This window comes from Haliotis asinina, chromosome 3 (assembly GCF_037392515.1).
Source record: "Haliotis asinina isolate JCU_RB_2024 chromosome 3, JCU_Hal_asi_v2, whole genome shotgun sequence".
Classification (NCBI taxonomy): Eukaryota; Metazoa; Mollusca; class Gastropoda; order Lepetellida; family Haliotidae; genus Haliotis; species Haliotis asinina.
Genome location: NC_090282.1, coordinates 22,384,949 through 22,457,037, shown reverse-complemented (window position 1 = coordinate 22,457,037; position 72,089 = coordinate 22,384,949). Strand labels below are relative to the sequence as shown.

Sequence of the window (72,089 nt, the reverse complement as noted above, 5' to 3'; positions counted from 1 at the left end):
GCAAGGAGACATGAATGTCTCATTAGCGTTTGACATGAATCAGTTTGTCTTTTCCGTGATCATCAACATTAAATTAACGATCATACGTTCTCACAATGCACGACAAAGGAAGGTCATGTCATGCTATCTACCTGAAGGATTTGTTTATTAAAAAGTGATTTGAGGCGATAATTTGAATCCAGTCTAAAGTAATAAAATGTAATAACTGCTGCAAATATTGTTCCCGATAATTGGGGATCGATTGATTGCAAGGCTAATAACAGAATCTGAGAAGTAGTAGTAGTTATTCAGATCTCAATTAGCACATAGAAGACAATGTTGCATATAAACTGCCCCGCATGCAAAAACATCTCTGACCTGCTATCGAAGCCCATGACGAGACGTGTGGCATGTTAGACTAATGTGGGATGTCTCCTTGATGCAAGTTATACAGTTCGTGTTCTTGATTTGTGTGAAAAAATAGCCTGCGAAGGTATCTTTAACAAACAGCATCAAGGAGTAACAACCTTTGTACGGAGGTGTATAATACAAGGAGTAACAACCTTTGTACGGAGGTGTATAATACAAAACACAGTTCACGAAACACATGAACTTGAACAGAAATGTGACGAACTGGCCAGCCTACAATCAGCGATACTCAATGCCACTCCAGCAGTCGTGATGGGCAAAGACTCTTGGTGCCGCGGGCATACTTCACATAATCTTCGATGTTTTCTTCAGAAAATCTGTACTAAGGCACATGGACAACATCTCTTCTCTGTGGCTGTGCAGGATTCTTGGATAATTCTTTGTACTGGCTCAACAATCCGTATGAAGTGACTAGCATGGCTCCAGTAAAACAGAACACGTGAACTGTGTGGGAACTTTACAAGTCTGACAGAAAAAAACCCGTCTATTCTATCGTCTACTCGCCTTATTCAGGGATTCAGATAAGTTCAGATAACCTGGTATTAGTTTGTTTCACATCAGGACGTACAGGTCATGCGTATATTTTTCATCTCTATTTTACCATTTTCGTCCCTCTTTAACAACTCATTGTCCATTATAAGAGAATACTTCATTCCACTAAGCCTTTACACTCCGAATAGGATCCCTTTCTCGAGAGATTCGAAAGAGATTATTCTGAAGATTGGTCTGTTGTTTTTTGTGTTTTTGTTGTTGTTTTTTTTATAAATGTTTATTGCTTGAATTTGCAGAAAGCGTGCAAATAATTCACTGTTCATTTAAAAGTGTATCTTTCATTGGTGTTGGCTTTCACACCGAATGCAATCCCTTTTGGAAATAATTGAGACAGACTATTCTGTTGCGCTGATGGTTTTGATTTCAGAAAGCGAGCCGCAGGGAATTATGCAACAGAGTGATTCTAAATAGGTTTTGGCCAACCAGATACGCCAGGAATGAAACTTGTTTAATGAGAGCATCAATTACAGTTTTCGGCATAAAGACTGATCTATATATCAAGCATACTTGGGGTTGAATAAGTATAACCAAAACGTTATTTTTTTTCAAAACTGCAGAGCAAAATCATAGTTGGTTATTTCCTTTCGGTATAGTCATGTATAACGAATCAGACAATGTTTCGTTGACCTGTGTGTTCCCAAAGCGCCTTGAAGGAGTCATATTCGTCCTGATTTCTTCTGTTGGTTCCTTCATGGCATTCTTTGGAACCATTGGCAATTGCATGATAGTCGTGGTGTATATCAAAGTCAAATCTTTGAGAGCAGTTCCCAGCAATATTCCTCTTATCAGTGTGGCTGTTGTAGACGCAGTATGTTGCACACTTGGGTTCCCCATTCATTTAATCTTAGACATCGTACCTCAGTTGCGATGCAATTCAGTATTCGTTGAGTTCAGAGAACTTTTTCTGGCATACGTTTTCATGATGTCTTTTTTTGGTATTTCATTAATTTCTTTCGAGCGTTTCTTTGGAATTCGGTTTCCATTTGTATACTGCGAATTTGTCACAGTGAGAAAGATGTCTATTGTCGTGATTTTGTCCTGGATACTGTGTCTGGCGCATATTATTGCGGGAAGATTTGTTAGACGTGTATATGGTCCCCAAAACATTTACTTTTACTTTGCTGGATTTGTCTTGATCGTATTGCTGATCCTGACTTTAGCTTTCTATGTCTGTGTGTACGTCACCAGCAGAGCCCATTTACAACACGACAAGCGGTATAAGATCAGAACAACAAGTCAATCTCAAGCAGCTGTTTTGATGGGATTTGTGTATGGCATATCCTGGATTGGTCCTTTCGGGATTAGGTTGGTAGGCAGACATGTGAGCATATCGTACTGGCAGCAGGCTAGCATCCTATTTATGCTCATCAGTCCCCTGTCCAACGTTTGGGTATATGCTTTCAGAATGACTCATTTCAAACAGGCATTTAGAAAGATTTACAGAGATTGCAGAGTAGTCCCGTTACAACGTACTACTGTCTTCTTTTTGGATGCATAGACATCCCACGACATGCCCACACTAAAGGTTCCTGAAGGAGACTGAATTATTCAACATAATTGTGAATTCAACATTATTCAGAATACTCGGTTCTGATTTGAACTCTGTTTCGTGTTAGTAAATGATTTCACATTCTGATTGTTGGGAATAAACTCGCGTTTGTTCTCTATTAATTATTGTTCCACTATTTCGGTAGAAGTTGTCGTCAAGTTAATTGTAGTGCAAATCTAGTCAGAGATTTGGGACAATGTTACTTTTCATGTTGTTTCCTATGATATTGTTCCTGTTTGTACCTTAGTTTTCTGATGTCTGTTCTACATTTTTTGTACATTCTACTTATAGAGTATTCAAATTTGTGTGTGTGCAACTATATACGAATAAAACAATGAATATATCCTCTTGCTTAGGATACCATATGTTATTATCTTTATTTACTATATTATTCTTGGTCCCTTAACTCGACTATATTAGTTACAGGAACAAATATAATTCATGAGTGATGAGGAATGGCGACATATCAGCAACACAAAATTGTGAATGCTGAACCTTGTCAAATATGCTGTTATTCTTTGGTCAAGTTATTGTTCAGCGACTGGTTAACTTCTATCTTTTTTTGTTCTAGAACTCTTCTCCAAGTTCCGGAATAAGAAACTAAAGGATGTTCATACGGAAGGACATCACAACCATGGAATTATTCATGATCCTATGCACTTGACACTCATCAACACGCTTTCGTGAATGCCAAATATACACAAAGGAACAATATAGCCATCCATGAATTATAATTTTATATCTATGATAAATGTACCAGCTTCCATCTTCCATCCATGTTTTAAAACTAAACGCCATTTGCTGCACACACACACACGCACGCACGCACACATCTAATATCTATCCACACATTCATGCATGTAACAACAGATACATACCTATGCACAAAACCGAAGACGTCCATACATTCACAAGCCAGCAAACATGAAGAAATAGATTACATATATACTAGTACATGCCGAAAGATTTTCCACCTGAATATGAAATACAATTCATACACAAGTATTTACACATGTATATATACACTCTACAGAAAAAAAGAAAAAGAAAAAAAAAACGCAAAATGAAATTTAAAAATGATGCTTACAATTACAATGATTATTTCTTTCGTGCAAAGCATGAGTACAGCATGTGACTATGAAAGACACAAATGAATCTCACAATTTCATCCACGATCTCTGCAAGTACTGTACACGAAAATGGAACGTCGCTGCCGATGCAAATCAGGCAATTGAACGATTGCAAGCTGGCGAATCAAAGAGTGAGGTGGCAAGGATCTTCAAAGTTCATCCCAGCACAATAAATCGATTGTGGGATCGATTTCGTCAAACAAATTCGACAAATGACCGTCCAAGATCAGGAAGACATAGAGTCACCCCACCTGCACAAGATCGGTACATCCGAGTAACCCACCTACGTGACCGCCATCGTACCGCTCGGGACACATCACAAAGCAGTTTGGGGCCCGAAGAGTGTCCTAGCAGACAATAAGGACCCGTCTCCGAGAAGTAGGAATACGTGCCAAACGTCCAAGATTGCCCCCTCCTTGACACGACTACATCGGCATCGACGAGTAAGATGGTGTAACACGGTGCTGCCATGGAACCTGGCAAACTGAAGGCGCATATGTTTTGCCGATGAATCCCTTTATCTCCTCAAGCGACGTGATGGTAGATACCGGGTCTACAGACGTCGTGATGAACGTTTTCCTCCAAACTGCATCAGACAGATTGACAGATTCTGTGAAGAGAGTGTTATGGTGTGTGAAGTGATCTCATACACCCGCAAATCGGAACTTGTGTTTGTCCAAGGCAATCTGACGGCCAATCGATACATCGACCAGATTCTCCGTCCGCACGTCCTTCACCTTGTTGGCGGCAGCTTTTCCAACAGGACAACGTCAGGCCCCGCACGTGCCACCGTGGACTACCTGGTCAATAGCAACATCACTACCCTCCCCTGACCGTCCAGATCCCCGGATCTAAACCCAATTGAACACCTTTGGGATCAGGTCGATAGACGGGTACGTCGACGCCGTAATCCACCACAGAATCTTCAACAGTTGTTCCACATGCTGCAGGAGGTATGGAGAAGGATTCCACAACAAAACATCCAACGACTGAATCGATCTGTACCCCGGAAGTGTCGGGCAGTGGTAGCTAGAGGCTGGAGGTGGTCATACAAGGAACTGACTTCAACACTACCTGGTGGACGGCGGTAATGACTGTGATGACTGTTATATGGCCAAAATAGCAATGCATTGCTCCACAAAATTTCATTCATGTATCTTTGTTTTCCGCCGATCTACACGTCCTTGAATAACACCAAATTTTCAATGTTTCATGACAGTTCTCTTTCCAGAGTTTTAAAAGCAAAGGTCTATAACATAGAACCCCTGACTGAAGCATACTTCATTCATTTCAACACACGCTATACATATTTCAAAACATTCAACACACTATTTAAGACACTGTACATATATGTGCATTGTACATAGACTGTGTACTCACAAACATTCAAGCATACATACTTTGTTCATCGGTATAAAATAGGTTCATTAAAAGTAACTGATAATGGAGGCATATTATCAAAGTAACATTTTAAAGATTAATTTAGCTATCGTAATATCCATATTCTACATTAGATTAATACGCCACTGGGTTCAAAATGATCAAATTCAGGCACTCCTTTAGAACATCTGGAGAAAAAGTCATACTTAGTGTCAGTGTCAAGTGGACAACATACGTCTTCAACGCAGTGGGTGTTGCACAGTTTAGAGTAATGTTCATCCTTTGGGATTGGATAGGTGTTAAATCTGCCCGTTTCTAAGGTTAGTTTAAGAGAACCCCATCCCAAAGATACAACAACTGGCAGTATGACAAAGTATTCAGTATACAAATCATACTTAAACAACATGTTACATGTCACCAATGCGTATCATATGGACGATCATGAAGCACAGGCTCTGCTGAGACGTCACAAGTAAATCAGTCTCTTGGATGGGACAATATAAACTCCCGTTTAGGGACTTCCTTTTCTCTCAGTGAACACCCCCTCCCCGCTCCCAGGCACACGGATCGCGACAACTGTCTTCTCAGGTCATCATCCATGTCGCCTGCACATCAGAAATAAACTGAAGGATAACTATGTCTGTTATCATGTTGGCAAATCGATTCTCATTATGTTGATCACTGGATTGACTCGAGTGTTAAGACATCGCTCCATACAGATGGGAAGGATTAAACTTATGAGATGACAGTTGTCGTGTTCCGTGTGCCTGGACTTGTATACAGAGCCCCTGTTACTTTCGTGTCTTCACTCCCTATGTCGACAATGTGTGTACAGTCTGGTAGCCTCCAGAATCAAAGAGAGTTTCCATATTGCAAAACTGCGATAGCACCAGATCCAAACACACTGCCAAAATACTTTCCATTGAGCATTTGTCATATACAAACAGTCATAGACCCCTTCTTCCCGACCAGTTTACCGGAGAGCAGAGGACAGGAAACACAGTGACGTCATCAGTTCAGAGGTCTTGGTCTTCCTATAAGCTCAGCTTCAGTGCACTTGTCACTTGTGACCCAGGCAATAATACCCCTGCAGAGATCGCATTTCTAACATGCAGCATGGCCTTCTACGCGCCATGTTTGGAAGAATATCACCCGAAAGACTTGTTTCTCTTGAAGAAGTTGAAACGGTAATGTCATTGTTTCGGTATGGTATCATATCTGGCGAAGGCCCAAAATAAACTGAATAGCTGTATTAGCTCAGAAACAAAGAGCAAATGTTTTCTGGGATGAGCGGTGATCAATTAATTACCACTAATTATACATTTTGACAATTCAGGGTGTCAACAATCGATTCCATTGTCAGTGTCAGTGTCAGTCCTCTTCATCCAAGTCCAATGGAAGAATCCAAACTCATAAAGTGTGTCTACAAACTATATACACATCAGTTGTTTCGAACTGTCTTGCATGACCGTCACACATGTTGTACATGACACATTGGCCGTCATACTTGACACTATTTACACCGGGATCGCCACATATGACTCTGTTTTCGCTGGACTTGACACATATGACACTATTTACACCGCGAGCATCACGTATAACAGTGTTTACACTAGAGTTGTCATACAGAGCTCTGTTTACACCGGGATAGTCGCATAAGCCACTATGTACATTCGGATCGCCATACATGTCACTATTTACACTGAAATTGCCATACATGCCACGGATCGTCACGCATAAATACACAGAGATGGTCACATATGACACTACTTACACACAGATCATCACACCTGTCACTATTTACACAGAAATCATCGCACGTAACACTATTTACACAGAGATCATCACACACGACAATATTTACACAGTCACACATGACAGTCAGTATTTACACAGAGATCATCACACATGACACTATTTACACACTGTCAGAGATTATCACTCATGACAATTTGTACACTGAGATCATCACATATGACACAATTTAAACAGAGATCGTCGTACATGACAATGTTTACACAGAAGTCGTGATACATGTCACTATTTATAAAATCACCGTCATACATCTTGTTGACTTGTAAAATTGTTCGAGTTGTGGTATGGTGACGGAGTACGATTCTTCGATGGTGAAGCTATCATGACTTGCCCGTTTGCAAACCAAGCCGTTGATTGATGTTGGCCCTTCATGATGTGAGTCTAACTCTGTTGGTACTTACATGAGAGGCTGAAGAGTCACGGACTTGGTCTTGTTCACCCATTACACATGTTGGAACGAGCTGGGGTGAAATGTGTGCCTTAGTTTCTGTTAGAAGGGTACACAAGTACTTGATTTTCCACAACAATTCGAAAATGCGATGAGATACGTAATTACTATGAGTCCGTATGTGGTAAAAAGAGACAGTTTGCACGAAATTGATTGATATTTACCATTTAAAGGTAAAACCAATTAAGAATGATTTGTACTGGGAGAAATGTCTGCTCCCTTGCGAAAGACAACCTGAATTATTCCCAGTGCTTGCTCTTGAGCCATGAAGTTAGGGAATAATGGCATGGATTTTGATTGCTAAATAGATTTTTATACTTTTTGGTATTACAATGGACTCCATGCGTGCCCATTCGTCTTTTTCCGAAGCAGCATTTTAAATCCGTTCAGTGTTGTTTTTTTTCACCAGACTCACAGGTAGGTCTGATGGTGGCGTACGGGTGAGTTTTTGTAGTTTTGGAATTCTAAATAAAATATTTTGGCGTTTCCATGGCAACAAGTTTGACTTTGACTGAATTTGATGGTAGTGATCCTTTCTGGAGCAGAACTTGAAAATCTTTCAATACTCTCCTTCCACTCTATTGTATACACGCAAAAATATTGGACATAATCATAACTTGTAGAACTCATATTCATAAAGAGTAGTTTGGCTTTGAATAGGATAGTTATGACTTTGTCTTCTTGTTTTTATTGCTCTGCATTTCCTTTGCCACGTATCACGTTCGTTTTCGGTCAGTTTTAAACAGATGAACCAAAAGCATACACACATGTTATCAAAGAGTTCAATGGTCTAAAAAGCTGTCTGCTAGCCGCCATTGTGAGAGAGAGAGAGACAGAGAGAGAGAGAGTGCTCATTGTTTCAAAATGTCTTGTATTTTTTCTAAAATCCTTCATTCTTGTCTTTGCATGAGCTTGTAAGTCACTATTTATGAAAATTATAGGTGTGTAATGAATGGCAACATAAATGATTGAAAGGGAAACACTTAAAATAGTATGTCAACGTTTATGTGCTGCCCATGCGCACAAGACATGAAATTTGAGATGCCTCCATATCGGAAATTGTTTGGAACATGTTCTTTTATATGATGACCAATCTTGGTGCTTTTATCATCAAATGCACAATTCTTATGAACACCTGATCTTAGCCGGGTCACTGACACGGAAATGATAGAAGTAGGTGACTTTCAGTACAACCAGAAGGCCAAGGATGATGTAAAGAGGAATATTTTCTATTACACATGATAGTATTAGCTGACTGAAGATTCCACCAATCCCAAACACCAAGAGGAGATGGCTCAGCTCGTCTAGGCCAGCGTTGTAGAGGCTGGAACTGTTTAAAAACTAGCCTTTGTGTGTTCTTGACTTCAGATGTTAGTAGCCGTGGTTCGTGATTATAGGAGTATTGAATTACTGGTAATGGTAGAAGAAATGTGCATTTTCAGTTAACAGTCACATGTTTTACTTGCCAGCAACTGAAGGAATGGCTCAATACCAGATACAGTAACACATGTGCGTGTAGCAGAAGTAGTGCCAGCTACTATGATCTAATCTTTCATTTGCGGGCTATTTTTCCATATTTTCAAACTACATTAAAATAAATCATTGGTGCGGTGACGCATTCAATACATATGTTTATGTGTGTACACTGTTTAAGTCACAGCATGGCCGAAATAGTGTGGATATTTTAGACCTATTATCATAATAATAGTTAGTCCAATAATGACGTATATACATATATTCACGCGTATGCTTGGATCTTTATTGTTACTGTTTGCATAACTGATCACTGGGTTCTGGTCGTCATCATATGTGACTGTCAAACGTTCTGGAACAAGCATCTATAAAAATTGTATGAACAGCACGCCGCCCATATGACCAAAATGCCAGATATATTCTTCACACCAATGAACATGAAAAGTGTAATTGGAGCATACCTTTTCTGCAATGACTTCTCAACTTCAAAACGTTCAGTGGCAGTCCCCTTATGACACAGTGCAGTTAAGATTCAACACACTTGATGATCTGTTACTTCAGTAATGACCTGCCTGTCAGTCATATTGCAAGGCATTACTGTACATATTCATTGCCTTCTAGTGGTAAGTAGAAACTGCTTTAATTCACATCTGAATAACATACGTCCTTTGTTTGTTCTTGAACATTGCTCTTAATCTTATCGTGTTCCTTACACTGAACGCATCAGTTTTAATACACGTGTTTCTGATTATAGAATAGGAAGACAGTGCCAGCAGTCACACTGCCTCGACTGACATTTGATGCGGATTGCATATAGTGGCATGTTTATTAGAAAGTAACCTAATCATGGATTGAGTCCTATGTGTGCACATACAATCAAACTTCTTTAAGATATACAGTTTTAACAATTATATCCTTACACATGTCGAGTGCATGCATACATTGATTATCCTTGAGTCTTCTCAGTCATCTGAAAAATTGCAAGTCAGGTGGTAGTGATTGTGTATTTGTTGAACTGTTGAAATCATCTCTACATATTATTATGCCCTTTTTAATGATAATGTATAATATGTTTACACTGGTGTTTTCCCCATGGCTTGGTCGAAAGCAATAGTTATTCCTTTACATAAAAAGGTTATCGGAAAAACCCAGATAATTACTGAGGCATTTTTACTTTGTACATTTAAACACATTCTATACATCTACTTTAAATGTCCGTATCACGATCTGGCCAGATATATGGAGCAAAGTTCCCGAAACACAAGCAGGCTTTAGACAAGGGTATTCTACGATTGATCATATTTTGTTACGGTTAATATTTTGCCATGACAAAAGGTATAAGAAATCCCCTCACAACCAGCAAAATATAACACTGACAAGTCTGAAATTTTCAGTAATAGGTATTCAGCAAACAAGAGCAAGATACAAAGGTACACAATAGAGGTTTCATGTACAATGCAACTGAGTCAAATCTTAAGTAATGGGTCACAAATATAATATCGATCACCAAAGTCCCGGCTTGAGGGTGCGAGACTGAATGTAACACGGCGAGCGGTCAGGCAGCAGTAATGTGTTCGAACGTTGACAAAGACAGGCAGTTTAGTGTACTCTAGTTAATCTCTGTGTATCCGTGTCGTCAACACAACTAGCCATTATATACAAATTCCTTGATTCCTGAACATTCGAGCACAATATGACCATCGCCATTATCGTAGAGGTTACTCGGTCAGTCTTGTGTTTATCTCAGTCAAACATTCTCAAACTCTAGAGAACTACCTTTAAGGCCTGCCGCTAAAATACTAATAGCACTGCATATATACGAAATGTGATCCATAATAATTACCACTCAAACCTTTAAACATTGGGACCCAAACAATAATTAAAAATTATCACTTAATCAGTAATACAATTTGCAGAAAATACACTCTCCTAACAACTTTACATGCTTTTATAGAAAAAATGTCTATTTAACAAAAGGAAAAAGGTATATGTTGATTTTGTTAATTTAGAAAACCTCCGATTCAGTTGACCGTTCTAAGTGCTTATTCAGGGGAAACTGTGATGCTATTATGCTCAGTGAAAACTGGGAAGTGGCTTTTAAATGGCCAACTAATAACAACATCAATTACTTATAGATGTTTAGGAGTTATATATTCGTCAACATTCAAGATGATTTAGCATTGGGGGGAAAGCAAATTTAATGGTAGTATTATAAAATTTATGTGCAATGGGAATAATAGACCCCACTGTGTATTTTGAGGCATTCGATGCGCAGATACAGCCGATATTACTGTATGGAGCAGATGTCTGGGAAATGCATAAATTTTATGGAATGTGAAAACTTCATCTAACAGCTTGCAATACATCTACTGCCATTGTATATGGCGAGTGCGAAAGATATCATCTCTTTATAAACGGATTGTGTAAAACTTTGAAATATTGGTTGAAGGTTATTCCTATAGGTAGATAGAACCCCTTACAAAATGTAAATGTATTACGATAACTGTGGATACAAGACATGTGCTTCATAGATTAGAGAAATATCTTTCTCATATTCATTTGGTTACATCTGGATGTCTCCGACAGTTGGTGATGCAGCTTTATTTGTAAGTAGATTCAAGACTGCCGTTGTCAACATGTTTTCCTCTATCATGGAATAGTACATTGACTAACAGTTCCCGATATTGAGAGTTAGCCATTAGCTCCAGAAAAGTATTAATCATGTATCTTGGACAAAAAATTGTGAAATATTTTGATGAAATTTCGAAGTGGATTATTAAAGCTAAAGTATAATGAGAATAGCTAGTTAAATGTTGCTGAACGTAAATGTCCATTGTGTAATGTAGGTGTAAAAGATTATGTATTGATTATAACTCACTTACACTAAAATACTCGCCAGAAATAACCAAACTGCTATAAATTTAAGTCCCTTTTATGAACAATGATGAAACGCTTTTAAGAAAGTTATGCTAATATATCTTTCATGCTTATAAATTCAGAGCATTCAAACTCCAATAAATTTTCTTCAAACCAAACATTTGTCACATTTATATAGGTGTGAATATGTTTATTGTCACGAGGGTGTGTTTTCTGTAGTTCGTATTATCATTGATTAAGTGATGGTTATTATGGGTCATATTTCGTATCACGGTACTAGTATTTTAGTGGCGAGCCTTTTAAGGTAGTGCTTTAGAGATGTATCCCTCTATGCACTCTTCCGTTGGGTGTGTGTTTTGACTGTTGGTATACACGAAGCCGATCGCGAAGGTTCCACACTTCCCTGGATGATATCATTGACTGTATATATATAGGGCTAGTTGTTGTGTTGACGCCACACACACGGAGTTACCCTTGGAGTAATACTGGAGTTGTGGCATCATTCGACATATCTACATCTGTCTGCCTCTTCGTCTGATTGTCAACATCGACCTACATCCAAGGCTGACCGCTCGCCGTGTAACATTCAGTATAACTGTTTCTCACTCTCAAACCAAGCCTTTGGTGAGTTGATATTATATTTTTGACTCATTTTATTTTTATGGGCACAATACTAGAGATGTTAGCAGGAGCAATTAGCACAGCATGCTTCAATCGTAAGGATATATAAAGCTTTACTTATCATATTGAATTATTGTGGCTCACCTTTATCGACATGTTACTAAACAAGGTGTCATTACATAGTAGCCTTGCTCCAAGTCTCTACTGAATGCTAAGTAATAAGAGTAATACTATCCCTTAAAGAGACTTGTCTATATAAGCTGACAGTTAAATCTCCAGGATGCTATTCAGTTTATTTCTATTTTACAGAGATTATTCTTTAAAATCTCAATTTCTATTTTAGAGACTTGTGCAAGTAATGGGTCACAAATATAATATCGATCACCAAAGTCCCAGCTTGAGGGTGCGAGACAGTAATACTGAATGTAACACGGCGAGCGGTCAGGCAGCGGTAATGTGTTCGAACGTTGACAAAGACAGGCAGTTTAGTGTACTCTAGTTAATCTCTGTGTATCCGTGTCGTCAACACAACTAGCCATTATATACAAATTCCTTGATTCCTGAACATTCGAGCACAATATGACCATCGCCATTATCGTAGAGGTTACTCGGTCAGTCTTGTGTTTATCTCAGTCAAACATTCTCAAACTCTAGAGAACTACCTTTAAGGCCTGCCGCTAAAATACTAATAGCACTGCATATATACGAAATGTGATCCATAATAATTACCACTCAAACCTTTAAACATTGGGACCCAAACAATAATTAAAAATTATCACTTAATCAGTAATACAATTTGCAGAAAATACACTCTCCTAACAACTTTACATGCTTTTATAGAAAAAATGTCTATTTAACAAAAGGAAAAAGGTATATGTTGATTTTGTTAATTTAGAAAACCTCCGATTCAGTTGACCGTTCTAAGTGCTTATTCAGGGGAAACTGTGATGCTATTATGCTCAGTGAAAACTGGGAAGTGGCTTTTAAATGGCCAACTAATAACAACATCAATTACTTATAGATGTTTAGGAGTTATATATTCGTCAACATTCAAGATGATTTAGCATTGGGGGGAAAGCAAATTTAATGGTACTATTATAAAATTTATGTGCAATGGGAATAATAGACCCCACTGTGTATTTTGAGGCATTCGATGCGCAGATACAGCCGATATTACTGTATGGAGCAGATGTCTGGGAAATGCATAAATTTTATGGAATGTGAAAACTTCATCTAACAGCTTGCAATACATCTACTGCCATTGTATATGGCGAGTGCGAAAGATATCATCTCTTTATAAACGGATTGTGTAAAACTTTGAAATATTGGTTGAAGGTTATTCCTATAGGTAGATAGAACCCCTTACAAAATGTAAATGTATTACGATAACTGTGGATACAAGACATGTGCTTCATAGATTAGAGAAATATCTTTCTCATATTCATTTGGTTACATCTGGATGTCTCCGACAGTTGGTGATGCAGCTTTATTTGTAAATAGATTCAAGACTGCCGTTGTCAACATGTTTTCCTCTATCATGGAATAGTACATTGACTAACAGTTCCCGATATTGAGAGTTAGCCATTAGCTCCAGAAAAGTATTAATCATGTATCTTGGACAAAAAATTGTGAAATATTTTGATGAAATTTCGAAGTGGATTATTAAAGCTAAAGTATAATGAGAATAGCTAGTTAAATGTTGCTGAACGTAAATGTCCATTGTGTAATGTAGGTGTAAAAGATTATGTATTGATTATAACTCACTTACACTAAAATACTCGCCAGAAATAACCAAACTGCTATAAATTTAAGTCCCTTTTATGAACAATGATGAAACGCTTTTAAGAAAGTTATGCTAATATATCTTTCATGCTTATAAATTCAGAGCATTCAAACTCCAATAATTTTTCTTCAAACCAAACATTTGTCACATTTATATAGGTGTGAATATGTTTATTGTCACGAGGGTGTGTTTTCTGTAGTTCGTATTATCATTGATTAAGTGATGGTTATTATGGGTCATATTTCGTATCACGGTACTAGTATTTTAGTGGCGAGCCTTTTAAGGTAGTGCTTTAGAGATGTATCCCTCTATGCACTCTTCCGTTGGGTGTGTGTTTTGACTGTTGGTATACACGAAGCCGATCGCGAAGGTTCCACACTTCCCTGGATGATATCATTGACTGTATATATATAGGGCTAGTTGTTGTGTTGACGCCACACACACGGAGTTACCCTTGGAGTAATACTGGAGTTGTGGCATCATTCGACATATCTACATCTGTCTGCCTCTTCGTCTGATTGTCAACATCGACCTACATCCAAGGCTGACCGCTCGCCGTGTAACATTCAGTATAACTGTTTCTCACTCTCAAACCAAGCCTTTGGTGAGTTGATATTATATTTTTGACTCATTACATTAGAGTTGATTCTGCTGTATTGTACTAGAAAACCTCAATTGTGAATCGTTGCGTCCTTCACTTGTCTGCTCAGTACATAATATGGAATATTTTAGACTTGTCAGGGTTATATTTGGCTGCTTCAGAGAGGATTTCTTATACCTTTTGTCACGGCAAATTATTACCGGTAACATTACACGATTATGTGTATACTGGCAAAAATCAATTTGTACAAATAACACGTGCATTATTAACACACGTAAAGTTAACAGTAACTATACTTGTCATCAAATGTATATATGTTGTATATGGGCCTGTAGCCTACATACGGACTAAAATACTTCACGTCGCTTGATTAGTATTACTTTAGTGGTAACATTATAATCCCGAATCACTGGAAATCCATGTTGACACCAGGTGTTCGCGAAACAAAATCAGTTCTAACCGTAGCTGTTCTAACACCATACCACATGACTGTTTGATATCCACATACTGGGTCATTACCGCATTGCAGCCGGCACTAGTGATGTCACTTTGCCCTTGTGTACACATTTTCAGCTAAACCTTCGCAGAGGTTTCCTCCTTAATATTAACATTGCATCTTCTTTTAAGGGAGGTATTATCGGAATTATAGGACCCATCTTACCAGATCTAAGATGCCTCTTCAACGCTGGCCTAGACGAGCTCAGCCTTCTCCTCTTGGTATTTGGGATCGGTGGAATCGTCAGTCAGCTAATAATAGCATTTGTGATGGAGAATATTCCCCTTTATGTCATCCTCGGCGCTCTGGTTGTACTGAAAGCCATCTACTTCTTCTCATTTCCGTATGCCGGAAACATCATTATGGGCACAATACTAGAGATGTTAGCAGGAGCAATTAGCACAGCATGCTTCAATCGTAAGGATATATAAAGCTTTACTTATCATATTGAATTATTGTGGCTCACCTTTATCGACATGTTACTAAACAAGGTGTCATTACATAGTAGCCTTGCTCCAAGTCTCTACTGAATGCTAAGTAATAAGAGTAATACTATCCCTTAAAGAGACTTGTCTATATAAGCCGACAGTTAAATCTTCAGGATGCTATTCAGTTTATTTCTATTTTACAGAGATTATTCTTTAAAATCTCAATTTCTATTTTAGAGACTTGTGCAAGTCTAGATTATTTAGTTGCATAATCGTATCAGAATCATGAAGTGAGTGAGTGCTCTCATCCAACATGGTATTTCCACAGAACTGTCGGAAGTTCTACATAACTAATGCCAACATGTTTATCTTTTATAAAGAAAATGAAAGACTAAATTATGCTACCCAACGTAACGTACATTACTTTAGTGCGTCATAAACATGGTTCCATGTTTCAGCCATCTTGCACAAGTGTGGACAGTTATGGCCCGGTAACCCACGCCTTGTGCACCTTCTTTTTGGATTTTCGTCTTTAGGGAGCGTCTTAGCACCGTTGGTTGTCGGACCTTTCCTCAGCGATGGTGCCGTGACGGAGATGTACAAAACGAGGTACAACATCACAACTGACAGGGATTCTTTCCAACAAAACAACTCACCTGTTTTCGACGCAGAACATGTACAGAACAGACGGAACCTAACATTCATGGTGAATGATTCATCACTTCCGATTGACAGTATTGATTGTAGTGGTCCTGACGGTATTACACTTCTTCAATACCCTTTTATAATGTTTGGAGTGATCTGTGTTATGTGTGTGCTAGCATACCTCTACTTCCACGTCAGCGAACAAGCTTCGTCACAGCCAGACCAATATGAGACACTCAATACACCACAAGACAAACCTGAGTCACAGAAACGCGGGAAGAAGGACTACCTTTTTATCGTTTTCATGTTCCTGGTGCTTTTGTCCGGTCAGGGTTTCCCATCTGGATACAGCGGACTTCTGGCAACGTTTGGCATCGAGAGTCGCCTCCAGATTAGTCTGTCCACCATGACTCTTATGACATCAGTATTCTGGTTTTCGTTTCTGATTGGCCGATCGGTACCTTGCATTCTTCCAGTGAGCGTGAAGCAGATTTACATCTTGAGTGCATGTTTTACGGGACTGCTGTTTGGTATAATCGTGTTTTGTTTTTCTCTTGATAATCCTGCAGCGCTGTGGCTGTCGTCTGTGATTCTTGGACTTTTTTCAGCCCCTGTCATACCTGCTGGAATAGCATGTTCAAAGCAAATCCTGAACGTGTCACCGAGAATAGTGTGTGTTCTTGTTATTGCTATTGGTATTGGTTTCTCCTTTCCCTACATATGTGGTGAGCTCATGGCTGAATATGGTACTGATATCTTTGTATATTTCTTCATAGCTTACTACTGCTTTACTGTTTTGAACTTTATAAGCCTGCTTGTGGTTGTCAGATATGTAGTATTACATGCCTGATTTGCCATAAGTTATTCTGTAACAATACCACATTAATATTGTGATGTTAATGGGTATGGATTAGCCACCAGATGCCGCATATATCAAGGTCATTGAAATTATTGCCGTTATCGTCCTTTACCGCTCACGACTGACGGATATGCCGACTTAGTTGCATTGAAAATTATTCACATATTGATCACAAGGAAACACACAGGTTGTACTTTATAAAGTTTAACTGGCATCGTTTTATGGTCAAAATGTGATAACCTGTTGCTTCCATGAATAAAGTCCGTGACGACAATTTGCTTTAACCTATTTTCAAAAACATACTTCAGATTATGGTAGACTTTTTTGTCATGACTGACAATGCAATGTTCAAGGTTTAAGGTGAGGTGAAAAATTTAGGTTGATATCACGCACTTACGTACACGTCTATGGATGCTTGAACTATTCCAGACTTACAACGGAAATGTAATGGTGTTGACTTGTGCTGCTTTTGTCTCCATAAGGCCGAGTGCCAGGTAGGATACCAACATTCACAGATACAATAATTTGTGAAATGAATTGAATTAACAAAACCGTAGAAAACAAAACAACACAACTTTTCCTTCCCGTAGGACTTTTATTTAGACCATTTGAAAACAAGTATGGTAACAAGGTATGAGTCGAGTGATCTCTTCGTTGACAAAACATGCTCGGTATTATCTGAAGAGATGTTTGCTTGCTTGAGCTACTGGAACGTTGTGCAGTGTACAAGAAAGGTGAAATGATCACTCTTATCATACAGTCTTTTGTCACTCTGAATTGGTGTGCAAACATCCAACTGTGACAAGGAAACCTCACTGGGGTCTTTTATCCTCTATTTCAGATGGATAAGCCAGTGGATGGGAGTTGGTTATTTGAAGATTACTGACAGATATCAAACGAATATACTTTGAACTTAAGGTGTATGTCTCAACAAATTGCCATGTTTTTGCGTTTTGGCTGAGATCCATATCAGCCTCTAAGACAGAGGCTGTAATTTCAGAGTTCCGATCAAACTTCAGATGCTTCACATCCTCTTTGTCAACTCATCTGAAAATGAAGCTCAAGAATTCACGACCAGTGAACGAAAGTTCTACTTTTAGCAGGTTACATTTGGGATCACACTTTCTCAGATACAGATTTAAAGTCAGGCACCTTGTCAAATCATCGATCTAACCCATTCCACAAAATATGTCATCATGAAAACTGATATATATTTTATGTTGCCCTCACTATAACACTTGACTTGCTGCATCACTCTGGTAGACCTTTCAATAACACATGAAGATCGACCATTAGTTCCTCCTTGAGGTAGGGTTTGCCTAAACACGTTTTGACCCGCTGTTGCAGATGGTGCCCTGACAAAACCCCCAATGAATAACAGTTATGACCTAACGTTGATACCAAATACATATTCCGAAAATATCACCACATTACAGACGTCACGAGCTTCCAGCAATATCATGTTCAGGTTTCACTGAACACATGACATGCTTAGCTTGCCACAAAAAAGTTCTCCCAAGAACCGCCACGCAATCACTATTTTACTATTTTAGGTTGCATCTCAGCAGGATTGATTGTGTTGCCTTATGTGCCAAGAAACACGACTGCAAGTACGTTTCGCATCAGAAGGTTGAGCCAAGAACATGCCTCACTTTCTCAAGTTGCAATGTAGACGATTGCGTGTTTGGCATTCGTGATTCCAGTGATTGCATCGTCTATTCAGGCAAACATTTCCAGGGAACAGAACAAATGCTCTTGGTTAAAGACGTGGTATCGCCTTCGGAAAGTGTTTCCATAACTTCCCCGGAACAAGGAAAGATGCTTGCAACCAACGACGAAAAGGACGTCTCATCTGTTCCTGAAAGAGTCACTGTCCAAGCTGGAGGTGATGGGGACCCTCGTGAAACATCACATTGCAGTTGCATTCATCCTCAGTACAAGAAAGGTACTACTCATGCCCTGCCAAACATTTTCACTCTACAAAATCAAGATGAGAAGACGTACCTTCAGGCTTTTGACTTTGCAAAAGAAACATTTGTTACATTGAAATTGAAACGATTACCGACATCGCTGTCGACGTGGATGATGGTGTTGTGTATATCGTCGAGAACAAATCTCCTGCTTCTATGATATCACTTTCAAAATTCTGCTGTGACGGTTCTAGCAAGATCACGCTGGCGACGTTCAAGGGCAGTTGGCTTATTGCTTCAGATCCCATCTTGGACAGTGTGTTTCATGTCAGAGTGCCTCTCAGACGAGGCAAGCCGAGAATCATTATGCTGAACGTTAACACAAGGACGGAACAAGTCATTACAAAACTCAAGAAAATGTCGAAGTTGATAGGCGTGGATTTTGTTAACCAGAGGATTTATTGGATAGGACCCCACTTTGATAACCGACTTAAAATTTTGAGTGTGGGGTATCGTTCTAGAAAGGATAAGATCAAACATGTTGTTTCTTTACCTCAGCATACTCGTGAACGATATTGGCTTTTCGCAGCTACGTATCTTATCACTACCTGGTGTGCAACTGAAGATAGTGGAAAGCAGTACTTCATGGACAGAAAGGAATCTCGCACTGTGACAAACAAGTCGAGTATTTGTAAGAGGGTGGGTAGGATGAAGAATGGGTTCTTTGTCATCTGGATAGCTGCATACGATGAAATATCTACTCTTATGCTGTACGACCAACATGGAAATGTGTACAAAACAATCTCCTTCCCTTTGCAGGGTATATTGGTAGTCTAGACGTTCAAAATGTTACCAACCACATCAGTGCGTCATTCAGGCAGAATGGTTAACTGAATTATGTTTTCTTCTGGATTCAGAATCAGAATATTGTGCATCCAAGAATAGCATTGGTGTCTTAAGAGCTCATTTTCATGTCGCCCAAGTCATCAACGACTGGTATGTAGACAACCCCATGTAGCGGGTTGCTATGATGGGTTAGGCATGTATACTGCAGAATTTATTTTGATCCTTGGTATAAAAATAATTATGATTCTAATATCTATCGTGTTGATATGGGTACTGCCCTTTTAAAGTACTTCTAACAGATCTCGGAGAAATCTGCCCGATTTTTGTCAGAGAACAGTTGAATCGTTAACTATGTTGTATTCATACTCCACTGTTTTAACTATGTTATGTCCATACTCCCCAGCTATAACCGTGTTATATACATACTCCGCTGTTATAGCTATGTTGTATTCATACACCACTGTTATAGCTTTGTTGTATAATTCATATTCCACTGTTATAGCTATGTTGTATTCATATTCCACTCTTTTAACCATGTATTCAAATTCCGCTGTTTAACCATGTATTCAAATTCCACTGTTTTAACCAGGCATTCATACTGCATTGTTGCAACTATGTTGTATCCATATTCCACTGCAATAACTATGCTGTATTTACTGTTCCCATGTTGTATTGATGCTCCACTGTTACAACTGTGTTGTATTTCTATTGCAACTGTCTTATATTCATACACCACTGTTATAACTATGCAGCATCTATATTCCACTAGGGAATGGGACTCAACCGAAAAAAGTACTAGAATTTGTACTTTACTAAGAAAGTGAGATCCCAAATATGACATATGTTGCATTTGACCACTTTCTAAATGGCATCGTGTAATCATAGCTTTCGGCCGTGGGAGCCGTGCCAATTTACACTCATCAGAGGGGTACACAAAGTACGCAGTCTAGACTACCAGTTGTCCGACTTTCATTTTTGTGGAAGTCGCGGTGGCTGAGCGGGCTAGGCGGCTGACTTTGTGTGCTGGCGATTAGGTGCCTGACTCTGAGGGTGTGGGTTCGAATCCCGGATGGGACTCAACCGAAAAAAGTACTAGAATTTGTACTTTACTAAGAAAGTGAGATCCCAAATATGACATATGTTGCATTTGACCACTTTCTAAATGGCATCGTGTAATCATAGCTTTCGGCCGTGGGAGCCGTGCCAATTTACACTCATCAGAGGGGTACACAAAGTACGCAGTCTAGACTACCAGTTGTCCGACTTTCATTTTTGTGGAAGTCGCGGTGGCTGAGCGGGCTAGGCGGCTGACTTTGTGTGCTGGCGATTAGGTGCCTGACTCTGAGGGTGCGGGTTCGAATCCCGGATGGGACTCAACCGAAAAAAGTACTAGAATTTGTACTTTACTAAGAACGTGAGATCCCAAATATGACATATGTTGCATTTGACCACTTTCTAAATGGCATCGTGTAATCATAGCTTTCGGCCGTGGGAGCCGTGCCAATTTACACTCATCAGAGGGGTACACAAAGTACGCAGTCTAGACTACCAGTTGTCCGACTTTCATTTTTGTGGAAGTCGCGGTGGCTGAGCGGGCTAGGCGGCTGACTTTGTGTGCTGGCGATTAGGTGCCTGACTCTGAGGGTGCGGGTTCGAATCCCGGATGGGACTCAACCGAAAAAAGTACTAGAATTTGTACTTTACTAAGAAAGTGAGATCCCAAATATGACATATGTTGCATTTGACCACTTTCTAAATGGCATCGTGTAATCATAGCTTTCGGCCGTGGGAGCCGTGCCAATTTACACTCATCAGAGGGGTACACAAAGTACACAGTCTAGACTACCAGTTGTCCGACTTTCATTTTTGTGGAAGTCGCGGTGGCTGAGCGGGCTAGACGGCTGACTTTGTGTGATGGCGATTAGGTGCCTGACTCTGAGGGTGCGGGTTCGAATCCCGGATGGGACTCAACCGAAAAAAGTACTAGAATTTGTACTTTACTAAGAAAGTGAGATCCCAAATATGACATATGTTGCATTTGACCACTTTCTAAATGGCATCGTGTAATCAGACTCCATCATGTACATGAAAAGAAAAACAACAATCAACGCCAGAGGATATATCTGGATTATGTCCTAAAACCGATTCATGTTGGTGAAAAGTACCATGAATCCACTCATTCACGACAATAGATCACTCTTTGGTCTTTTCGCAGATATTTAAATAGCTTCCATGTTATAGTCCATTTAGGAGCGAGCATTAACATGAGCTTTGTTCGAGAAATTGGTTATTATAATGTGACTTCAGTCATACATTCACCTTAAGTAGCATTCAACATTTTAAGGAAATGAAAAATATGGATTAAGCCATGAATGAATCAATCAATGTATCACACCACAACATTTGCGGTTGAAGTAGGTCCACTGTGCCGTAGTAATCATAGAGAACGCTTTCAGGGTCGGGATAATGGCGGCCATGTTTGTTTACAAACAATGCAAACGATTGTTCAAATTGCCTATTTCTAAGTTTATTGTTTTAAAAGTCTACTATCTATAACGAACTTTTATTGCAAAATAATGTCTAATAGAGAGAGTATTCAAATTCTTTAACCTTCTGTTTCCTTTTTCAAATCTCGGAATGTGTGAGTACAGCACGTTCTAATTATCAATGAAAGTTGTCAATGAACGTGGATCACGAAAAGTAATTCCGTCAACCAATCATATTTCTTCTCAGAAAATAGAAATTATTCTGCTTCAATCACCCAAGGTGGAAATAGAACGGAGCGGTGAAACCGCCTCACTTGCTGTTTGTGCCTTGTCCTGCAGGTTATCATACACCATATCAGAGTCCGTTGTTTAGCAAACTTTTGGAAGCATTCAGTACAGGCATTTGACTGTTGTGACTGGGTGATTTTTGTGGCTTTTTTTACATATACACCCATCCATCTAGCAATTCTGACCATATTTATCAATGTTTTATCCTATATTTTTAGGACACAATGACTTATGCCGAATGTGTGCAGAGATGTTTTGAAGTAAGTGACATTTGGTGCGGAGCCGAGGTTACTCAACTTCCTGTGCTCGGAAAGGGAGAGATCAACCAAGTTAAAATTTGTGGTTTTGGTGTTACTGTGCCATACTTAGCGTATATGTACATTTAATGGTCCTTTACGACCCGGTTATTTTAGAAAATTGTGTTGTTTTTTCTGTTTATTTCCAATCACAGTCTATAGTGGGCTTGAACATGTTTCGTGTTTGCCTCCTGACGGGAAGATGACATCGTATGATGTCAAGAGATGGGTCATTCCTGATGTTTACACTCCGATGGCTCCGGTATGTTCCGTGTGTTACATGATTCAAAATATTATCCCTATGTGTACATGATGAATGAATAACGTGATAATACACCTCATCTTTGACATCTTCTTGTCACGAGTCGGCATTTCCACAATCTCCATAGTAAAACAAGGGGTATAGCGAACGGTGAGAGTATAGAGAAATATGCATTAATATATTAGTCATAAAGTTACGAGGCCGAGGAGACTTCTTAATTTGAAAGGTGCCCCCTACTTCCGCTTCACGTTGGATATCAAATCAGTATCAAACGTTTAATGAGAGAGGTGATATAGGACGGTATCATAAAAAATCTTCAGTATCAACAATGAGAATAAATTAATGTGACTCATATTTACTCTTGATACTTACTCAGGAAGGTATATGTATATTTGGATATATATTTCGTATATTTGGATAGAAAACACCTGGATTAACCAGACAATTACAAATGCTTAGCACATTCCATGAATCAAGGGCGGTGGGGGTAACCGGTGGGGGTTCGCACGTCACATCGAATGCCTGGGTTCGACTCCCCACATCGGTACAATGTGTGAAACCTATTTGTTGTGTTTCCTGTCATGATGTTGCTGGAATGCTGCTAAAAAGCGGCGTAAAACCATATTCAGTCACTCACTCCGTGAATCGATTTGTACTTAATTGCAAATGCGGGATCAACCGGGAAACGTAGAGTACGTTAACCGAATAGAAACTTTAGATAAAGGTTTGTGTGGACCAAATCTGCACACGGGACAATATGTACTGTATCGCCTTCGGTCATCCTCCATTCTGAAGGAATTCCTTCGAAGTAAGTGATGACGATGTTTCGGTGTCACTCATATGAATCTGGGCCTTAATAGTAAATAAAATAGTAACTGAAATTGACATGAATATGTTTTTTGATATGTCATAAGATTTAAGAATCATTGTCACACCTTGATTTTACCAGTGAGATGTTGACGATAAGGTCAGATAAGGTCAGATAAGACCAGTGAACAACTTATAATGTACAAGGTACAAGTGACCCCCTTGCACGTCATGTTCAAAATCAGTGACACCTATCCCAGCAAATGGATGTCCTCCTTCCTCACACAACGAACTTGATGATCCCGGCTTAAAATCATCATCATCACGCACACTCACACGCATACCACCCACAACAATAAACAATGAAGGATCCCTTATTTCGAACAATCTAACGAATACCTACTCGTCGCCTACCCACCCCACCCCACACAGCTACCCCTCTCCATGCACACTCCCTTCAGTTTCCCCCAGAGTATCAAATGGTCGGTCCCTGTTTTGCTTCGTGTTCCCTTAGCTTCTAATATCGACCCAGACGGGTAGATTGACCTCCATTCCGCTTGTCTCCACCGCCGTCCCATATTTCACGGATGTCCATTAAACAAAACAAACATCACTGGATGGGTCAATTTATGTATTAAGTCGCGTATGTATATTTTCTGGCACGGGCACCCAGATAGCATGCTGAAGTTGTCAACCGCCTTCTATTTCCACACAGTATTAATCACTACTGTGTGTAAAAACGTCAACAGTGACGGCCTTGTGGTGAATGTGGGTCACTACATCATCGTTTTTGCGAAATAGACTCACCGCCATAGAGACGGCTTTGTACAAACCTGAGGTCAGATACACTGGCGGACAGATGTGGTAGGCTGCTTAGTCTCTAAAACTGGTGTCTTTCTTTCTATCCTATAATATTTTACTATTTACACAGAGTCTGCGGGGTGAGACCTAAAATATGTGTCTGGTTGTCTGCTGATTGTTTCCTTAAAGGAACAAAGAAAACACCGACTGTCCATCCTACATATATATGCTGTCACATTCGACAGGATAGACGCTGGGTTTATTGTTAGCTACAAGTATATTTTAATATTGTATTCGTTTACCTATACCTATGATCAGTATTCATTTATTCTGACGTTCATACAATCTTGTTTGTCCATCACTCCTTAAAGATATACCTGGGTTAAGATGTGTTTAACCAATCCTGTTTTAACCAACACGCTTTAAGGATATGTCCAAGCAGAACTGTAAATATACGTTGGTTCAGGTAAGTTTAACCAATCTTGTTTGTCCAACGCTCCTCAAAGATATTCTTTGAACAACCTGTATCTATACCTGTGTTTAGATGAGTTGTTTTGATTATGCTTTTCTTGTTTAGACATCAGTCTGGCAAACATGAGCATCCTACATCTAGTTTAGTATTTCATTGTTGGTGGGTTGACAAATGTCATCACTTGAATATAATGATAATAAATCTACAACGTAAAATGTTTTGATGATAATGAGATCGGTCCTACCAGACATGGTCATGACATAACATACTTCTCATCATGATAGGAACTTCATGGAATGTCAAGGGATAGTATGCCAATACGTAGTACACGTTTCAAATGAAAGTATCTGTCAGAAATTATCACTCCACTTTGTCGTTACGGTTCATATGTTATTGCTGAAAAACTGATCTTCAGTAATCCATACTTGTCGTAAGCGGCGACAAAAGAGATCCAGTTGTCAGACTTGCTGACTTGGTGTCACAGTTGCGCAGCTCGATGTTCATGCTGTTGATCAATGGATTGTCTGGTCCAGACTCGATAATTTACAGACCGCTGCTATATAGCTGGGATAATGTTTAGTGCGTCGTTAAATGACACACCAACCCAGTCATCTACATTGTTCGTTGTACGTCGATTTTCCTGTACTTCCTATGTTTCTTAATACCATCACTGAACGTTTTTGTCGTTTTGGTGTCACTGATTCCTATGCCCTTGCAATGATCCAGGTATGACCCAAGTCTACCAAGTACAGTGTCTATCAGCGCCATATGATTCTACGGTATTCGCACAGTCGCGGTATACCTACACCAGTTACTATGCGTGAGTAGCTTCAGATCTGAAATATGATTACATTTCTTCATGCAGTTGGCTATATTATAACAACTGAATGATGGATATAACAAGCGTTTTGGATATACCACTGTATATTTAGCTGAAATGGATATATCGGACTACTGTTATCACGAACCAAAGTGTTCCGTTTGTGTTCGGTATAACCGCAATGTACTGTTACAACTTTCACATAGCTGTAACAAGTCCGATATGGGGCGGTGGGGTAGCCCGGTGGTCATCGCTCGTCACGCCGAAGACCCAGTTTCGATTCCCCACAGGGGACAGTGTGTGTCCCCGCCGTGATATTGCTGGAATATTGCTGGAAGCGGCTAAAAGTGAACTCACTCACTCATTCAAATATAAAACGTCTGAGTTAGTGAATGAATGCTGTTTTACGCCTCTAGGATATACTTCACCTATTCACCATATTTGGAAGTTTAGGAATAAATTACTTCCCATCAGCTTACTAACCGAATGCATATACTTCACCCAGTCACTATATCTTTGACGTTTAAAGGAAAACATTCTTCCATTAAAACCATGTACTGAGTAACCGAATGCATGTGCTTCACCTATTCACTATTTTCCGGCGTTTAAAGGATATCTTTCTTCCCACAGAACTATGAATTGACTGACAGAATGCATGTACTTCACCTATTCACTATGTTTTCGACGTTTAAAGGATATATTACTTCCCACAGAACTATGAATTGACTGACCGAATGCGTGTACTTCACCTGTTCACTATTTTTCGGTGTTTGAAGGGTTTATTTGCATGACTTCCAACAGAACCATCTATTGACTGACAGAATGCATAGCACCCAATTCTTAAAGGTAAATATGCCTAGGTACGCATTCGTGTCTCTGAACATGAGATACCTGTCTCAGATATTCTGATGCATATCCAATTAAACATTTCAGATACGTTGAATATCCAGATGGAATCTTATTGAGCACAAATACTACGAACAGCGTGCTCAAACTTCAATTCCGCTATGTGGAATTTGGGCATGTGTGCTCAACGTCCTACGTTAAAGTGTATGAAGGTATTGTCACAGAAGTCATGGCGTCAACAGACAAGCTCCTATCTTTGACAAAACAGTTCACACTAGGACGCACTGACTTAATTAACATCCGGTTTCATTAATAAATGGAATTCTGAAGATCCAGGTACACGGTTATTTTTTCCGTTTACGTTCATGTAATTGAAAACTCCCTTTGCGTCTGAAAATTAATCACGTCATCTTGCACAAAGCGAGAGTTAACCTAATGGTTAGTGAGTGAGTGAGTTAGTGGGCTAAGGTTTAAAGTTACATCAGCAATATTTTTGGGGTATTGTGACAATAAAGGTTAGTACTAAAGTATTAAGTTAATATGTCAATATCACTAAGCTGGCTTTGTGCAAGAGGGCAATGACAGTTAACTTGCATTATCCGATAATGTCCCGAGACTCATTTCACAAAGCAACCGTCACGCTACAACTGTCGTCAGTTATAAACCATGACACTGGCTTACGACAATCATAGCTGTGAAATGGGCTCCTGGGGGCGTGGAGTATTGCTCATGCTTGCAGACACTAGTTTGCAGGTCGAATCTAAGTCCAGGAGTGATGCACTCTGTATTTAATATCAAGCATGAAATGTGTTATGCACGTGATGGGTCAGTTTTATACCATGTGCAAAATAAGAACCATGGCAATTGACCTACGTGATGATATTATTGCTATATTCATTATTCCAGGTCAAAGCAGCTATGGGAGGTTACTGAAGACGTTTTGTGGAACTACAAACCAGGATATACTGAGCACAGGACAATATGTGTTTGTAGAGTACACAAGCGAGCAAACTGACAGGCGGTTCCAGCTCAGCTGCCAAAGTGAGTGCTGGAAGAATATTCTGGAGGTGGTATGATGTGTTGGACTTGTGTGTGTGTTTTCAACGTTTCACACACACACACTCACTCACACACACACACACACACACACACACACACACACACACACACACACACACACACACACACACACACCTGTTTCAATTAAAAATGGTCTCTTGCCAGGCTATTTCCCACTCTTCATGTAATGGTATTCATAACTTTGCTTCCTTCATAGGTATTCCGGACCCATTAATCGCATCCTCCAATACCAAGGGCATCGCCGGAGGCATTGTGGCAGTCGCAGTTGCTGTATTCATCGTTGTTGGTGGCGTTTATCGTTACAAACGTGGTGCGTTCTGGAGGAAACTTAGAAACAGAAGTCATAGAAACAACACGCAGGGAGCTGTCACCCCTCCTACCACCAACGTCACCGACATCAACACACCCGCCACCTATCCAGCTAACCCATCAACACACCCAGAGATGCAATACAATTCGTACCCACCAAATGCACAGGATCAGTATGAGTCGCACCTTCAGCATCCACCTCCAAGTCCATATCCATTTCAAGCCCCAAGCCAGTACCAGCCTCAGAACCACAGTCAGGATCTATATCCTCCAGCACAGCCTCACACCAGGGGTCAGTCTGACTATCCTCCAGCACAATCCAAGGGTCAGCATCAGTATGCTCCATCACAGCCTCAGACCCAGGATCTGTATCCCCCATCAAAACCTCCATATACTAATACTAGTCAAAGCCCCTTTCCTCAACAACCTACAGCACCACCTATGTATGTTGTTGATGATCTTCCTCCTCCGTATCCTGGTACATAACCTGAAGCTGAACCCTATATTTTCAACTACTAAAAAAAGGACGTAGAAAGGATATATTGTGAACAGATGAGTCTGTGGTCAGTTCACATGTAAATATGTCTGCATAGGAAATATCTAACACCATACCATACGATTCATTATTTCAGCCATGTCGGGAAGAGGAAATATTATGCATAAGTAACGAATATATTTAGACCATAAATACACCTGGACAATGGACAGTAAAACAACCAAAACACAGTTTGGCCCTCATGTGATCATAAAGAGATATTCTAAGCAGATTGATACAGTAGAATAATCATCGTTCCGGAATATGAGCCATTGTTCACTCTCTTGTAAAATTATATACCGTGTAGACATTGAAATAAACACATACTTGACCAATACCATCCATGTGCTCTCTACAGTCGAGTCAGAGTTAAGGTGATAGTGTATATTTTGCTTAACCAACGATATCCAGAAATTGAGCTGAACACCTCTTAATTATTTTTACGATTCGCAGTCAGTGTTAAGGCATGCACAAGAGTAGTATTTATATGTCATTGTTTACTTGCTTGTGGGACACTCTGGGGATTTGTGTGTGTGTGTGTGTGTGTGTGTGTGTGTGTGTGTGTGTGTGTGCGTGCGTGTGTTTCACCTTGTCAGCAGAGTACATTCACGTTCACGCCAAATTTTCACGAAAAGAAATTACAAAACTTTGTCTAAATACATATTTTTAGCATGAGTGAGTAGCATTTGTATACCATAACCTTTAAATGTATCTCTGTCTGTATTACTGTATGTCAGTTTTATGTATTGAGAGGAAAGAATCTGGAATGCTGTGGTACAACTATACCGTATTTATTATCAGAAAATATCAGCAAACCTTAATGTTCGTATATTACATTCATTGCAAGACACAAAGTATTTTGGCTCATCTTTTCACGAAATGAAAATCAAATTAATTAAATCTTATCAAACTGAGGTTGAAGCTGGTTAGAAGAGGGATCAAAACATCCAAAGAATGGACATGTACATAATATAGCTCAGTCACCCGAAGGCAGTCAAAATGGCATAGTCATAGTTTTCAACAACATTCATCCAGCTGCTTACTTTATATCCAAGCGTAAACATTAAACAGTCTCTTCTTCTTGACAACCACTGACCAGACTGTATAAACGCGCGCGCGCGCGCACGCACTCACTCATACACACACGTTTCTCTAACGTACACGTTACCATACCCTGTTTTGTTAGACTTGGAAAACCAGCAGAAAACAACAACAACACCAACACACACACACACACACACACACACACACACACACACACACACCGGTTAAAGCTGAACGGTAAGTCAGGCGAATCTCTTTCCTTCACCTTGTTACACATTGTGACCCCATGTACGTGTATTATTACCAAGTATTTCGACACATGTACCTCGGTCGTGGACCAGTTGAGAACAATTAAGATTCCAGGCCAATGACCTAGATTCCTATGTTTACAGTGGATCATCTGTCTTGAATATCCCCATGACAAAGAGACTGTGGTGTTGTCTTGGGTAGGGATGGGGAGGGTGTTTAGATACTGGAGTTGCCAGCTGACTGTAGAATGTGTTCATGTACAGCATATACCCTGCTTGCAATAGTGCATGTGAGTATTTTACTAGTGACAAACGTAACATTGTGTTACTTATTTGTGAGTGCACTCAGTATCGATACGTATTTTGTGTATGGCGGTAGTGGTCATTGCCGCACAATGCAGGTGATACACTCTAACAGTATTTGCCTTAAAAAGAATTTCAATACATTTTTATTTGTAACATAGAACAGAAACATAACAAGGAAACTTAGTTTCACTCAGTTTGAGAGTATGCGCTCTTTGAGTCAAGATTTAAGAGTGAAAACAGCACGTGAACGAGTCACTGTCATGTAAGTCATGCTACAGTACACGAAGGAGCGAATATGTGAACAGTTATATGGTTTTGCATGTATATATATAAAACGGGATGCCCTCACTATTCCCTTCACACCTGGTGTTCAACACATGGAGTGTTTCAACAACTTTCACATGATATAACAGGAATTTCACAATGATCATGAAAGTCATGGGGTGTCATTATATTTCTTGCTTTCAACCACTGTGTGATCATTCAGAATGAAGCATTTTCCAAACTGACAGTGTTCCTCTTAAACAATTTTGGGATGTACGGACATAAAGAGGATTGGCTATAACCCATTAACTTTGTAACAATAGTCTGCCAGGACAAGCATTAAATATTCCTACAAGTGCGCAAGAAAACATTCAGTCAAACGATTTGCATACGAAAACAAAGTCTTGCATATCTATACAGTTATGATATGCCTGTGCTTTTTAGTTAAGCTAGATAATATAATACCATTTCGATCTTTTCAGGGTTTTGTGAATAGTGATCCTCGGAAATGAGCTTGCCGTATCTCCTCGTGTCGGCGGGTATGTTCGGAAGTCTGGTTACTTGTCCACGAGTCTATCTTGCTCCCGTTACTTAATAAGATTCCCCTGTTTACCTTTCACCACATTTAGTATAACGACCACTGCATGCATCGTACATCCGACTGTTGAAGCACAATATAATTAATACATTGTTAAAATGAATTATCCGATTATTATACCTATTTTTGAAGACATAATTCCAATTCTGAAATATCAAATTTCATCGTCAAAAAGATGATAATCAAAATAACACAATGATCAGTAAATATGTGAAGAATTAATACAAGGGGTAGGGATTCTGGCTTCGTATTTCATGGATCACATGAGATGTTCAAAGATGTTTTAATAAGGGTGACCGCGTTGATTCCCTGGAATAAGTTAATAGTACAGCAACATCACCTCAGCATTCTGATTCAGTAGTTAATGCAGCAGCATGCATTTACAAGCTTTAATCAATCTTTATATTTTCATGAAACGTACTTTGGCAGCATGCCTCCTGGTGTACACTGTTGCTGTGCCAATAAAGGAATCGTGCTATCGTCAAGACAACGAGCCTTCCTACCTTCGATCACACTACCTGCAGAAGTACTTCGGATACACCAGGTATGAATGTTGAAGACACCAGGTCGGCACGGAGAAAACTAGGAGAAAACAACAACAAATCTACATATTGATTGATGACAGCATCATTGATGCATTAATATATCTAGCGTAATCCAGTGTATTTAACCTCCAATACAGCGAAACCTTGCCAATCCGGAGGAAAGCGTTGTCTTTGTATATGTCCGTAATATCGAATCTGGTATGCTCATTATTGAGAAGGTGTGTTGGTGTGGGTATATGTGTTTGTATGGATGGGTGAGCGGGCGTGGTGAGGGTGTGTGGGAGGGTGTGTGTGTGTTGGCACAGTCCTGTGATGGGTGAGATATCAAGCTCTGAATTCCCTGAGTCCGGTTCCTCAAGGCGACCGTAGCTGTACGAGAGTCGTAAGTTCAGTTTTAAGTATGGTCGTTACGATCTCTTAGAGGAACTAGCCCCTGGGCGTCAATGAAATACATCAGCACATTTACTGCATGTCCATTCTATCAACCTTCAGGTACCATGTCTACCCCGATGGAGTCATATTTAAAACAACAAAACCTGCTGACATCATACAAATATCTCTTTATTGCCAATCGATTGGGACGTACAACTCCACTTCAAGTTTCATCAGCGTCTATGACGGTAAGAGTCAAATATCTACGTTTTACCACTGGTAGAACTGTTTTCGGTTCTTACAATACTCACTTGCAAATTACTGAGATTCATCGATTGAAGACGGACTAACAAGAACGGAACGTGTTCGAAAGTAATTACAACCACAACATTCTGTAACACACTCGGTCTCAACTCATATCTTGGACTGAAAATACTGAAAAGTATGTTATGTTGTTATTCTACCTCACGGACTTTTATTTTAAGGTACAGCAGGGTAGGCTGATGATCAAGGCACCTCGTCACACTCAAAGAGACGGGTTTAATTCCAGTATCAATGAAACTATATCAACTTGATCACATTTACTACTTTAAAAGACCCGTAAAGATCCGGGTTGGAATATTGACCTTCAGTAACCTCTGCTTGTCGTAGAAGTATTGCTGAGTGCGGAGTAACACTAAACTCAATCACTCAGTCACTACTACTTTAAAATGGTAACATAGTAATTTAAAAGTAGAATTGTTCACTGTCGAGGCCGCACCTGCTTATGGTCATCTGTGAAACTTGTCCAGCTGTATGTGAGTCTTACCCCCAGGGCTGGGATCTGACGCACCTCTGCTCCAAGTGTTCACACTGAAAGGGGCACATAAAGTCAACAGCACAGGCCGGTACCTGTATCTACATTACAACGCCCAAGCCACCGATACCGTCCTTCAAGTTAGTTGTCGTAGTAAGTAGCTTTCCTTATTCGAGTCCCATTTCTCACATATATTTTCTTCATTCATTAGACCCGTGAAGATCCAGGTTAGATTTGGCCAGCAGCCATTACTTGTCGCAATAGGGATCGGGTGGTCATGCTCGCTGACTTGGTTGACACATGTGATCGTTTCAAAATAGTGTAGGTCGATGCTCATGATGTTGATCACTGGATTGTTTGGTCCTGACCAATGAGTCCTTCATTGCAGTGACCAGTCTATCCAGTATAACGTCCCTGTCACCAAGCTCATGGACATCCATATCCGATGTATATCGGTTTTACTGCCCATGTATGATATTGTTTGTTCCAGGCATAAAAAAGCCGAAACCAGAACAGCAAGATAGCCACAGTGGAGCTACCATCGGTGGAACCGTTGCTGTTGTAGTCGCGCTTGCTGTTGTAGCCGGATGCACCGTATGGTGTAGGAAACAAAGGAAACAAGCTTGTTTTCCTCAGAATGTCCCCTCGAGTCGTCAAGGATCGGTAATCAGACTCCATGTAGGAAGTGCTTCGACTCCTGACCCAAACTTTTCAACACACACAGGCAGCAGTCCAAATGGTCTTCATAATGGAGCATGTAACCAACCATCTGGGACTACAAGGCCGGTAGATGACCATACACACATGAATGACAAAGATCGCTCCAGTAGCGAGAAGTGCTCAGATGTCGGTTTAAGTCCATCCGTCCAGTACACAACTGCGCAACCAAGAGACATCGTTTCCACAGATCCTCCGTCCTACTATGAGGACCCACCGCCTCCATATCCTGGTGTTATTTAGTCAGGATTAACACAAAGTTACATTTGAAGACTAGGTTACGTGGAGGCAGTCACATTAAAAGGACCCGCCACCTGGATATCCTAGTTTTCTTTGGAACATTTAGTCAAGACCAAGAGTAAAATTATGGTCGAGATACCGGTTAGACAACTTTGCAAGGACCCGACAACTTCTACAATTGTGTCCTTTGTACTATTTAGCCAAAGACACGTTTCATATCTGACATATCCAAGATACTGCAAGGATCAGCCACCTCCATTTACCACTTTGGAACGAATACGTATTACACCCTTGAAAATGGAAACCTAATTCAAATTTAACAATAACATTTGGTGCCTTATACACCCACATTTGCTATTTCCAAATACGGGTATTGTACATTATAATTTAAATACGTAAATGAATTCCTTTCTTCAAAAATATACGTGTGGGTGCTTACCTCTTAAATACAATCGACAAAGCCCTTTCCACATCCACAAAAAAGCTCTTCTACGTGCAGAATGGACAGTACGATTTCGACCATATGTGTTTGTGGCTTTATCATGATTATCACTAGCAAAACAGTAATGACACCAGGTGTTTCCTGCCCCGGAGACCATTTGATTTGCGTATCTGACATCTTACCATGCAACATGGTGACCGACGATGATCACAGGGCAACATGGCGTGGACAGTTTCCACGAATTCATACTAGCAGAATATGCATGGTCATGTTAAATAACAATAATTTAATTCATTGAATATTGAAGGTTGGTTGGTTAACGCCACACTCAGCAATATTCCAGCTATACATAATCGATTCAGGACCGGACAATCCATTGATCAACGGCACGAGCATCCATCTCCACAACTAGGATACGATGACATATTTGAACCAAGTCAGTGGGCCTGACCAGAATATTGAAAGTTGAACGTTCTAGTTCTAGTTTTCATTTTTCAATAAATGGTTACACATGATGTGACATGAGTTTCAAATCTCTGTTTGTTGCATTCTTGCGTTTTCGCAGGCTTGAATGTTTCGTAAAGTGATATAGTGAGTACACGATGGCATTAACAGGTTTTCCTTGCATGCAATGATACCAAAGAGTTTATACCACTCGTCATTATTCGAAATGAATTTCAAACGTGTTATGGTGACAAAGAGCAGTGGTCACGTTTCAGGTGTCAGTTTAGCATCATATTCCATCCCATTTTGATAATGATGCAAATGACGAGGAGTTGATGTATGATATCCATAACTTGAACTCCAGCTGTGACATATTTCCATAAGGACAGCTGACAGACTAGATGTAGATTACACATTGTCACCATGTCGTAAAGCCGCCTACCATACTGTCATTAGTGTCCGACCGCTCGGTTCGGCTCGGTTCAGCTCGGTTCAGCTCGGTTCGGCTCGGTATTCAAATGATCATTCACGCATGAATATATTCACATTCAAATCGCGGACATATTATATAAAAATAGTGTCCGTGAGCAAAACGCAACATGCCTTAAAATGGTTGTCGATCACGATCAGCTTTAGCATTGTGTCCTGAATCAAAGCTGACTCGAAATTTGTAAATACACAGATTTTAAAACTGGACCTTCAACATGGCTAAGTATTCTTACTGGAAATGGAGACCCGTGAAGGTCCCGGAGTAGAATAAGCCTTCAGCAACCCATGCTTGCCATAAAACGCGACTATGCTTGTCGTAAGAGGCGACTAACGGGATCGGGTGGTCAGGCTCGTTGACTTGGTTGACACATGTCATCGGTTCCCAGTTGTGCAGATCGATGCTCATGTTGTTGATCACTGGATTGTCTGGTTCAGACTCGATTGTTTACAGACCGCCGCCATATAGCTGGAATATTGCTGAGTGCGGCGTAAAACTAAACCATGAACCTATTCTGACGTAACGTAAATGAGAAAGCGTCAAATTAAGGTCACTTCCGTCAGTTTCTGTTGTAGCGTGATGTTGTTTTAATGACACGTCCAGATTTAACATTTAACAGGACGTCAAAGTGTTCACAGGCATTTTGTGGAGCGTTTTGTTGAAATGTGAGTCACGCGGAGGAAGCGGTGGTTCTGTTAGGTAATTGGGTAAAATAAATGCGGAACTTTTGTTGTTGCTCACGGCAATTTGAAACTGTGGTCTACAATGATTAGATTCTTGGATCAACGGCAATTCCTTTTCTTCATACGTCTAAGATTGTTGGATTTCGGCATTCAAGCATGAAAACTCTCATTCTCACACCATTATGTCTCTTTTTCAGCATCACTGTTCATTGACTGCCTTGGTCTGCAAATTAACCGGATCTCGCCCCATGCATATATGTGTACCATAGTTTCATCTTTATTGTTACAACTAGTTTAACATATTCGAGCAAGCGCAGATTAAACAAGAATGTCAAAAGTGAAGATGCCAAATTCCAAAACTAAGGTACCGATTTAAATTTCGTTTGTAGTTTTCACCATGAAACTTCAAATCAAGGGAATATGATGTGTATTTATCTTCCTTGTCATACGCATGTACCAATCTCAGCTGTCAGTGGCAGAACTAATGGATTTCGTGTGTATTAATATTGCATCGTATATAATCAATGCAGTCGATACTAACAAAAAATACAATTTATGCTCTTATCTCCATTAGGCTTGATAACAAAATCAGTTGTACAAACCTGTTTTGCTGGCAACATGTCGACACACCATTGAATATGCACTTGACCTGAACAGAAAAATCATGCACAGTGTGCAGAATAGCCTGGCAGCCCGTGACTAATAAAATTTCTATCGGGCCAGTAAATCGCCATAGTCACATGACCGTCGGGTCAGGGAATTTTCATAGGGTCATTTTGTAAATATATCCCTCTCACCGACTTGATGAGTTATAACACTTTTAGAACATGCAAGAGGCCTGTTGAAATGTTCTTCATATTAGCAACTTCATGATCAAATTCGTATCATGTCTTATTCGTATCTATTTTTGTAATCTTGTTTAATTTCTACATTCAGATTTCGGGCTAGTAAATAATTGTGTGGGCTATTAACGTTCGGGTGGAGCTAATCCGACTGACAAGCAAATTTGGAAACTAAATTATTTCGCACACTGAGTATGCACCGTTACAAATGACTAATGAAACAGATACCAGCTTATCGCGTTCGTTCAATATTACGGAAGCCTTATTACTGCCACCTTTGTTGAATGAAATATATATATCAAAGAAAGCTATTGTTGTTTCGATTATTTTCTCGTTAATGCAACGAATTTATCGTTACTTCGAGTTACTGTCCAAAACTTGAAATTTCGAGAATTTACTCGTTGCATCGAGCATTTGAAAGAAAGTATTTAATGGAGGCAACGAAACAATAATTGAATTTTGACATAAACTTGAAGTAACGAGAAAATACATTATTGCAATAACGAGAAAATATTACAACGCACCGACCAAATAATCGAAGAACGGAAAATGTCGATGAAAGAATATTGCACGCTCCACAAATGGTAGCATTGGGTTTTCGTAATATATTAATGGTATTCCTAAACTAGGTGTATTTGAGATTACCGTTCCTTTCCGTCAAACGAATTGTCTGATGGGAATTAAGCTAATGTGAATTAAGCTAATGCATATTAAAACTATTGATAAAATTAAAACAAACATCAATCATCTGCCATGATCGACTTTAGGAATGTGTTTTGTATCCATCCTAGTCTGTCGTACAGACCCTGAAGTATTATCAAAGAAAGCCCACTCAAGTCTAGAAAATGTGTCAGGTCTAGATTTCCTTAGCTTCAGGAAATAAAAATGAAGGAAGTCTCAGGGCTCCATTTCATTATATTATGTTTTTTCACTATGAACGTTTTTTTCAGTAAAATATATTCATTTCAGAGACTAGCTGTTAGTCTATATCCATCCAGATACGTGGCATATGTCACCCGGCTCCAGGAGTCTCTACCCCAGGTCACAGATCCAGTCCATTGGTCACCCGGCGCCAGGAGTCTCTACCACAGGTCACAGATCCAGTCCATTGGTCACCCGGCGCCAGGAGTCTCTACCCCAGGTCACAGATCCAGTCCAGTGGTCACCAAGCACAAGCAGTGTCTATCCCACGTCCAATGAAGTCAGTAATTTACATATCTACATCCTTCATGAACAAAAATACGTATACCGGCTGCTATGACTCTCTTTCAGGTCTGACGTATGATACGATGGTACCTGAATATTTTGAAAGAAAGGCTGAACGGTTAAGGTGGTGCTTCGTCAATCGGTATAACTTGGGTCGAGTCCAAAAACTGGAAATTGGAAATTGTTCCAGGAATCCTCCACCTTGAGCAGGCAAGAAAATACTCACTCCTGCTTGCACACGTTTCGTTTCTCATTAGTCCATATTCACAAACCACAGATGTAGAGGTTGCTATATAATGCACAACGGGTTGCCCCGCTCAGGACATGCTCATGTTGTCTCGTCGTATTAAACGTTTCTAATTAATATCATGAGCTACGCATCGTTGTCCCGCTGCATGAACAACGAGCTTGCTCCCGGTATTACTGCATTAATTACCAACTAACTATCATTTGTTTTCTTTCTCTTTTTTTTCTTTTTCTTTTAGTTTTTTTTTAAATTTCTAAGTTACACTGACATGAATACATAGCACGTTTAATGGATAACAATTTCTTTTTACTCATTATACGACGTTTAAGAATTAGCTCCATAAACCGTGAATTCACCTGATGAATGAGTCAAAATTAGCTCTGACGCGTCGTATAAAGAATTAAAAGAAGTTGTCATCCATAAAACGTGTCATATAGACATCCATGATTTTGTTCACGCCTTTCATGTATACCATCAAGTTGTCTTTCTTTATTCAAAAAGTGTACCTTGTTACTCAATGTACCTCAATTATATAATTGGATTTTAAGCAGCATTCTGTTTCTCAAGATTATTCTTATGTATAATTAATTCAGTTATGTATCCAGCTATTGTAATAATGTACTGAGGCGGCGTTCGTATAAGCCACTAGGCGGGTTCTCCTGTGTAGGTTTCAGATGTGTTACATTTGAGTACATTTTAAATGAAATTGAGTATTCGTATTTTTGAATATATTACCGTAATGGTTTCATCGTGATGAAGGTGTACGCTCTAGTTGCTCTACTGGTCAATAAGGGATAGATTATTCACCGTACCAGACGGTTATCTGTTGTAAAACTGAATCTCACTCACTCTTGTTCCACTACATTTCGCACAACTGGCGACTTCTGCCTGTCATTACTGTTGTTGGTTGTGTTTCACCAATGCTGCTACAAGCTTGAAAGAGCCTGCACAGATTTGGGTTTAATACTAACCTGTGGAATGATGAAACTCATTGTACTTTTGCAAGGTGCGACGTTGTTGTTACCAATGTTCCTGAATGTAAGTATGGGTTGCTATTAACAGTAAGTGATAATTACATAGATATCTATTGTTGGTGTACTGGGCAGGTGGACCCATCGTAATCATCGGCCGAAGTACCACAAGGAACCAAGCGAGCTATGTTCTCACCTTCCATGCTTCAACGATGACATGACTTGTAGAACGAAGCCGGGGCTTATGTCTATAAGGGACACATCGCACACGCATGTATGCCTCCTATTTGAATGTATTTACGTCATGTACACTAAAATGATTGTGATGATTGTATATTATTATTAATAGTGAATAATCGTTCTGACAATATGGAACCGGTGAAGATCCGAGTTAGAATTGATCTTCAGCAAACTATGCTTGCCGTAGGAGGCACCTAGCATGATCGGATGGCTAGATTCGCTGACTTGGTAGCCACATATCATCGTATCCTAATTGCGTAGATCAGTGTGCATGCTGTTGATCACGGGGTTGTCTATTCCAGACTCGACTGTGTACAGACCGCCGTCATATAGCTGGAATGTTGCGGCCTTAACCCAAAATCAATCAATTAAATTAAATAAGGATATATTTGGTTTTCTTAGGGTTTCATCCTCGTTATGCTGGGACCGAGTCTTCCAGATCTCCAGTGTCTTCTCCATGTGGATCTGGACACAGCAAGCTATCTCTTCCTCTTTCTAACTCTTGGTTTTATCTCGTCGATGTCAGTGTCTGGCTGCATGGTCTTGCGCTACAACCCCTACTTTCTCCTGTTTCTTCTGATGCTGATTCAGACTGTCAGCATCTCTACACTGACGTTTTCAGGGACCATCTACATCGCATCCAGTATCACACTTGTAATAGGATTATGCACTGGCCTCCAATTATGTTGTAAGTGAATTATTGTTTCGCTCAAAGATGTCTTATTTATTTCAGGATTATAGGATAAACAATCGCGTTCACTGAAACAATGAGGATGAATAGGATAGAAAATTAATATTCGCTCAATACTACTAAGCTTAAACACACATTTTCTCTTCAACGTTCCCCATAAATGTTTGGTCGGAATCATTTTAATATGGCCGCATAACAAGAATTCATGTTTCTTTCTTGTTCAAAACTGCCTCGATTCACCTAGCAGGAAATGGGTACCAGGTGGGATAAGTCATGTGACTATTTGTCTTCTAGCGCATCAGAGGCGCCTAGGTTATAATAGTCAGATTGTATTTGTGTGCTTTAAGCAGGGCATGAAGCCTGGAAGGACCCCTCATAAATATTCTGCATTATATTCTACATTTCTAATGATGCCATTTGTGTTGTTGACAACTGACATTTATCCACGAGTAATTTCTTGATGACAACATAGTGCGTTCAGATGCTTTGGGAATTTGTGTTATTGACCAGACACTTGTCTTGACGAACGGACGCTACCGCCACCACCAATAGTGAGTAAGCGAGTTTGAATTTACGCCGATTTTAGCTATATGACAGCAGAAATACCCTTCACCTACATGGTGACTCAAACACTGATCTTCCGTATGACGACCGAACGCTTTAAGTACTGTGCTGCTTCATCCACTATTTGGGAATGGTTGAGACGCAATGTTGTTTCAGTATGTTTTAGCGTAAGAGGAAAACAGAAATGATGCAGTTTGTTTTATTCTGTTGACCGACATTAAACTGTATCTAACGAGTCACCTTTATCAATTTAGCTTTGAGACCAGCTGGAAACAAGACTTTACCCAAATAAATAACTCCCCGATTGCTTATGAACTCTTGAGATGAACACAAGGAAACACGACTGTACGCTCAAAATGCAATGGATTCTTGAAAATATTACATCAGTTGAGAAATAGAGGCAATGGTAATAATGACTGAATTTCAAAAGGACTGGAACGGGTAAAAATGTTGTAAAACAACGTAGAATAACGACATGTAGTGTTGAGCAAAACGATGACTTAATCAGAAAGCCAAAGATTGGTCAAACAACCGTACACCGTAACGTGTTCCTCCGGGCTGTGGAAGCCTGGCTAGCTATTCAGGAAACATTTGTAGTTCTACATTCAGTTGCATTCTGGAGACGTGTTACTGTTGGAGGTACTCAGCAGGATAGCTGTAGAGCGGTCACACGTGTAAACGCTTTGAAAGACAAAACGTGTGCCATCATGGCGTAACAACGACACAACTGTTTGCGCCAAAATGTTACTTCGGTTATGCTGTCCTTTGACCCTTACATTGATAAAATGCAGTCATGGTAACCCCGTTAAATTACATACCAACCCTAGACCTGCCATTTTGTTTCACGCAGACGTTTTGCTTCGCGCATGACGCTACTTATGACACTTCCAGACAGGTACATGTCGAAACTGAAAGTCTAAATGAAGTCAAGCCCTATAACAATGTACAGGACCTTTGACAGGAGTGTGAAAAAAGTACTAACCCCTCTACCGACGTGCACGGAAGAATTCCATGGTCAACTCATAATGTTTGTGGTTGCGTAAGGTTTAGTTGTCCAAACAGAACATTATATTTCCTAATCACATATTTTTAAAAGATATTCATGAAGGTCCTATATTCAAATAAGTAAGGTAGGAGACCGAACAATAGGGGTCAAATATATTTCTGTCATACAATGTTGTGTGAAAAGAAGTTAGGCTTGTTGTGAGAAATATTCTTCTTAAGCGCTTTCTGTATCTTCTAAGGTTATCTTTCTCCTATTGTTATTTAAATTTGATATATTTTTTAAACGTAAAAGAAATGCGAAATTGTGCCTTATGTTTCAGTGATCCTACATGTGAAGGAGTGTCTGTGGCCTGGGACGCAGAGAGCTACACATATTTTATTCGCTGTAGCTTCGTTCGGATCTGTGATGTGTCCCTTAATTCTGAATCCTTTCCTCAGCGATGGAACTGTCACAGCGTCATACAAACATCGTTCCGAAGTACAACATGAAGCAAATCGTCACGACGTTGACCACGACAACCCATTAATGAACGAACCAGGATATTGGAAGATCTATGAGGTCAATAATACAATTCCAACAAACATATCCTCATCTGCATGCGAAGACTTTACGACACTTATTCAATTCCCATACATGTTAATGGGCCTGACTGAATTCCCAGTAGTCATAGTACTGATGTTGCTGTACAGAAAGACAAAACAGGACGATTTCTCGAATCCGTTTGAAACCTTACAGGAATCCGATGAAAAAATGAAGCCAGGAAAAGTATATTTGTTCCTCATGTTCTTGTTCTTCCTCCAAGGTCAAGGTTACCCATCCGGTTTCTCTGGTATGTTGACCACTTACGGCATCAACAGCCTAAACGTCAGTTTAATGACAATGACCCTGATGGCGTCATTCTTCTGGTTGATGTTTATGCTTGGTCGTATGCTGCCACTGTTATTACCTCAAGGTTTCAAACAGAATAGGATTATTGAAGTAACTTTGGTGGGCAATCTCATTGGTACTGCATTACTTGTTGGAACAATGTTTGGAGGAGAAGCATTTCTCTGGAGTTCCTGTCTTTTCTTGGGATTATGTACTGGTCCGGGTCTTCCAGCCGGGTTGACCTGGTCAGCGGAGGTTATTTATTTGACACCAAACATTAAAGCGTTGTATTTGGTGTCTGCATCATGTGGAATAGTGATCCCATATTTGTGTGGCATGCTTATCGATGTGTTTGGGGAAAATGTTTTCGTTTATTTCTTTGTGGGATTTTATTTAGAAAATGTTGTCGTCTATGTTTTAGTAAAACTAATGATAAAATACGGTAACATAGGAGTGTAACATGACAACAGTGTTAAAAGCTATAAATTGCGATATCAAAGGACACAGAAATTGGAATGGTTGTCTGACCTAACAATAGGTAAATTTTCAAACTCTTTTCTTTCATGTCTACTATATATATCGGTTTTGTGATCACCGAGATTCATTAGGAGAGAAGTTTGTTGTATGGTATGTAGGTGATCCCCGGACTAGGATATCAACATATGATGATTGTCCCTATTGGGGCTGTTGTGATTGTACTGTTGCAGATGATTGTCATGTGCCAGAACTAAAAGAGTATATTCGCTGAAAGAATGTAGGAATATTGTAACAGGACCGCAGCTCTGAGGATATACAACGTTTGTGTTGACTGAAAGACCAGCGACTACATTGACAGAGTGAGTGAATATAGTTTTGCGCCGCCTTTAGCAATATTCCAGCAATATAACGGCGTGAGACATCGGAAATGAGCTCCACACATTGTACTGATGTGGAGAATCGAACCCTACTAGGATACCCCAGTCCCCTACAGAGGAGCAGTCTGTTTATACAAACCTTACCATTGCATTAAAAAATGTTAACATTATTAACCACGATGTATTATAACCTTCAGTATAAAATAAATATACTGAATAGCAAAAGACACGCAGCCTGGCGTTTTGTCAGTTGTTTGAGGGATATATATATGAACCCTTGTTTTCATGACATTTAATGTGTCCGAAGCTAGAGTTTCTTTTGGTGTTCAGTATATGTCACAATGCCAGCTGAAGCAGGAGTCTAGAATGTATTATCTGTTTATGAATGTACACTTGTGAAACACGGCATGTAATCAAAGTCAGTATACAATGCAGTGGATGTATTTCTGGTATCCATAGAATACGGTCACTAAGGCTGAAGGACTGCCTTTTCACAGACGTTGCTCTTTTACACATCTACATTCCGACTACGCTCTGGGGTTGGTCAAGTGTGAACATGGCAAAGCCAGTTAAATGCTTAGGCAATCTTGACGACATCAGAGAGTCTGACCCCGAGTTATCTGTTAGAAACGACCCTTCTGAAAACGATCAAGAACGACACCATATATCAAAAGTTGAAATATTATACCTGCCTTAACCAAAGGCATTTTGTCATATGTAAAACAAGTATTGTTAAATGTGATATTGCAGTGCAATTCAACACGGGCCGCAATTATCGCTAAACACGGAAAGTAAACGATTTAGACTCACATGTCCTCGGAACATTCACTCCGCTTTGAAAATGTGCCAGAGGAAAACCAACATGAAACTGATGCAAGGATGTGTTCTTTCGCTCCATATAATCATGAATGTAAGTAGATAAATGTTTTCTTTAGAATACTAATGTTTCAATCACTCTATAAACAGATTTCTTAATCATATGCACTCTTTAAAAAGAGAAGTGCTTTGAGAATGTTAGACATATACAAATATACTTTTTCTTTGTATGTAAACAGCTTCAGCGCCAAAAAGACTTCAGTGTTAACGTTTTCCCATGTTTTAGAAGCTTTGAAAGAAACATTCGCCAAAAACGCCACCACGAGAACATGCAGAGTAAGATGCACGTGCCTGTAAGCGGAAAAGCATGTGGTATCGATCAATACCAAAATGGTCAACGTTGTGTTTTTAGCTTTGACGTTCGCTTTGCTTGGAAAAGAGCACATGTACGCGAACACACCTGACCCATCAGTAGCTGCTGCCAATGGTGGCTACTGACTTGGGCGCCATCTTGAGGACTCAGTGAACAGAAATACAACGAAGCTGTTGTTGAATGACGAACTCTTTGTAAAAAAGACGTGTGAATTTTCATCTTTTTACAATTCACATTTACATATAATAGATGCCCTTAAAACTACGGCTATAAATTCTTATAAAGTGGCTTCTGAGTGACATTGTTCTCTTTCTTGTATATTCAATGACATAGCTATTTCAGCGCCAGGTCACCTTTCTTTTTTTTTCTTTGGTTGTGTTTTAATACATTTAATTGTAACAGAATATATTATAATAGACATGTGATGTTTTCATGCGTCCAGGAGAAAATGGCATTTATATTTTCAGCATGTTTGTGGCTGATGTTAATAAACAAACGTGTCCGATTTGTCTGTTCCGTTATGGATTTGATTAAGTTCTGTATGATATCGTCAAAGATGTGATTCCAGTAAAACGCAATGCGTTTTTTTAAGATTATCCTCCCTTTCATCTGGCACTCTGTAGACAATAGTGCAGGCGACACATATGACACAAATGCTCTCCTGAAACGCAGCACCCTATTCAGTTTTATGAATGTGAGATAAAACACATTTCCCATTAAACATCCAACTTAATTTACATTCATGACACATTATACAACCAGCGTTATTACCTATACGAGTTGGATCTGCACGAACTGTTGATTTGTCGTGTAGTGTTTCTCCCAATGAGTTTGCAAATTGATGTCATGGAAAGGCAAGTGGTCTCCAGTAGGTCGGGATTTTAGGTCTTGTATCGCCGTAATCATCAACATGCCAGTTTCAGTACACCAAGCTTGTGAAAATCTCAAAGCCATCACTAATTTCCGTAACTAAGTATTGTGGCAGTTAGTGAATAACAATCACTGTTCGGTTTTACGATGTTACCAAAAGTTCCTTTGGGGTTATCTTATCTTACCTTATCTTATCTTATCTTATCTTATCTTGACAGTCAATGTGGCACTTCGTGAATATCAGTAAGTGTGACACCTGGAAATAACACAGCCAGTCTGACATTTAATGAATAACACCGACAGAGTGGCAGTTAGTGATTAACGCAGAGTGAGAATTAGTGAATAACACAGTGAGAGTTAGTTAATAACACAGTTATGTGTGACAGTGAATAACTGTCAATTAGACAGTTGTTAAATAATACGGTCAGTGTGACTGTCAGTGACTAACGCAGTCTGTGTGTGACAGTTCGTGTCAGTTAGTGAATGACACAGACGGCATGACAGTTAGAGAATAACACCGTCGGTGTGTCAGTTGGTGAATAACACAGCAGTCAGTGAATAGTGTGGCCGTCAGTGAATAGCACAAACAGCGCGACATTACTAACAAATACAGAGTAGCAATTAGTGACTGGCACAGACCGCGTGACAGTTAGAAAATAACACTGTCAATGTGTCAGTTCGTGAATAACACAGTATGACAGTTAGCAAAGTACACAGACAGTGTGACAGTTAGTGACTAACACAATCAGTATGACAGTTAGTGAATAACACAGTCAATGTAGCAGTTACACCGTATGCATGTGGTGAATTCGTTTTTATCGTCACAAACGCATGTTTCAAAGACAAGGTTCTGCCATCCCATCACTGGACGCCTCCATGGTTAATGGGATATATCGACCACCAAACCATGTTCCCGTGTGTTTTCCCACTGCCCCACTGCTCGCACTCGTCACAAACAAACGACAGTTGTTCACCTAAAATAGACCATAAGCTTTTCAGTGTCCTGTATATATGGTAATCATGTCCTGTGGTTAAGTCACTATCAAACCGATGACACACGTCACAAACACTTCCAAAGGCAAGCCAGTTCTTCAAGTGAAACAGCACTGAAAAGCTTATGGTCTATTTTAGGTGAACAACTGTCGTTTGTTGTTATATATATTAAATCGTGCAACGGACCCTGCTTTTGGCCGACATTTCCATGCTTACGAAAATTTATTTTTTAAACAGTAACTGAATATTCAGACACGCAATTTTAATAACGAAATAAGGTATAAAGACTGATCGTATCATTATAAGATCGTGTGTAGCATCACTTCAGTTATATGTTCTCTAAGGTTTCTATGGCATATTGAGCCTACTTCAGCCGAAAGTGTCATGGTGCGATTCACTGACTGATTTACATAAAGCATTCATACTTTTATGGTTATGAGTGAAATCACATTATAAAAACCAATATGTGTGGCAAAGTTGGCTTTAATGCTCGTTCATAAATGGAGCATAATTTGAACAATGAAACAAATATATTTGAAAACACTAAAGCGTAAACTATTAGAGTGAATTAGCGGCTTTATTGCCTTATCACGATAAATCCTTTGGCGTTAATAGGTTTCTATATTTACATGATGGATGATGCGAGTTAAGTGCAGCTGACAAACACGAAACAATTTTACATATATAATATGCAATATGTATAGTAAATATACGTATAACTATATGCTTCTGTACTGTGGTATGATAAGTATATTTTGACTTACTCTTTGTAGGGCCCGTTCAGATGTCCAACAATGTTGTTTTGCTGCAAACAACATATAGTATGAAAACACAATGCGGTTTAGAACTGGTGAAATATAGCATATGAAATATTTTAGTTTTCACACTTTTTCAGCAAAGTACAGGTTCTAGCACGTCTGTGTTTCCATCTGGGATTCGAACCCACACCCTCACAGTCAGGCACGCGGTGGCTGAGCTGCTGACTGTATGTGTTGGTGATTAGGTGCCTGACTCCGAGGGTATGAGATCGAATCCCGGATGGGACTCAGCCATATATATTGTTCAGAAAGTTCCCGTCGCAAAAAGTACAAAGACTCCACTCTCACACTGACAAAGTTCCCTACCAGTGTATATTTACGGTGACGACGATGAGATGAAAAACAATGTTGGTTAACTCATTATCAAAGACATAAAAATCCGATTCACTGTCCAGATTGGGCGAGTCATACTCCGTCTACTCCATTTTGTAACTGGGAATATTACCCGTTACAATGAGTGATTTTCCGTTACGTCAGTTTCGTAATCACAAAGAACACGAATTCATAGAAATTGATATATACACTCTTTTCGCTGATAAAACAGTAATGTTTTATGATTAAGGGTGACAAACTCTAATAGTGACGCTTTGTATTTGTTACACCTCTTTATTGGATCATTTGTCACACTATGCAGATTATCAAAAAAAGAAATTAATCTCGTGACAACTAGTAATTGTTTTACATGGTTATCAGTAGTTTTCGGAACAACATATAATTACTTGTTTCTGACGGAAACCTAATGTAAGTAAATATGAATTCAACTCTCCTGTAACATTGAGTTTGTAGCCATATCAACAGTTTAGCGAACGGTACCCTTCCCATGCTAATGTTGAAATCAGAAAGACTCTGTGACATATGGCAAAGTTTCCGTAGCAAAAACCACAAAAACTCCTCAGTCGCTGTGTCCAAGTTCTCCACCAGTGGAAAGAGGTGACTAAAGTGATCCGGTGGTCAGACTCGCCGCCGACATGACTGACGCACGTTACCAGGTTCTATACTACCCACCAAAAGTTAAGAGTCACTAGCGTAAATGTAGCCATTTTCTTCCTTCAACTTCTAGGCTAGATTTTGCAAATTATTCCATACTGTTTAAAGGTACTGTTTACACATGAACTGACGTATTGTAAAACAAATTCGAAAGGTTGAAAAGGCTATTGTCATGAGTTCAACAAATGACGAGACTCAGTGAAAATTGGCGAGTTCTTAACAAAATCTTACTCCAAAACACAGCTGTTCACACGCACAATATTTTCAAATCCTTTTCAGCATGACCCTCATGCAACTCATCCGCATAATATTTGCAGTTTGTTCTCCCAAGTTAGAGGAGAAAATCATTTTAGATATAACCACATGTACATAACATATAGTGAGTGAGTGCTTTGAGTCAGTCTAAACTTTTGATGGTCAGTATACTGGCGTAGATCGATGTTCATGATATCCAACACTGGTTTGTCCGGTCCATACTACAGACAGACGTTGTATCACTTGAATATTGTTGAGTCACAATAAAGTACGATTATTACTGATTCAAACTGTTTTATTGAATTCAGGGATTTGTCATCATGCTCCTCGGACCGATTCTGCCTGATCTGCAGTGTCTTCTTGAGGTGGATCTGAAGACGGTCAGCTATCTCTTCCTCACCTTCACCATCGGTAATATGACATCCATGGCTGTGTCAGGCTTCACGGTGAAGAGATGCAACCTGCATCTCCTTCTGTTAACGATGCTGCTGGGTCAGTCTATCGGCGCTGCCTTGCTACCGTTTTCTTGAACCATATATGTAGCGGCAGGCAATATCTTGCTGCTAGGATTTACACCTGGTTTAAGTATATGCGGTGAGCATGGTTCAAGATTATATACCTTGTTATGACGATCTGATTATCACATTACACTATGAAATATAATGTGTCTAAAGAATGATGAACAAAATATTTGGCCTCAACATCGATGGACTACGTTCTCACAGTTAGTGATTGGTAATATAGGTTAGTCTAATGGTCATGTCAAGCGGATGGACGTTTAGATCTAGTTTGGTTTGATGCTGTTTTTTTACTAATATTCCTGTCCCATCACGGCGAAGGACACTAGAAATGGGTTTCACACATTATCGGGAATTGAACCCTGGGCCTAGATCTTCGAAGCTCTCTTAGCACTAAGATTAGCCATGAGTTAATTTTAACGTACAATGGCACTTACGGCTATCTTAGCGCTACGAGAACTCCGAAAATCTAGGCCCTGATCTTTAGCGTTACGACCGGACGCTTTTACCAGTCACTCACCGATCCTGATCCTGAATCCAGCAGGACACGTATAGGACAAAAATGATGGCCGAGTACGATAGTGTAATCCCGAGTCCAAGACACCGAGATACATTTCGATTGAACGACATCGTCCGGACTCTATGACTCTATGGTGTTTCTATGAAGTGGTAGTCATTGATTTCAGCAGTGGTCATATTCCTTGTTGAAGGAGTGTGTCGTTGAGCTTTGCAACGCAGAGACTCTGTTATTTTGAGACGCTAAATGAATCCTTCCATCAAGACGTCGATACAGCTTAAAACCATCAGCAGCTCAAAATACGCAAGTACAATTTAAGTACATTTCACCTCTTGGAGTCGGCAAATCCATGAAGTAAGCTCAATAATGACAAATGCACCAATACCGTCTTTATAAAAGACATTATAAAACAAATAGTAGATTGTGAGTGGCGAATATGTTATTTAATACAACGTTCCTTTTTATTATTTCAGTCATACTCCACCAGATGAACATTCTTTGCCCAAGTTCCAAGAGAACTAAACACATTACATTTGCACTGTCGTCAGTAGGTTCACTGCTATGTCCCTTGATTTTAAACCCGTTTCTCAGCGGTGGCGCTGTGACAAGACTGTCACAGATCGATGGAGACCATCCTTCCAGCTTAACCTTGAAACTAATTCCACCTATCTTGGATTTAACAACAGTCAGAATCTAAATGTACATTGCTCTGAAGGATTTACATCCTTAATCCAGTATCCGTGTCTTATGTTTGCTTTGGCTGGAATCCCCGGGGCTGCTATGTATTTTGTAGTTTATGTGAAATCGAAAAATGATAATATCTTGAATGAATTTCAAGCTATCTCTGACGTTGCACAAAAGCAAACACCTGGAAAGATTTTCTTACTTCTCATGTTCCTGTTTTCTTTCCAAGGTCAAGGTTATCCTGTAGGGTTCTCCAGCCTTCTGGAAACGTGTGGTATGAACAGCCAAAAGCTTAGTTCAGACGTTATGTCTTCCATGACGTCACTGTTCTGGTTTGCCTTCACAATAGGTCGTGTTCTTCCAGCCTTGCTACCAGAGACTCTCGACCAAACATATGTCGCGTTATCGACTCTGTTAGGAAATCTCATAGGCGTGATACTATTGTTTGTTTCTATCTTTGGAAATGAAGTATTGTTGTGGACGAGTTGCGCTTTTTCTTGGTCTGTTCACAGGTCCCTGTTTAGCCATCGGCTTGACTTGGACGGGGCAGGTTATAGACCTGACGCCCAATATACAGGCGTTTTACATGACGGCAAGCTGCTGTGGTTTTCTGTTACCGTATGTGTGTGGAACCCTTATGAACAACTTTGGGGATAACTGTTTCGTCTATTTCTTTTCGGGATTTTATATTGTCTCGGTTTGGGTATATATCTGTGTCAACATTAAGATTACATTTCAAAGAAAGAACTTTGGAGGGAGAGAAGAACTCAAGTGAGGAAGAAACTTCAGAAAGTATGTTAATTGTCGTCCTGACCAGTTTATGTGGCAAGGAAGGAAACCGATTAGTGTTGAGGGTGTCTTCCAGTTCGAGGATACCCGCGATCAAGAGTGTTCTGTTGAATGACAAAGGGAGAAAAAAGGCAAGATTCGAACTCACATAACGAGACCTCAAGAAGCCGCTGAAGGCGCCCAAGACCATTGTGCTATTCTGCTATTTTGTCGTTAGTCGTTGAACGTCAGATAACGTTACCGTTTTGTTAGATGATTGGCACCCTAATACCCATCACTTCTTTTACCTCAGAAAGTCAAGCTCATTTGTATCGGGTGAATCTGACTCTGTTGTCAGGACAATCCCCTATTCGGCAAGGCGGCAAATGTCCAATCACAAGTCGGGTATACTACTTTCTGTCTTGTTGATGGTGATCCTGTCCAAGGATATCCCAAACATGTTCGATGGGTGACAAGTCTTGAATGGGTGCTGGCCATGGGATAGTGGTTATATTTTCAAGTTTAGGCGCTAAGTAATACCACGAGCTATATGTGCTTTTACCATCTCAGTGCTATTTAACACATCATACCATACCATACCATACCATACCATACCATACCATACCATACCATACCATACCATACTGCTAGATATTTGTATAGCGCCGATATCCAGTTGGTTCAAATGCTCAAGGGCGCTAATTTTCCCTCGACCATTGGATGTCCATCACAACGGCACATAGTATTTTCAATTTCAATTCCCTGGGGATCATACACCTCTTGCAGCCTACCAGGCGCAACGAGTTAATCTGGCTTTCCCATCCTTACGGGGTACCCATTCACAGCTAGGTGGACGGGGACAGAGAGTCACCGTACTTTGTCCATGTTTACTGCACGTTTCTGTACCCGCAACCAGGTGTTTGCACGTATTCATGTAGCCACCGTCTGGTCATACACCAACGGATTCGTGGGTTCTTTTAAGTACACAAGGTTGTGACAACACTGAAAGAGTCTGCACACAAAGTTGACTCCAAGGTGCTTGACACTCGGTCACAGGTGGGCTCGATCCCGGCACCTCCAAGCTCGCTTGATTACTAGCCTGACGCCTTAGACAGCTTGCCCACCGAGTCCCCGATGACGATCTGACAATATCTGGGCTAAATAATCCAGTGATCAACAGCATGACGACCTCTAGATTATCTGTATATACTCGAGTCTTGAAAAGACAATCCAGTGATCGGCACCATCATCAAGGATCTACGCATTTGGAATATTCTGGCGTATGTCAATAATATGCAAATTAAACGTGTTAAGTAAATAAAAAAAGTGAAACAAAGTGACCATAAGATGTCTATTTCATTTATTAGATACCCAAGCGAGGTATATTTTACTTATACAAACTCTTTTCATTTCGACAAAAAATAGATCCATATCATGCTAATATAACGTAGACCACTAGCGAGTCCTTTTCAGAAAACCACATGTATCACAACGAGTACATTAAGAAGGTTGCAAATATACAACCCATCAAAAGTTTAGACTCAAGTAATATACTCATTACATGTTATCCATGTCTACATGGTTACATCGAACATGAACTTCTCCACTAACTTTCGGGAAACAACTGCAAACCATATGAAGATTAATTGCACGCGAAATATACATCAAATTGCTTAAAAGCATGTGCAAATATCGAATATGTGAACAGTTGGGTTTTGGTGCACAGTTTTGATTTGTCATTTTTCACCGAGTTTTATCATTTATTGAACGGATAACAATAATCTTACGTAACGGATTTGCTTTACAATACACAATTATAAGCAGTGCCTTTAAACAGTATCTATTTTGCAAAATCTACTTTAGAACGTTGAGTAACAAAAGTGGCTGTATTTACACTAGTGACTCTAAACTTTTGATGGACAGAATACGTCTAAGGTAGTCACGGAAACTGATGTTACTATTTAAGGCAATTATTTTGAACACTCATAATGTTGCACACTCCATACAAACAAATTATAAAACTAACATCATGTGGTATATCAGTGGGATATGAATCTGACATAGTTACAAAAGGTGAGTATGCCTTGGATACAACACAGTTATTACAGTGGAGTATGAATACAACATAGTTATAACAGTGTATCATGAATACAAAATAGTTACAACACTGGAGCATGAATACAACATAGTTACACCATTGGAGTATGAATACAACATACTTATATTAGTGAAGTATGAGTACAGCAGTGGAGTATGAATACAACATACTTATATTAGTGAAGTATGAGTACAGCAGTGGAGTATGAATACAGCATAGTTATAACATAGGAGTATGAATACCACCTACCTATAACTGAAGATCAAAATAACGCGGCATGCCTGCCTAACCTCTCACGGCAAGCCGTTACATGTGCTTGTCTACACACCAGTCATTACGCAAAATGAATATAAGCTTTTTACATACATGCAGCTCTAGCATGCGCAGCATTCTGATTGTTGATTGTGAATCCAGAAGAAAACCACATAATCGTTGATGTGGTTGAATACATTTTGAACGGTTTGCGTTATTTAGGCTACCAATATATCCCGCGAAGGTAGATGGATTGTTTTAAAAATATTTCCATTTTGGTCGTACAGCATAAGAGACGATATGTCTTGGAATACAGCCATCCAGATGACAAAGAACCCATTCTTCATGCTTCCCACCCTCTTACAAATACCCGACTTGTTTGTCACAGTGCGAGATTCCTTTCTGTCCATGAAGTACTGCTTTGCACTATCATCAGTTGCACACCAGGTAATGATAGGATACTTAGCTGCGAAAAGCCAATATCGTTCACGAGTATGCTGAGGTAAAGAAACAACATGTTTGATATTATCCTTTTTAGAACTATACCCCACACTCAAAATTTTAAGTCGGTTATCAAAGTGGGGTCCTACCCAATAAATCCTCTGGTTAACAAAATCCGCGCCTATCAAGTTAGACATTTTCTTGAGTTTTGTGATGACTTGTTCCGTCCTTGTGTTAACGTTCAACATAATGATTCTCGGCTTGCCTCGTCTAAGAGGCGCTCTGACATAAAACACACTGTCCAAGATGGGATCTGAAGCAATAAGCCAACCGCCCTTGAACGTCGCCAGTGTGATCTTGCTAGAACCGTCACAGCAGAATTTTGAAAGTGATATCATAGAAGCAGGAGATTTGTTCTCCACGATATACACAACACCATCATCCACGTCGACAGCGATGTCGGTAATCGTTTCAATTTCAATGTTCAAAGTAACAAATGTTTCTTTTGCAAAGTCAAAAGCCTGAAGGTACGTCTTCTCATTTTGATTTTGTAGAGTGAAAATGTTTGGCAAGGCATGAGTAGTACCATTCTTGTACTGAGGATGAATGCAACTGCAGTGTGATGTTTCAAGAGGGTCCCCATCACCTCCAATTTGGACAGTGACTCTTTCAGGAACAGATGAGACGTCCTTTTCGTCGTTGGTTGCAAGCATCTCTCCTTGTTCCGGGGAAGTTATGGAAACACTTTCCGAAGGCGATACCACGTCTTTAACCAAGTGCATTTGTTCTGTTCCCTGGAACTGTTTGTCTGAATAGACGATGCAATTATTGGAATCACGAATACCAAACACGCCATCGTCTACATTGCAACTTGAGAAGGTGAGGCATGTTCTTGGTTCTCTTTTGTTATACGAAACGTACCTGCAATCGTGTTTCTTGGCACATAAGGCAACACATTCAATCCTGCTGAGATGCAACCACTTCTCAATCAGCTGAGACAGGTGCTGTGGTCCTTGTTTGTCACACCCTGTATGACAAAGACGATTCCAGTTACTTATCTGTATCTCCACACTTGTTCCACAGAGAAGGAATGTAGACATGAGTAATCTGAGAACTAAGTCGGCCATATTCATTGGACTACCGTACACAGTGTCGATAGCTGGTTTGTTAGGAACCAGGCACCTGGACTATATGTCCATCCACAAACACGGGTGATTTAAAACATCCTCCTTTTAACGTACTTACAACCTCACCCAAATATGCGCTTTAAAAGCCACTTAAACGTATCGGGGCGATTAACTTCACCGATTTACAAATATATGTGGTTTCCTTTATTGCTAAATTCACGTGTGTTAAATATAGCCAAGAGATAAATGTTTAGAGCTGAAAGTAAATGTTTTCGAATAAACATTGTAAAATCGTTTATTGGTGTCTAATGTTATTATAAATATTTCATGAAACTCAATCAAGTAATTGCGGGGCTACTTGTTTGGATATGCAAGACAGAATATCCAACTCATTATATAAATCGAACATACACTATAGAATAATCGACACATCATTTGTTTTCATTCTTCGTGAAATAAATAACGTTCAGATGAAGACTAATTTATCATAGCCCTCATCTTAAACGCACATTGATCTATTTTGATAAACGTGTTTTATTTTTATTTTGGATGCGGAGTCCATACAGTAAAATGTTAACCACGACTGAGCGACATGATCTATAGGTAGATACTCCCTCATGGGTTTTTTCAGTAAGAAAAGTTTTGGGGATAAAGTGCATAGTAATGCATACATTAATTATTTATCAGTTTAGTGGTAAAATTAATGTACTGAATCACTTGAAATCAATGTTGATAACAGGTGTCCTTGTAAAAATTTTAGCACCCTTAACCTTACCTATAAACCATACCACGTATTCGGTTACTATCGTATTGCAGGCCTATGCTGGTGATGTCCGTTTGCAATCGTTGACACATTTTAGCTAAAGCCTCGCAGAGGTTTTCTCTTTAACATAAACCTTAAATCTTCCTTCCAGGGAGTTATTATTGGAGTTATTGGACCCATCTTACCTGACCTCAGATGTCTCTTCAAAGCTGGTCTAGACGAACTGAGCCTTCTCCTCTTGGTATTGGGGATCGGTGGAATCTTCAGTCAACTAATAATATCATTTGTGATGGAGAATGTTCCTATCTATGTCATCCTTGGCGTTCTGATTGTCCTGAAATCCATCTACTTCTTCTCATTTCCGTATGCTGGAAACATCATTATGGGCACAATACTCCAGACGTTGGCGGGAATAATAAGCCCAGCCTGCTTTAATCGTAAGAATGTATAAAGCTATACTTCTCATATGCACTGTGGGTCATGTCTACATGTTACTAAACCAGCTATCATTTTGTTGTTTGTATATTGAATGCTAAGGAATGATAATAGTTCTATCTGTTAAAGAGGCAAGTCTAGAAAGACCGAGAGTTAAGGATGTCACTCTGCCAGTGCATTAAACTCACGGTGATGATGATGATGATCAAGGACAAGATGTCCATAGTATATAGTTGCTTGGCCGTAGCAGAAACACGCACCGTGTGAGTGCTCTTATCCAAGATGGTATTTTATATAGAGCTACTATACAAAGTAGGGGATACTGGACTTTTAATTTGGATAGGAAGTGTACATATCAACAAACGTTTCAAGCACAGACATCTTATGAACGCCCCACCATTTCCCTCTATTGCCACCCCTAAACACAACGCATGATATGCACGTACACACCGCAGTAGCCCCATACACGTGCATGAGGTCCCATTCTTGATTTTGACGTTTTTACACGAAGATCGTGAAATCACTTAGAACATTAATTTTGACACTCATTTTGTATCACGTATTTGTTATTGCTTCTAGTCATTTGTTTTAAAATGAAAATCGTATACATGCAAATTACATGTCGCACACCAATAAACTTTCAAAAGCGACTACATTCCAAATAACTGTGATTGTAAGGAAATGCAAATGTAAGGAATAGTATCATATCAACATTGATTGACTCCGATAAATCTCCTAAATATTTTTAATCGTAAACTTTAAAACATGAAGATCCCCTACATTTTGTAAGAGTATATGTAAAGTTCTATCCACATATATGTTAATTTACTAGCCGAAGCACATTGCTTTGGTGCGTCATAAACATGGTTCCATGTTTCAGCCATCTTGTACAAGTGTGGACAGTTATGGTCCGGCAACCCACGCCTTGTGCACCTTCTTTTTGGATTTTCGTCTTTAGGGAGCGTCTTAGCACCGTTGGTGTTCGGTCCTTTCCTCAGCGATGGTGCCGTAACGGAGATGTACACAACAAGGTATAACATCACAACTGCCAGGGGCCCTTTCCAACAAGAGAGCACACACGTTTTCAACGGAGAACATGTACAATTCAGGCGAAACGTGACATCCGTAGTGAATGATTCATCACTTCCGATTGACAGTATTGATTGTAGTGGTCCTGACGGTATTACACTTCTTCAATACCCTTTCATAATGTTTGGAGTGATCTGTGTTATGTGTGTGCCAGCATACCTCTACTTCCACGTCAAAGAACAAGCTTTGTCACAGTCAGACCAATATGGGACACTACATACACCACAAGACAAACCTGATTCACAGAAACGCAGGAAGAAGGACTATCTTTTTATCGTTTTCATGTTCCTGATACTTTTGTCTGGTCAGGGCTTCCCGTCTGGATACAGCGGTCTTCTCGCAACGTTTGGCATCGAGAGTCACCTCCAGATTAGTCTGTCCACCATGACTCTTATGACATCAGTATTTTGGTTGTCGTTTCTGATTGGTAGATTGGTACCCTGCATTCTTCCAGCATGTGTGAAGCAGATTTACATCTTGAGTGCAAGCTTTACGGGACTGCTATTTATGATAATCGTGTTTTGTTTTTCCTTTGATAATGCTGCCGCACTGTGGGTGGCGTCTGTCATTCTTGGACTTTTTTCAGCGCCTGTCATACCTGCTGGAATAGCATGTTCAAAGCAAATCCTGAACGTTTCGCCGAGAATAGTTTGTGTTTTTTTCATTGCTGTTGGTATTGGGTTTTCCATCCCCTACATATGTGGTGGACTCATGGATGGATATGGTACTGACGCCTTTGTGTACTTCTTTATAGTCTACTATTGCTTTACTGTTTTAAACTTTATAAGTCTACTTGTGGTTGTCAGATATTTATGATAACAGACTTGATTTGTGTATAGGGACCGATTGGCCATAATATACCGCAATCATTGTCCTTCTCGTCATTAATCGTCAGATCTGTCGGACAGGTAAGCGGACTTATTTATTACAATTATTCACATATTGATTGCCTAAATATGATAACCAGTTACTTCCATGAATAAAGTACGTGACAGCAGTTTATCAAATGCGTCAATCCATTTTCGTTGTTTTAATACATCTTCCTGATTATGGTAGATCATGGTTTTGTCTTGACTCACATTGCAGTCAATATATTAAAGTTAAACAATCTTTTCAGCTCGTAAAAGATTTCCGGAAAAAGTGTTTTCAGTTGATTTGGAAAGGTAAACGAGACAAATTTAAAAGAATTGTTGTGGTAGCACCACCCAAAATTGGCGATACAAATGACCCAGATGTTAGACATGTTATAGCAGCACAAACACAGAATTACTTAGAAAGAACAGTGTTACCGTGTATCTCAAATGCCTTTTGGCTCGATGTTTTTAATGCATGGGCACATTTGTTACAAAAAATACCAGAAAACTGATAGCTTTTTAGATACGCTGCCCCAATTGGTATGGTGCACCAATAATATATGTATTGATGAGAAACCTATTTTTTATCCTGATTTATTTGATAAGGGCGTGATCTTTACTAATGACTTAATGAACAACTCCGGTGACATCTGTAGCTTAGATGAATAGCAGTTTAAACATGACTTGCCAATTGAATTTTTGAGATATCAAGGACTAAAATCAGCAATTTTTAAATACACTGAAAGACATTTAGGAAAATTGATGTGTCCTTTTCTCCCTTTTAATTTGAAATGTCTGGGAATATCCGAGAAAGGTTATAAATTCTTCTAGGTGAAATAACTGTTGTATCAGACTGCGTACAAAATGTCCAGTAATATGCTGATCCGAGAACTGTGCACATTGCTACACCACCAGATGCATTCCATACTGTAGAAAGGTGTACATTCCTACGTCTTATGATGTATTCCATATTGTAAGAATTGTGTGCATTGTTGTGCCGTATAATCTACTCAACAGTGTAAGAACTGTGTACATCCCTTGCCACATGTTGTACTCCACAGTGTAAGAACTGTGTACATCCCTTGCCTCATATTGTACTCCACACTGTAAGAACTGTGTACATCCCTTGCCACATGTTGTACCCCACACTGTAAGAACTGTGTACATCCCTTGCCTCATGTTGTACTCCACACTGTAAGAACTGTGTACATCCCTTGCCTCATGTTGTACTCCACACTGTAAGAACTGTGTACATCCCTTGCCTCATGTTGTACTCCACACTGTAAGAACTGTGTACATCCCTTGCCACATGTTGTACTCCACACTGTAAGAACTGTGTATATAGCTAAGCCATGTGATGTACTCCATACTGGAAGAACTGTGTATATAGCTATGCCATGTGATGTACTCCACATTGTAAGAACTGTGTACATCCCTTGCCACATGTGGTACTCCACATTGTAAGAACTGTGTACATCCCTTGCCACATGTTGTACTCCACACTGTAAGAACTGTGTATATAGCTAAGCCATGTGATGTACTCCACACTGTAAGAACTGTGTATATAGCTAAGCCATGTGATGTACTCCACATTGTAAGAACTGTGTACATCCCTTGACACATGTTGTACTCCACACTGTAAGAACTGTGTACATCCCTTGCCACATGTGGTACTCCACATTGTAAGAACTGTGTACATCCCTTGCCACATGTTGTACTCCACACTGTAAGAACTGTGTATATAGCTAAGCCATGTGATGTACTCCACACTGTAAGAACTGTGTACATCCCTTGACACATGTTGTACTCCACATTGTAAGAACTGTGTACATCCCTTGACACATGTTGTACTCCACACTGTAAGAACTGTGTACATCCCTTGCCACATGTGGTACTCCACATTGTAAGAACTGTGTACATCCCTTGCCTCATGTTGTACTCCACACTGTAAGAACTGTGTATATAGCTAAGCCATGTGATGTACTCCACACTGTAAGAACTGTGTACATCCCTTGACACATGTTGTACTCCACATTGTAAGAACTGTGTTCATCCCTTGACACATGTTGTACTCCACACTGTAAGAACTGTGTACATCCCTTGCCACATGTGGTACTCCACATTGTAAGAACTGTGTACATCCCTTGCCTCATGTTGTACTCCACACTGTAAGAACTGTGTATATAGCTAAGCCATGTGATGTACTCCACACTGTAAGAACTGTGTACATCCCTTGACACATGTTGTACTCCACACTGTAAGAACTGTGTACATCCCTTGCCACATGTGGTACTCCACATTGTAAGAACTGTGTACATCCCTTGCCTCATGTTGTACTCCACACTGTAAGAACTGTGTATATAGCTAAGCCATGTGATGTACTCCACACTGTAAGAACTGTGTACATCCCTTGACACATGTTGTACTCCACACTGTAAGAACTGTGTACATCCCTTGCCACATGTGGTACTCCACATTGTAAGAACTGTGTACATCCCTTGCCTCATGTTGTACTCCACACTGTAAGAACGGTGTATATAGCTAAGCCATGTGATGTACTCCACACTGTAAGAACTGTGTACATCCCTTGACACATGTTGTACTCCACACTGTAAGAACTGTGTACATCCCTTGCCACATGTGGTACTCCACATTGTAAGAACTGTGTACATCCCTTGCCTCATGTTGTACTCCACACTGTAAGAACTGTGTATATAGCTAAGCCATGTGATGTACTCCACACTGTAAGAACTGTGTACATCCCTTGCCTCATGTTGTACTCCACACTGTAAGAACTGTGTATATAGCTAAGCCATGTGATGTACTCCACACTGTAAGAACTGTGTACATCCCTTGACACATGTTGTACTCCACACTGTAAGAACTGTGTACATCCCTTGCCACATGTGGTACTCGACATTGTAAGAACTGTGTACATCCCTTGCCTCATGTTGTACTCCACACTGTAAGAACTGTGTATATAGCTAAGCCATGTGATGTACTCCACACTGTAAGAACTGTGTATATAGCTAAGCCATGTGATGTACTCCACACTGTAAGAACTGTGTACATCCCTTGCCTCATGTTGTACTCCACACTGTAAGAACTGTGTATATAGCTAAGCCATGTGATGTACTCCACACTGTAAGAACTGTGTACATCCCTTGCCACATGTTGTACTCCACACTGTAAGAACTGTGTATATAGCTAAGCCATGTGATGTACTCCATACTGGAAGAACTGTGTATATAGCTAAGCCATGTGATGTACTCCACACTGTAAGAACTGTGTACATCCCTTGCCTCATGTTGTACTCCACACTGTAAGAACTGTGTATATAGCTAAGCCATGTGATGTACTCCATACTGGAAGAACTGTGTATATAGCTAAGCCATGTGATGTACTCCACACTGTAAGAACTGTGTACATCCCTTGACACATGTTGTACTCCACACTGTAAGAACTGTGTACATCCCTTGCCACATGTGGTACTCCACATTGTAAGAACTGTGTACATCCCTTGCCTCATGTTGTACTCCACACTGTAAGAACTGTGTATATAGCTAAGCCATGTGATGTACTCCACACTGTAAGAACTGTGTATATAGCTAAGCCATGTGATGTACTCCACACTGTAAGAACTGTGTACATCCCTTGCCTCATGTTGTACTCCACACTGTAAGAACTGTGTATATAGCTAAGCCATGTGATGTACTCCATACTGGAAGAACTGTGTATATAGCTAAGCCATGTGATGTACTCCACACTGTAAGAACTGTGTACATCCCTTGCCACATGTTGTACTCCACACTGTAAGAACTGTGTATATAGCTAAGCCATGTGATGTACTCCATACTGTAAGAACTGTGTATATAGCTAAGCCATGTGATGTACTCCACACTGTAAGAACTGTGTATATAGCTAAGCCATGTGATGTACTCCACACTGTAAGAACTGTGTACATCCCTTGCCTCATGTTGTACTCCACACTGTAAGAACTGTGTATGTAGCTAAGCCATGTGATGTACTCCACACTGTAAGAACTGTGTACATCCCTTGCCTCATGTTGTACTCCACACTGTAAGAACTGTGTATATAGCTAAGCCATGTGATGTACTCCACACTGTAAGAACTGTGTATATAGCTAAGCCATGTGATGTACTCCACACTGTAAGAACTGTGTATATAGCTAAGCCATGTGATGTACTCCATACTGTAAGAACTGTGTATATAGCTAAGCCATGTGATGTACTCCATACTGTAAGAACTGTGTATATAGCTAAGCCATGTGATGTACTCCACACTGTAAGAACTGTGTACATCCCTTGCCTCATGTTGTACTCCACACTGTAAGAACTGTGTATATAGCTAAGCCATGTGATGTACTCCATACTGGAAGAACTGTATAGGTTGCGATACCACGTGTGCATTCCAAATTGTAGGATGTGGATACATTCCTATGCTATGTGATATACTCTATACTGTAAGAACTGTGTACATTATTATGCCATGTTATATATTCCATACTGAAAGAACTGTATTACATTGCTATGCCGTGTGATGTACTCCATATTGTACACCTTACCAATGGGAAAATAAAAACTAAAAAAAAACAATTTTCTTAAAGGGATAATGGGAGATAAAACCACTAGATTGATATCATGCATGTAGCAACGTTCATTAATGTATACATGTATGAGTGTCTGTGCTATTCCGGACCTGTAATGACTATGTGCTGAGTATTGAATTGTGTTGACCTGTGGACTCCGAGTTAAACTGTGCTGGTTTCCTTTTCTTTCTGCCGATTGCCTGGCAGGATAACACTATGCACATGTACGATAATATGTGAAACGAATGAAATTAACAAATTTCCATACAGAAACAAAACAACATATCTTTTCAGAACCGGAGGACAGTTGTTTAGGACCATTTACAAAAAGTATGGTAACAAGACATGACCGAGTGGAGTAATCTCTCCATTAGTACCTCAAAAGATTCTGGCTTCAATGTGTGTGTGTGTGTGTGTGTGTGTGTGTGTGTGTCAGATATATATATATGTGTGTGTGTATATATATATGTATGTGTATATGTGTATATGTGTGTGTGTGTGTATGAAGTTGCATGCACTTAGATTTACACGTTACATGTATGAGCACAGTCAAACACAACGGTTAAAAACATTGTTAACATGGCGAGACAGTACTTAACTTTGGCACAGACATGGGAGGCAATTGGCATGGTTAATGGTGGAAGCTCATTACGACAGGTTGCAACAACTTTTCACAAGTCTGGTAGCGTGATATCCAGACTCTGGAATCTCTAAAGAGCGACTGGTTGCATCAAAATGAGGCGTGGTCGGGGACGGAAAAAGAAAACTACCCACGGGATGACCGGACTCTATGCCTTATTGCTCTGCGATACAGGTTCACAAACTCCTCCAAAATCAATACGAAATTTAGGCGAAGAACAAACAAATTTGTTCACGTACAGTGCGTAATCGTCTTAAATCAGCTGGTCTAAAAAGCCGCCGACCATTGGTTGGAATCAACATAACTGATCAACACAAGCGCTTGAGGTTGCATGTTTAGTGACGAGAGCAGGTACACACTAGACCATAATGACGGTCGAATTCCAGTTTGGAGACGCGTTGGGGAACGTCACAGTGCCTGCACCATCAAACAGCATGATCATTATGAAGGGGGCTCTGTTATGGTGTGGGGCGGGTTTACCTTTAACCACACAACAGATCTTGTGCGTGTTGATGGCAAGATAACAGGTGTACGATATCGTGACGAGATCTTGAACCCGATTGTGGTCCCATTTGCGCGTACAGCAGGTTGAATGTCCGAGTTCCAGCATGACAATGCCCGCCCTCACATCGGTCATGAGGGTTGCAGGTGTCCGGGTGTTGCAATGGCCGGCTAAAAGTCATGACCTTAACCCCATCGAACATCTTTGGGATGTTCTTGGACAGACCCGTTCAACTCAACAACCTGGATGAACTTTTCGTGGCTCTCCAGGAAGAATGGCGTAGAATTCCGATTGATACCATCTATACACTCATTCGCAGCATGCCACGACGATGCCAAGCAGTTCTCCAGAGACATGGGGGACACACCCGATACTGATCGGACATAAGCCTTTTCATCTGTATGAACTTTTCTCTTACTGATTCAAAGATTAAAAGTCACAGCTATTTCATGCGTTCCCTTAAATTTTCCATGAGTATATATACATATATATATGTGTGTGTGTGTGTGTGTGTGTATGTATGTATGTGCGTGCGTGCATGCATGCATGCGTGTATGTATGTATGTATGTATGTGCGTGCGTGCGTGCATGCATGCATGTATCCATGCGTGCATGCATGGATGTATGTTGTTGGATGTTAGATGTTCCAAACTCGGATATTTGCAGACCGTAACTATATATTAAGCTCGAACATTAAACAACAAACAAGCCAGCCATTCCGTTGCAGTCTATTGCAGAGCGTTCTACCTAACTAGCCTTCCTTGTCGTTTCTTCACTATATAGATCTTCCAACATTCCAAATCCAAGAATTATTATGACCAACGTACACAGACATAATCCACTGTGATGTAAGGGGCAACAACCGAAGACTAAAGCTCAAACAATGATTGATGTTCTACCGATGGTGCAAGCATATTTTCACGTCATGGAGGAACATTTCTATATCTACCGAATGGTCAGTAACTGACCTTTAACCCAGGAACCTTTTGTCTAATGAACCCATCTGGCTATCCTCTCTCGACATTGCCGAACTTTACAGAGGCCAGTCTTTGTGTGCTCTTATCTATGTTCATGCATGTGGATGAGGGATTGAAGACGTAATAAATAATTAATTGCTGTTAATCGCAGAAAAATACATTGCCATTTTTTTTAATTAACAGGCACATTGCCAGCGACTGAAAGGGTGGCTGAATCCCAGCTGCAGTAGCACATGTGCATGCAGCAGATATAGTCTAAGCCCCAATGATCCCATCTGTCGTTTACGGGCAGCTGTAAACATTTTCAAACAGTGATGTCAGTGATGCGGGGATTCATTGGATGCTGGTCATTACATAAACCTGAATACAATGTTCAAGTCACATGAATGGAATATTGTAGACATTCAACTGTTATTATCATAATAATAGTTAGTCTCATAATGTCATGTACAACCACGTGTATGCATTGGGTATTTATGCATATAAATTACTTGGTAGTGTGTTTGCATGAAAAGGCAAACGTTCTGGAACACGCATCTTTAAAAACTGTATTAACAGCAAACCACTCATATGACAAAAAGCTGTGCTATGTCCATCAAACCAGTGAATATGGAAAGCGTAAATGGCCCGTGTTTTTTTCAGCAATGACTTCTTCCTCCAGCTCTGCAGCAATCTCCTCTTGTCACTGTACAGTTACGCTTCATCATACTGAATGATCTGTTAGTTCAGTTATGACCCGCCTGTCAGTCATATTACAAGGCATTACTGTACATGTTCATTTCCTAATACTGGTAAGTAAGAACTTCTTGAATTCAAGAATATGTTTTAGATTTAGATGTACGAATAATATCTGTCCTCCGCTTGATCTTGAACGCTCTTCCTTATCTTATCGTGTTCCTCACACTGAACGCACATTGATCTGTTTTGATAAACGGGTTTCTGAATATTGAAATTACCAGCAGTTGGCCACCCTCGATTGTCCGTTGATGTGGATTCCATATAGTTTCATGTTTATAACGGTGAACACACGAGTGGTGATCTGATCTCTGATTCCGTTGTATATGTACATTAGTCTCCGCTTTTTCCGCTATACCATTTCAGTAGGTACATCCTTTGGAGATAAAGTGCATATATACTTTAATTATTTATCGCTTTGATGGTAAAATTAATATCCTGAATCACTTAAGCCATGTAAAAGGCTTAAACGCTCTGGCCTTACTTGTAACACCATACAACATACTTGGTTACTATCAAATTGCAGTCCTGTGCTGATGATGTCCCTTTGCCATCGTGGACACATTTTTAGCCATAGCCTCGCAGAGCTTTCTCTTTAATATAAATGTTACATGTACATCTTTTCAGGGAGTTATTATTGGAACCATAGGACCAATCCTACCTGACCTGAGATGTCTCTTCAAAGCTGGTCTAGACGAGCTGAGCCTTCTCCTCTTGGTATTGGGGATCGGTGGAATCTTCAGTCAACTAATAATATCATTTGTGATGGAGAATGTTCCTATCTATGTCATCCTTGGCGTTCTGATTGTCCTGAAAGCCATCTACTTCTTCTCATTTCCGTATGCTGGAAACATCATTATGGGCGCAATACTCCAGACGTTAGTGGGAGTAATTAGCGCAGCCTGCTTTAATCGTAAGAATACATAAAGCTATCATATGTGAAGTGAATCATCTTTACATGTTACTAAACCAAGTACCATTAGTTTGTAGCCCTGCTTCAGGGGTGTATTGAATGCCAAGTAATGATAGTAATTATCTTTAAGTGGCAAGTCTAGAAAGCCTGAGAGTTCAGCATGTCACTCTGGCGGAACACTAAACTCCAACTAATGATCATGTTAGAGGGCAGAGGGTAATTCAATATTTAGACTACTTAGACTAGATATCTTAAAGTTTTACCTTAAAGACACATGCATGTCTTGCTTATCTAGTTACTTGGCCCTAACGGAAACATGTAGTGAGTGAGCGATCTGATTCAATATCCCTTATTTTATATAGACGTGAAGAACGTTCTGTCTGCATAATGTTAAAGTAGTCCTAACGTGCATTGCTTTAGTGCGTCATAAAACATGATTCCATCCATGTTTCAGCCATCTTGTACAAGTGTGGCCTGCTATGGCCCAGCAACCCACGCCTTGTGCACCTTCTTTTTGGAGTTTCGTCTTTTGGAAGCGTCTTAGCACCGTTGGTGTTCGGACCTTTCCTCAGCGATGGTGCCGTAACGGAGATGTACAAAACAAGGTACAACATCACAACTGACAGGTTTCCAGTCCAACAAAACAACACACAAAACAACTTATCATCCTTAATGAATGATTCATCACTTCAGATTGACCGTATTGATTGTAGTGGTCCTGACGGTATTACACTTCTTCAATACCCTTTCATAATGTTTGGAGTGATCTGTGTTATGTGTGTGCCAGCATACGTCTACTTTCACGTCAAAGAACAATCTTCGTCACAGTCAGACCAATATGAGACACTACATACACCACAAGATAAGCCTGATTCACAGAAACGCAGGAAGAAGGACTACCTATTTATCGTTTTCATGTTCCTGGTGCTCTTGTCTGGTCAGGGCTTCCCGTCTGGATACAGCGGTCTTCTCGCAACGTTTGGCATCGAGAGTCGCCTTCAGATTAGTCTGTCCACCATGACTCTTATGACATCAGTATTTTGGTTGTCGTTTCTGATTGGTAGATTGGTACCCTGCATTCTTCCAACAAGTGTGAAGCAGATTTACATCTTGAGTGCAAGCTTTACGGGACTGCTATGTGGTATCATCGTGTTTTGGTTTTCCTTTGATAATGCTGCCGCACTGTGGGTGGCGTCTGTCATTCTTGGGTTTTTTTCAGCGCCTGTCCTTCCTGCTGGAATAGCATGTTCAAAGCAAATCCTGAACGTTTCGCCGAGAATAGTTTGTGTGTTTATTATTGCTGTTGGTATTGGGTTCTCCTTTCCCTACATATGTGGTGAGCTTATGGATGGATATGGTACCGATGCCTTTGTATACTTCTTTATAGCTTACTATTGTTTTACTGTTTTGAACTTTATAAGCCTGCTTGTGGTCATCAGATGTGTACTATAATAGGTTTCACTTGTCCTAACTTATTATGTATCAGTCGATCAAAAGATCTTTTATTCAATACTCACAGGCCTGTAGTACAATATATAGCAGTGGTATATATAGAAGAATTTTACACATGTATGAAGTATCATATTATATTATGTTTTATATATCTGTGACGTTCAGGCGATGCTCATTGCCGATCCATCTTATCTGAGTTTCATAGCATGATATACAAACATAGCAACATTCTGAATCATATCATAGTAATTGCATTTTATACATTGTAATATCTATGGATGAATGGACATAATGACATAATGAGTTCTTTTGCGTAGTTAATCACATAGTGGACACACGAGCAAAAATTGGTATTCATTTCTAGAAGCCATTAGTATTGCATGATTTACATAACCCATCTTCTCTTTTTGTCTTCATGCATCTACCTTTTTCAATCCCACAAATCATATAATCAGCAGTGGAAACTTGCTAACCCTACTCTAAAGTTTCCTTATTGTGACACACGACTGATAATGTTCAGTATAAATATATTGCTTAAAGGATGCCTAGTAATCAGACAGACAGACAGACAGACAGGTTTATTTCGTAGATATGGCCATGAGGCCAATAGTACAAAATGACATCTTGTGTTAAAGTACTGCAGAGCGCCTGGACAAGATTTTATTTACAAAAATTGCAAGACGGAGCATAATGTTATGGTTCTTAGTATTTAGAAGATGTATAAATTTATGTATATCCGGGTTCATGGAATAGATACTTGGTATATAGTGGGTTCTTTCTGCTGCATAAAGAGGACATTTCATCAGCACATGATACTCATCCTCTGGTGTATATTTGCAATAGTCACACATGGCTAGACTCAGGTCAGTGTCTTTAGATCTTCTATATCCAACTACTTTCAGATTAGTGGAGCCGCATCTAAATTTTGTTAAAGCTCTGCGCAGATGTTGAGAAGAGAGTGCAGTCAAATACAGTTCTGGAGCAATGTCTAATTTGAAAGTAGAGTACATGTGCAGTGATTTGGAGTCCCTTATATCCTGTGCCCATTCCTGGTAGTATATGTCTTTACAACGTTGTTTGAAAATATTTAGAAACAGTTCACAATTCCCAACGTTTTGGTATAGCCATACATAAGCAAAGCCATGTTGAAATAGTATTGACCGTACTGCCGAAGCCCAGTTGCCATCCCCGTTATCGTCTAAACGTTTAAGCATATCGTACACGCGACGCGAGTAACGTGAATCCGGTTGCCGAAGCAGACGTACCCAAAATGAAAGAACTCGTGACATGTAGTTTACACGCAGAGGATGTCTCCCACATTCGGCTAAAGCCGCCTTGTTCGGTGTATGATAACCCACGTGTAGTACGTTTTTACAGAATTTTGAGTGTACTTTTTCTATTTCATGGCGGATAACAGTTCCCCAAATTTCTGCTCCATACAATAATATAGGTTGGATTTTACAATCAAAGATTTTGAAGAGAATATCAAACGGTATTCTTTTGTATATGTACATGAATTTCTTAATAGGAAACAATGCTTTCTCTGCTTGCTTACATAAAACATCGCAAGCTTTTGTGAATACATTTCTACAAGACAGCGTTAATCCCAGATACTTATAATAGGAGACAGTTTCTAGTTTCTCTGTTCCAATTGACCATTTTTCTGTTTTAGCTATTCTGCCACCTTTTTTGAAGACTATAACCTTTGTCTTATTTGTGTTAATTCTGCCACCTTTTTTGAAGACTATAACCTTTGTCTTATTTGTGTTAATTTCCAGTCCTCATTTAGTACAATACTGTTCTAGGACATCAATCTTTTTCTGCAGGTTCACAACGCTGTCAACAAATATAGCTACATCATCCGCAAACAGAAGGATTGATAGTGAATTTATGGTCTCATCAATAAACGCTCCGCTGTACTCGCTATTTATGATGTCGTTGACTAATTCATCAATGTACATAATAAATAGAATTGGTGATAAGATACATCCTTGTCGTACTCCAGTCGTTGGGTTAAATATTTCAGACATACTGTACTTCGTACATCTAACCGCTGCTTTTGTGCGAGTATACATAGAATGTAAAAGAGAGCTAATTTTACCATGTAATCCATTATTGAGGAGTATGTATAAAAGCTTATTTCTGTCAACAGTGTCGAAGGCTTTCTTAAAGTCAACGAAAATACAATAAAACTTTTCCGCGTTTTTTCCTTATATACTTATGGACAATCCCATTTAATACGAATATTTGGTCAATGGTCTGTAGTCTTCTCTAAAGCCTGCTTGAGATTCGGAGATTATGTCCTGTGTTGCAGCCCAGAGTTTTATACGTGTGTCTAGAATACTTGTGAATACTTTGCTAAGTATATCAAGTAGGGCAATACCCCTGTAGTTATTGGGATCCGGTCTATCCCCCGCTTTGTGTAACGGAACGACAAGACCAAGGTTCCAAGAATCTGGAAAATTGCCAGTGTTGAGAATCTCGTTAAAAAGACGTTTATAGAAAGGTAATAATATCGAACAGGTTTCCTTGATGGCCTCCGTTGGAATACCATCGGCCCCAGGAGATTTACCATTTTTCAATTTCTTAACTGCATTCAAAATTTCATCATTTGAGATCTCGTGACCCAAAATATCATCACAATCTCTACATTGTTCACAACTAGATACATCGTGACTTTCAAGAAATGTTCGTACATGTATATCAAACTGTGTGCAATTTGTTTGAGGGTTGAAGAGGTTGCTAAAGTGTTTATACCAATTTTCTGGGGTGATATTTGTTTGTGTGCTGGTGGTGTTACAATACTTCTTGACTGACCTCCAAAACTCTTTGCATGATTTACTTTTTGCTGCAGTTACAATTTCATCTGCTATTTTGTTTTCAAACGTATTTTTTTTTCTGTTTACATAGGGCTTTACATTCCTTTTTGGCCTCGATATATTGCTTACAGTGTGCCGGGTCGTTAGTGACTCTGAAAGTATCAAGAAGTGTATATTTGTTTCGTTTCGATCTTTCACAGTCTTTGTCGAACCATCTGGGTTGCTTGTTTCGTGTGCTTGGTTTTAGTTGTTGGAGTGTGGTAGCCTTGTTATCTGCATACGCAAAGCAATGTCTAAACAAAGTCTGAATAGATTCTAGAGCAGCGTCTATACTTACATGCATACAAAGGTCAAATTGTTGAGAGAAATAAGTAAGGGATTGCTTTAATATATCGGAGAACTTACCCCTATATTCTGTTCGCCACGTGTGCCTGTGTATGTGATGGACGGTGTGAAGCTGGGCGCCTGCTGCACGCGCTGCAGCGGTGTCACGTGATCTAGTCATGTCAACTGCTAGTGGGAGGTGGTCAGAGTCTGTTTTTGTTAATATTTTGAAATTAATAAAATGATGATATATTTCTGTAGGCACAATACAATAGTCGACCACACTATTTCCTTGACCGCCTATAAAAGTGTAATCTCCTAGTCTATCAGAGCCTGAACTCCCATTTAGAACATGTATTTTGAAGTTTCTACACATGTTTAAAAGTTGTTTACCCTGCGTGTTAACGACTCCATCTCGTGAATTTCGTAATATACGAAAACTATCTAAGTCATAATCATCTTCCTCAATTGGAAGATAAGAAACATTATCATTTTCGATAAAGCACTGCTCCCTGCCAATACGAGAGTTCATATCACCGAAAAGTGTAAATACAGCTGTGGGGTATTCTCTGATGAGACAAAATAACTTTTCCTCTAAAAGTTCAATACCCGTACAATCGCAAGAGTTAGCTGCTGTGGTTGTAGCATCTTGTACATACACAAAGCCAAAGATGTTACACTGGGAGGGTACATCGGTCAGGAAGAAGACACAGTCTGTCCACTCACTGTGGATACGGGTGAAAAGTGTTGACAAGGACTTCCTGATGTATACAGCGATACCTCCGCTGTGTCTACCCACTTTGTGCAGCCGCTCCCGTACACATTGGTGGCATATGTGATCTGGAAAAATGTATGCAAAGTCAGTAGCATTTTTGGCCCACGTTTCGATTAGTGCAAAGACATCATAATCATTTAGAAAACTGAGGTCATGGATTTTGGATTATAAACCATTAATATTTCAAG

The 72,089-nt window shown here is 39.8% G+C and overlaps 2 protein-coding genes across 2 annotated transcripts; one reads left to right on the top strand and one right to left on the bottom strand.

The window, feature by feature from the left end:
- The first annotated feature begins 15,402 nt into the window (after nucleotides 1–15,402).
- On the top strand, nucleotides 15,403–28,774 carry LOC137278759 (uncharacterized). The gene is made up of 8 exons (XM_067811271.1): nucleotides 15,403–15,550; nucleotides 16,383–16,601; nucleotides 17,548–17,559; nucleotides 25,960–26,053; nucleotides 26,987–27,111; nucleotides 27,806–27,940; nucleotides 28,176–28,561; nucleotides 28,619–28,774. The coding sequence occupies exons 1-8, from the start codon at nucleotides 15,403–15,405 to the stop codon at nucleotides 28,772–28,774; spliced, it is 1,275 nt and encodes a 424-aa protein (XP_067667372.1).
- A 23,665-nt stretch (nucleotides 28,775–52,439) lies between these two features.
- On the bottom strand, nucleotides 52,440–71,244 carry LOC137276703 (uncharacterized). Its single transcript, XM_067808323.1, has 2 exons — nucleotides 71,208–71,244; nucleotides 52,440–54,914 (listed from the first exon to the last, which is right to left on the bottom strand). The coding sequence occupies exon 2, from the start codon at nucleotides 54,667–54,669 to the stop codon at nucleotides 53,665–53,667; it is 1,005 nt and encodes a 334-aa protein (XP_067664424.1). The 5' UTR covers nucleotides 54,670–54,914; nucleotides 71,208–71,244; the 3' UTR covers nucleotides 52,440–53,664.
- Between the last annotated feature and the right edge of the window lie 845 nt (nucleotides 71,245–72,089).

Coding starts and splice junctions, on each gene's coding strand:
- LOC137278759 (XM_067811271.1), top strand. CDS start 15,403: ATGGAGAATATTCCCCTTTATGTCATCCTCGGCGCTCTGGTTGTACTG. Junction 27,112..27,805: donor CTACGTTAAAGTGTATGAAG/GTATTGTCACAG, acceptor TCATTATTCCAG/GTCAAAGCAGCTATGGGAGG. Junction 28,562..28,618: donor GTCAGGATCTATATCCTCCA/GCACAGCCTCAC, acceptor TCCAAGGGTCAG/CATCAGTATGCTCCATCACA.
- LOC137276703 (XM_067808323.1), bottom strand. CDS start 54,669: ATGCACTTGGTTAAAGACGTGGTATCGCCTTCGGAAAGTGTTTCCATA.